The sequence below is a fragment of the Malus sylvestris genome, chromosome 9, assembly GCF_916048215.2.
Source record: "Malus sylvestris chromosome 9, drMalSylv7.2, whole genome shotgun sequence".
Classification (NCBI taxonomy): Eukaryota; Viridiplantae; Streptophyta; class Magnoliopsida; order Rosales; family Rosaceae; genus Malus; species Malus sylvestris.
Window position 1 is genome coordinate 20,563,926 of NC_062268.1, and position 71,167 is coordinate 20,635,092.

Consider the following 71,167-nt stretch of genomic DNA (forward strand, 5'->3'; position numbering starts at 1 on the left):
TTTGGACGAGACAATCCATAACACTTATGCACCATACATCCTCGTTTACCTGTGTTTCTGCACTCATCTACCATCCTAAACCCTAAACCCCAAAACAACCATACAAATTACAATCACTTATGTTTACAAGTAGAAACTTCCCACTTGATAAAGTGCAAAGGCAATACACCATAACCATTCTAGAATCTAGAATTGCCTAATCACAATCAGATTTTTTATCTTTATTGGCAATAGCACCCCTTAAACTAAAACTGCATTATCAAAACCCCTAATCCATTTACAGAATCTTGAGTCAACACTCACCAGTCACTTCAAACAGAAAAAGAATATCCTTTTGTAAAGAATAAGAAGAACCCATTCAAATTCTAATAAGTTTCTCAAAAGACTATTTGCAACAAACCCAAATCTTTAAAATGGCAAACAAGTAACAAACCCAATAAGCTTTTTGCCTTAAAACTTCGATTACAGCGAAAATTTTCCATTTTCCATTTCCCAAAAGTTTCATGATCTCCAATCCCACCCACCAAGAAGAAAGAAACCAATTTGAATCACAATGACAGTTCAACTTACTAGTGGCCAAGCCTTCAAGAGCAGTGGCCCTGAGCTGCAAGAGTGGAAGAACTGAAATACCCACAAATAGAATAGCCCTCCTCATGCTACACACACCGTCGTTCGAGTCCTCCTGGCGCAGGGACGCCATTGGTACCACCGTCCTTCTCCTCCTGGTCTCTGCACTCCCAGAGGTGGAACACAGGAAAATGGGGTGAGAAGAAGAACAAGAAGAAGAGGGGAAAGGAGAGATGGAGAGGGGAGAGTGCAAAAAGCAAGAGCTCCCCATCAGAAAGCCCATTGCTTTTGTTTCTTGATTGATTGATTTGTTTGCCTCTGGCCTGGTTGGGATTAAGGGGATAGTGTGTTGAGCACTCAGGCAGAACTTTTGCTCTTTTTTTTTTTCAGTTTTTCGGTTTCAGTTGGCGTCTCTATGGCTGATGGTGAAATATACACAAACCATCCAACTTCCATGTTCGTTTCCTCTTTTTCGAAGGATAAGCTGAATAAACCATTTTTTAGATCAACTTTGTAAATTAAGTGACATGTTATTAATATGAAATAAGTACATTAATTAACAATGAAATAATAATATAATCATTAACAATCACATCATATTGGTTTACAAAATTCGATTTAAATAGATGATTTCTCTAACATTACTCATTTTTAATTATATTATCCTTTTTCTAATATCAAACAATAATTTTTAATTAGGCTTAAATGTTATAATGGTCCATGTGTTTAAGTCATTATGTCAATTTAGTTCATATGCTTTCAATTTGGCCAATTGGTCCTTGTTTTTATCTCTGTTAGTCAATTAAGGATATTTCTATTTAATTTCTGTACATAATTTATAAATTATTATAAAAGGAGCTTTATATATTGAGACAAAAACTTTTACTATATTTCAAGGAACTCTATTAGTTTTTAAACATGTCAAGGAGGGACAAAAACATAAAAACAACTAAAGCCCAGCCCAAAAATATGAAAATAATGTTTTAAAATGCCAATCATACATCTAAAGCTTTAGGGCTATTAATAGAATTCAGCCCTCATAACTCCAACAAAATTAATGAGCCATAACCTTAACTCATCTTTGACTATTTCTGCATAATTAGCTTTGAAACTATATGCATAATCAACTTTGAAACTATATGCATAATCAGTTTGTATCCTTTATTACTAGAATCAATTCAACTCATCCTTAACCATTTTTGTAGAATCAGCTCAATCATTGATCGACCATTCTTGCATAATCAATTCAACATGTCATCGACTATTTTTGTAGAATCAGTTCAATCAGTCCTTGACCATTTTTCAGAATCAGTTCAACCATTTTTGTAGAATCAATTCAACCCTTCCTCTTGCAATTCAACCCATCCTTGACCATTTTTACAAAATCAATTCAACCCGTCATCAACCGTTTTTGCAAAATTAGTTTAACCTGCCCTCGACCGTTTTTGCAGAATCAGTTCAACGCAGTTCAATCCATCCTCGACCATTTTTTGCTAAATTAGTTCAACCCATCCTCGACCATTTTTGCAGAATCAGTTCAACATTTTTGCATAATCAGTTCATCTTGTCATCGACCGTTTTTGCAGAATCAGTTCAACCCGTCCTCGACCATTTTTGTTGAATCAGTTCAACATTTCTACAAAATCAATTCAACCCGTCCTTGACCCTTTTTGCAGAATCAAATCAACCCATCTTCGACCTTTTTTTAGAATCAGTACCCATGTTCGACCTTTTTTTAGAATCAGTACCCATCTTTGACCATTTTTGTAGCAGTGTAACATGTCCTCGACCTTTTTTGTAGAATCAGTTCAACTCGTCTTCAATAAATAACAATGTTTACAAAATTTCACTAATTCATCTTTTGGTTTATTAAGTCGTAGGTGTGTTCGATAAATTTTCATTTGCAAAATCCAGTTCTTGTATTATTTTTTTTCATGTTACAAATTCGAATTTTTGATAGAATTTTTTCGTTAATAAGGATTGAAATAAAATAGTAGAATTTTGGGGGAGAGAAGCAAGGCAAAGGTCTTCTAATTCAGAATTTGTTTGATTTGAAACTCATCTTAAATTGGTCAATGGAAGGTTGTATGTGATAAATTGTGTTTGATTTGAATATCATATATTATAAAGCAGCAATAACATCCTTCAATCCAATTTCAAGGCACATTTAACTTGAAAAGGGAAAAAAGAAGGGAATTATACCCGTATGACAAATAATTAAAACTAGATGGGAACTTTAATTGTCCAACTAGGAATGGGAATGGGATGGTAAACTGGGTAGAGGTCATAGATCCACGAGTTCATTCATTCATTTGAATAATTAAATTGAATAATTAAATGGAACCAATATTTCTTGAAGAGAGAAAAGGAAAGAGATATAAGTGTGAAAAAGACTTTTCCAGTATAAAGGGTAATTTTGTAACTTACACTCTAGAGAAAAAAAAAAGGCAATGATATCATTTTTCACATGTATTAACTTTTGTCTCTCTTTGAAATGTTTAAAAAGTGTTGTCTCAATATACAATTAAGTATTAAAAATATACTCTATGTGTAATTTTTCCAAAAAAAAAAAAGCATGTGGGACCTAGGCTTGCAACATGTCAACAGCTATCTGGCAACTAGTGTAGACTCGCGTTGCCAGAGGAAGTGGATGAGCTACATCAACAACACTCAAAGCCAACAACTGGAAGAAGCATGCAAGCTTTCGCATGGGTGGGCTCCCTTTCCCACTCAAAGTTGTCCCTATGTAGTCCTCAAATGTGAGGAAAATTTTAAGAACTTAGGCCAGTCCTTCTATTATAAAGATTGGAGCTCCACCCCATCAGAAGTCATAAAGTCCCTAAATTTAAAAACATACAGATGTAATGGTGGTAGGATTCCATTGGAGATGCTCTTACAACAAGAATGTTGATGTGGTTGAATTCAAAGTCAATACACGGTCATGTGAAAATGTTACAACACACGACAATATATGATTAACTTTAGATACATGCACACTAACAATAGTGTTGATGCACAAAATCCGTGAGGACTTTGGTACAACAGAAAATGTTAAGTTTGTGACCTTCACTAGATTGCTCCGGTCATTAGTATGAATAAGTATGTAAATGGATAGGGACAAGGAAGCAAACACAAGATGTACGTGGTTCACCCAGATTGGCTACGTCCACGGATTATAGGAGTTCTCATTAATTGTGAAGGGTTTACACAAGTACATAAGTTCAAGCTCTCCTTTAGTGAGTACTAGTGAATGATTTAGTACAAATGACATTAGGAAATATTGTGAGAGAATGATCTCTATTTATAGAAGAGAGTTTCTAGTTTCATTCTGACATTGACACGTGTCGTGTTGTGATTGGCTTATGATGTTAACACGTGTCGCGCTATGATTGGCTTCTGATGTCGACACGTGTCACGCTGTGATTGGCCTCCTGGTTGGAGGGAAACTTTTATGGGTCATTGACGATATAACGTTGACCGGTGCTCAGTAGTTTTGGGATTGGTCAAGTATGGTACAAACAGTGCTCCCCTAAGTTCCCGAGTGAGGGAGGCTCCTCGGTTGGGGACTTGCAAGATCCAAGCCATTGAGTAATCACGAAACTTCTAAGTACTGAAGTGTGGTATCATTTTCACTTGCCTTATCTGTCTCATATGTAGATGTGGCATCTTCTCTAGAAGTACTTTTCCTCCATCCAGGGATGGTATCTTTAACCGATGAAGATGCACAAGGTAATGTATCAATTTCACTTGAAGCTTACTTGTAGTTTCGGGCTTGGTCAAGTGCGATACAAAACCCTATAGTAGGAGTCCCCCAAGTCGCCGAGCTAGGAGATTTGCTGAAAGAGGTAACAGACAAGGTAAGCAATCAGACTTCCAAGCAAGCAACCTAGATCGGAGGTTCGACTTCGGCTTCCGGTTGATTGTGTTGTAAACAGCAACAAGGATAAGGAGAAGCAAATGGAGAAGAGATGATATGAGATACTTGTGCTTTTGAAGAAGTAACTTTCCACAGGCTTATTCTTGAACTGGGCTGAAGGGTTTTTTGGTTTCCTCCAGAGTATAAGGCCGACTCAAGAATTGGAGGGTCAAAACAAATCCATCAAATTAAGAGTGCGTTCGACCTTGATGATATGGGATACTTTTGCTGTTGACGAAGTAATAGATGAATCGGCAAGTGTTCTGTTGCGCTTATCTCCACATGCTTCCTTGTATCCTTCTCACTTGCCCTAGCTGTTCCTCAGGTAGATGTGGTATCTTTTCTGGAAGCATAAGATGTTGAAGATGAGTACTCAAGAGCAATGCCAGGTAAGTAATTAGGCAAAGAGTTCTAAGTGCTGACTGATTGCTCTCTTTCTCCTTGTCTTGCAGGTAAGAACAAGGCCAAAGGAAAAGACAGGGAAAAAGCATGATATGGGATACTCTTGCTTTTAACCTTGATGATATGAGATACTCTTGCTCTGGTGTGGCTTGTTTGCAGAGGTATTATCGGGAGGAAAAGAAGCTGAGTATTTCGTGAGACTCTGCTGAGAGTGCCCTATCGGATGTGAAGAAAAGTTGAGCATTTTTTTTTATTTGAAGGTCTGCCTGGCTATGGAGGATGGAGGTCGACATATATAGGAGTCTCCCTAACAACAAGTAGCAGTGCTATTCATTTACCCTTCTCGGTCATACCAATGTAGTGGGAACTGCAAGCTTCACGTGTTTTAACTTTGTCAAAGCACTTTGAAAAAATGGTCTGTGGTATCTGGAAAGCTGATGTTGCATGTGAAGATTGCAGACAAGCTTTATCCAAAGAAATCTGGCTCTCAAAGTTCGGAGAGCGGTGCATCTTCGGTTTTCAAACAAGCAATCTTGTCGGGGATCTGGCTCTCGAGATTCAGAGAACGGTGCCTCTTTGATTTTTGAGAAAGCAATCATGTTGGGAGTCTGACTCTTGAGATTCGGAAAGCAGTGTCTTTTCGATTTTTGAGAAAGTAATCCTGTTGGGAGTCTGACTCTTGAGATTCGGAGAGCAATGTCTCTTCGATTTTTGAGAAAGTAATTATGTTGGGAGTCTTGCTCTCGAGGTTTGGAGGGCGGTGCCTCTTCGATTTTTGAGCACGTAATCCTGTTGGGAGTCTGGCTCTCGAGATGGGGAGAGTGATGCCTCTTCGATTTTTTGAGAAAGCAATCCTATTTGGAGTCTGACTCTCGATATTCGGATAGCAGTGTCTTTTTGATTTTTGAGAAAGTAATCAAGGTGGGAGTTTGGCTCTCAAGATTCGGAGAGCAGTGTCTCTTCGATTTTTAAGAAAGTAATCCTGTTAGGAGTCTGGCTCTCGAGATTCGGAGAGCGGTGCCTCTTCAATTTTTGAGCAAGCAATCTTGTTGTAGTGTTTTCTCGAATGTGAGTAAAGGTTGGGCATTTTTGCTAGTTTTCCTTACCATGAAGCACGGAGGTTGACACACATTGGGACTTTCTAGTTATCAAGCAGTGGTGCTGTTCCTTTACCCTTGTGGGTAATAGTAGGGTAGCTGGACCTACAAAATTTATGTGTCTAAACTTTGTCAGAGATCTTTGAAAAAGTTATATGTGGTACCCGAAGAGTTGATGTTGCGTGTAGAAAATGGTGCCTCTTCGGAATCCGGAGAGTGGTGCCTCTTCGATTCTTGAACCAACGACCTTGTTGCCCTTTCTTTTATAAGGGCACCAATTGTGTGCAAGAAGTACATTCAGAGAGTTATTGCTTGTAGGAATTTTCCCCTTACTTCAGAGATTTATTGCACCTCATTTCTCCTTCATCATTTTTTAGAATTTCTGGCACATCCGACCCTCATTTTGATTTGAACTTTGGTGAAGAGGCGGTTATGCCTTCTCAAGACAACATATGGCGCCCATCCTTCTTATCCCCTACTGATCATCTTACCGTTGGGGACTCTGTGATGAAGAATGATATGACAACTGGGGTGGTGGCTAGGAACCTTCTCACTCCCAAAGATAACAGACTACTTTCCAAACGGTCTGATGAGTTGGCTGTTAAGGATTCTCTGGCTCTCAGTGTTCAGTGTGCAAGTTCTGTGTCTAATATGGCCCAACGCCTATTTGCTCGAACCCGCCAAGTTGAATCATTGGCAGCTGAAGTGATAAGTCTCAAACAGGAGATCAGAGGGCTCAAGCATGAGAATAAATAGTTGCATAGGCTCACACATGACTATGCTACAAACATGAAGAGGAAGCTCGACCAACTGCAAGAATCTGATGGTCAAATTTTATTTGATCATCAGAGGTTTGTGGGTTTGTTCCAAAGGCATTTATTGCGTTCGTCTTCTGGGGCTGTACCGCATAATGAAGCTCTAAATGATCAACCTTCGATGCCTCCTCCTTCTGGGGTTCTACCTAGTATTGAGGCTTCGAATAATCACCCTCTGGTGCCTCCTATTTCTGGGGCTCTTCCGACTGCTGAGACTTCTCCTGAGCAACCTTTGTGAAGGCTCCCTCTTGTTTGTTTATTTTGATTCATGTATATGTACATATTTGTAACTTATTGGAGATATCAATAAACAAGCTTTGCTTCATTTCAACGTATTGTGTTAAATACACCAAGGCTTTCTTCACTAAGTTCTTTGAATTTTTTCCTTTTGTTGAAGGTTTGTGAGTGAAGCATGTAGGTTGAGGTAGTGCTCCCTTAATTTCCCTAGTAAGGAAAACTTCTCGTTTGGAGACTTGAAAAATCCAAGTCACTGAGTGGTCGTGAGACTTCCGAGTATCAAGGTGCAATAGCATATGGTAGGAGTCCCCCAAGTCTCCAATCGAGGAAGTTGACGAATGAGTCATTTCCTTTCTAAGTGGTAGCCAAAAACTCCTTCTTCATATATATTTGTTATGAAAGTTATTAGGCCCAAAGAAGAGGAGACCTAGGCAATTTTTTTTTTTTTCGATTTTTCGAATTTTTGAATTTCCGAATTTTTGTGGGTCACGCTTTTGTGGGTCACGCTTTTGTGGGTCAAGCTTTTGTAGGTCAAGCTTTTGTAGGTGAAGCTTTTGTGGGTGAAGTTTTTGTGGGTGAAGCTTTTGTGGGTGAAGCTTTTGTGGGTGAAGCTTTGGAGTTGAAGCTTTGTAGGTGAAGCTTTTGTTAGGTACCATGAATTGATTTTGCTTCACACTATCTTGATCAAGATAGTGTGAAGCTTTTAAGAATTTGTAGTTGTCCTCCATTGATGAAGCTTTTGTGGGTGAAGCTTTTGTGTTGAAGCTTTGGAGTTGAAGCTTTGGAGTTGAAGCTTTTGTTGGGTACCATGTATTGATTTTGCTTCACACTATCTTGATTAAGATAATGTGAAGCTTTTGAGAATTTGTAGTTATCCTCCATTGATGAAGCTTTTGTTGGTGAAGCTTTGGAGTTGAATCTTTGTTGGGTACCATGAATTGATTTTGCTTCACACTATCTTGTGAAGCTTTTGAGAATTTGTAGTTGTCCTCCATTGATGAAGCTTTGTTGAATTTCCCTTTTTTTTTCTTTTTTTTTTTTTTGGGAAACTAGAAATTTGAAAATGTGGGAGAGACAACATATACAAATTTTGCTTCCACACTGTTGAGCAAGAGATTGTGATGCAAGTCACACCTTGTAGTAGTCGAAGGTTTGGATGAACCATATAAATTGAATTTCCTTCGAACAGTCTTGAATTTGCTTTGAAGGTTTGAGAATTGTAGTTTCCCTCCATTGATGAAGCTTTTGTTGGTACCATAAATTGGTTTTGCTTCACACTGTCTTGATCAAGAGTGTGTGAAGCTTTTGAGAATTGTGGTTGAACCCCTTTGATGAAGCTTTTGTTGGCACCATAAATTGGTTTTGCTTCACACTGTCTTGATCAAGAGTGTGAAGCTTTTGAGAATTGTGGTTGAACCCCTTTGATGAAGCTTTTGTTGGCACCATAAATTGGTTTTGATTCACACTGTTTTGATCAAGAGTGTGTGAAGCTTTTGAGAATTATGGTTGAACTCCTTTGATGAAGCTCTTGTTGGCACCATAAATTGGTTTTGCTTCACACCGTCTTGATTAAGAGTGTGTGAAGTTTTTGAGAATTATGGTTGAACTTCTTTGATGAAGCTTTTGTTGGCACCATAAATTGGTTTTGCTTCACACTGTCTTAATCAAGAGTGTGTGAAGCTTTTGAGAATTGTGGTTGCCCTCCATTGATGAAGCTCTTGTTGGCACCATAAATTGGTTTTGCTTCACACTGTCTTGATCAAGAGTGTGCGAAGCTTTTGAGAATTATGGTTGAACTCCTCTGATGAAGCTCTTGTTGGCACCATAAATTGGTTTTGCTTCACACTGTCTTGATAAAAAATGTGTGAAGCTTTTAAGAGTTGTGGTTGCCCTCCATTGATGAAGCTCTTGTTAGCACCATAAATTGGTTTTGCTTCACACTGTCTTGATCAAGAGTGTGTGAAGCTTTTGAGAATTGTGGTTGAACTCCTTTGATGAAGCTCTTGTTGGCACCATAAATTGGTTTTGCTTTACACTGTCTTGATCAAAAGTGTGTGAAGCTTTTAAGAATTGTGGTTGAACTCCTTTGATGAAGCTCTTGTTGGCACCATAAATTGGTTTTGCTTCACATTGTCTTGATCAAGAGTGTGTGAAGTTTTCTACGAGTTGTAGTGTTTGCATTGTTACAGAGGGGAAATGTCTAAAGCAGATGCAAGAGGGTTGAATAGCTTGATCTTCGTATGCCATGCACTGAAGTTCTTGTTGGCTTGCAATAAGACTTTGTTGGTGACTATAACTCTTGTTGGGCATAAGTGCTCCCCTAGTTGAGTTGTCAAGCTTGAGGGTTTTTTATTATTTGTGAATGCTAGGAGTTCACATGTACAAGTTGTACCACTCGTCTTCTGGTAGGTGGAATGAATGGTGAGTTATTTTCATCACTTGGTTGGTGGTACAAAGATGAGTTCCTTCTTCACCTGGTTGGTGGCATGAGTGGCAAGTTGCCAAATGATATTAGAGTATGGGCTGTACATTTCATCACCTGGTTGGTGGCATGAAGAAGAGTACGTGTTGTACATTTCATCACCTGGTTGGTGGCATGAAGATGAGTTCCTTCTTCACTTAGCTGATGGCATGAGTGGCAAGTTGCCAAATGATATTAAAGTACAGGTTGTACATTTCATCACCTGATTGGTGGCTTGAAGGAGAGTACGGGTTGTACATTTCATCACCTGGTTAGTGGCATGAAGATGAGTTCCTTCTTCACCTGGTTGGTGGCATGAGTGGCAAGTTGCCAAATGATATTAAAGTACGGGTTGTACATTTCATCACCTGGTTGGTGGCACGAGGATGAGTTCCTTCTTCACCTGGTTGGTGGCATGAGCGGCAAGTTGCCAAATGATATTAGAGTACGGGTTGTACATTTCATCACTTGGTTGGTGGCATGAATGAGAGTATGGGTTGTACATTTCATCACCTGGTTGGTGGCATGAAGATGAGTTCCTTTTTCACCTGGTTGGTGGCATGAGTGGCAAGTTCCCAAATGATATTAGAGTATGGGTTGTACATTTCATCACCTGATTGGTGGCATGAAGGAGAGTACGGGTTGTACATTTCATCACCTGGTTGGTGGCATGAAGATGAGTTCCTTCTTCACATTTCATCACCTGGTTGGTGAGAATAAGGGCAAGGTGTCGAGGCATATTGTAGCAAGTGTCAAAGACACAAAGTATGTTGAACCCTTTCGAAGCACATTTGGCTTATGTATGGATGTGTTGGAATGTATGATGTTTATGTATGAATGTGTTGGAATGTATAATGTTTATGTATGAGTGTTGGAATGTATAATGTTTATGTTGATTGATATGAGTAATGCTTATGAATGTTTTGCTATGCATGAAGGGATCCATGCTTTTGATAAGTGAACCATGTTGGTTGTAACACTTAGTATCACATACTTTGTGTCAAAGTATGCATGTTGAAGCTCTGAGTTGGAGTATAAGGGTAGGTTAGCGTAGACCAAGTGTTCCAGTGTTAGGATGCAAAAGACTCAGAAGAAGTTGTCTGAATTCCCTCTTCTTTAAATATTTGCCGAATGGCTTATATGACAAAAGATCTCAATCAGTTGAGAGTCAAAACATTTGTAATGTGTATGCCTTCTTATAATAGCATTTCCTTCAGTACCTAGTCCTCCACTCTTAAAGAGTGAGGCTTGGCCCAATAGTCATAATAGTCGACGGTACGTTCACCCCTAGTTGTCTTGATACGAACTTTTATCCCTCTTGTTGTAATGGACTTGCTGAGAGTAAAAATCATTCCTCTTACCAAGAGACAAATACGTTTGGTGACTTAGCGAGTAGCTAAATAAGGCAGGAAATGATGCAATGGGTGTCTGAATGGCCAATATCTCATCACTTGGTAGAACTTGACTTCCACTTCCCATTTGTTGATAGGGGTTAACCATATGGGGGTTCCCTTGGTATGTCCTTGCTTCAGCGGAGGCGTGGTTGTAAACCTATGCCATCACTTCAGAGTAAGTCTTCCAAGTGTTGGCATTGATCATGTACTTGAAGAAACAATCACGTAGGCCTGCCGTGAAGGCCTTGAGGGCGGTCTTGTCATCTGGCTCAGCGCAGCAAGAATACTTATGGCTGAAGCGACCGACATACTCTCTTAGTGACTCGTCATGCTTATGGCGAATAGTGTACAAGTCATCTGCAGAATGCAAGTGATCGGTCTGGAAGATGTGTTGAGAGACAAACAATTTTCTCAATTCCTCAAATGAGTCTACTGTCTCAGGTGGAAGACGGCAATACCAGTTTAGAGCTCCGCCAGAGAGGGTGGAGGGGAAAAGAAGACGTCGCTCTTCGTCGGTGTGCATCCGATATGCCATGGTGGACTCAAAGAGGTTAATATGTTCAATTGGGTCCTCCCTTCCAGTATAGAATTGTAAACCAAGCTTTTGTTTTGTCTTCGCTCAAAGGGGGATGTCGAGAATCCTTCTTGTGAGAGGGCCAAGCTGTTGGAAATATGCCCTGAAAGTCAATCTTTGGAAGAAACCTTTTAGGACAATAAATGGATGTATAGATGACTCTTATACATCAAATGGCAAAGATACTATTTAGGACTATCTCTATAAACGATATATGTCCTAAATGATGAATCCATGGACAATGGATCGATTGAAGAAGTAATCTAATGATGTTAGACTACAGAGACCTTCTTCACATAACCATCATGTCCAAAAGGTTCCTGGTCATATGATTGTCGGAAGGATACTGACAATGCATAGACTGGTACATACTATGTCCACTTAAATTAGAATGATGGAAAGTCTCATCTCATTCGTGTAGTGACACTAAGACAAGTATGTAGGTGCTCATTAAGGGAATAAGTTCACTGAACACAATCGAACGAGAGTACTTGCATGGAGGTCTACTCACATGTCAAGCAAGTAACTCTAATAGTTGGAATAATGTAAGTAGTCCTTTGACCTGAGGCATCATCGTTGTCTTATGGTTAAGTACTTGATCTTTGATTATGTCAAAGTCACTCTATCCGCGGGTGTCCACGGCATAGTCGGGGTTAAGCCACTTGGTCATGAAGGCAAGTGAATGCGCAACAAGGAATCTCTAATCCTCGTTAAGAAAGGATGAATACTCTAAGATATGATTCTGGAATCTTCGGCCGAAGTATCAAGCGTTATAAAGGAAATCGTTCCTATACAACTCAATTGAATCATATAAGAATGAATAATCACATTAGGGGTTTGACATAATATATCCATACGCTAGTGATGTGATTAAGAGTATTGTTTTAGAGAATGATCGAATTGCATTGTAATTCCAATTGAATAGGTTCTCCGAACAACTTCTACATTAGCTTGGGTAGCCATGAAATATGGTTAGATGTCACTCATGGCTTGTGAGTTCTTCTAGATGATTAAATGTAATCGTCAAAGAAGAAGGTGAATTAAAAGTAAGTTTTAATTCACTAGGTGATTGGATTAAACATAATCAATTGGATTGGTGCCAATCACCTCACTGCCTTGCTAATTAGAACCTAAAACGATTGTTCACCAATACACTCTTGTAGTGAGTAACTAATGGATGATGGAAATAATTAATTGGATTAATTAAGTGTTGTGATTAATTAGAAAGTCTAAAGAAATCATAAAAGCGATATAAGATCGTGTTGGGCTTAAAGAAACGTTCGGGTTTAATTGGGCCCATTGGGCCTAAACCCATTGGGCTTTTATTCAAGCATTGGATGACTTGAAATAAATAAAAGCCCAAAGCCCAAACAACACAAAGGGGGCGGGCCAAAGGAGGGAGAGAAAGGTCAAATGTTGACTTGTTTCTTTTTTGCTATAAAATGAACTTTATAGCAAATGTTTCATTAGGGTTTTTTGAAGTGTCAAAAGAACAAAAGAGAAAAAGAAAAATATCTCTCTAACACTCAAAGGGCCGGCCACCATAGGGGGATTTTAGCTAATCATCTTTTCACCCCTTTGGTTATTCCTTCATCCTTCTCACTACACTAGTGGGTGAGGATCTTTAGAGATTTTCAATTTTGGAGACTTGAAGAGAACCTAGGAGCACTCATACTAAACAAAGTGGAGGAGGCAAGGAAGGAGGCTAGGCTCAAGGAGTTCAAGGAGCAAAGGGCTTGGAGGTGGTCCATCTTTGGTCTAAGATCTAGATCAAGAGGTATAAAACTACTCCTAAACTTTGTTCTTAAATAAATTTGTTTTTGATGCATCTTACATAAACCTATGCATCTTGAAGGGGATTTACATGACTAGAGCTTTGATATTATTTGATAACATGCTTCTGTTGCTTTCGTATATAAATTTTGAATTGTATATGCATGCTAGTCACTAGAAATCCCTCATGAAATCTCATAATTTCCCTTCACAGGCCTGGGTTGGTTCCAGTCAGGTATCTTGGCCTATTCGGCCTTCAACTTGTTTACTTCCTCAAGGAACTGTAGGACAAAGGGGTCCTGAGTGAAGTCATGTACCACTGGAATTTTCTTTCGTAAGTCTTCATCGCCTCTTGGAAGTAGGAAAGTTTGAGCGAGGGCGTGTGATTTTTTCTTGGACTCGCCGTACTGACTTCTAGAGCGAGTCTGTCAGAATACCTCAGAGTCCCCCGTACCTTCATGTTCCTCTGGGACCTGTCGTTCATTCCCTAGATTAGCAGCTGGCCTGGGTCGTGGGAGGGGACCGAGTCTTTCAGAAACCCTTGGGTCATTAATCTTCAAGCATATGTGGAGGGGATTCTCTCAACGTTGCTTTAAAAAGTTTTGGCAGTCACGATAAACGACTTTCGATCTTTCCAACCCTTCTGCAAATAGGTGTCTTCCTCCACTTCTTTTACTTTTGGTCGAAGCATCTGGGTTGAGAGAAGCCTCATGTTGATCAATGTTTTGATGATTAGCTCACTCCTCATCAGGGATACCCATGTCGAAGGGAGGTGACCCTCCGTGTTGGGGGGCACCCAGATGATGGTTGATGTCCACAGAGGCAACGAGCTCACGTGTTTGAGTACGCCTAGTTTCATGGAGCGTCTCAAAGAGCTTCTTATACTGCTCCTGGAGGACCTCATTCTTCATTGCTATCTTGTTGTTTTAAGCTTCTAGCTCATCGACTTTAGCTTGAAGAGCAACCCTATTTCCTTCCTTTTTTCGTTGCTTCGCACTAGGTACAAGAAAGGTGTCATTCTGTGTGATGTGGCTTCCTTCGCTCCCCATGTTGGAGAGGGATGCCTGGTCAAAAGATAATGTACGAATGGTGGAAACCAGCTTGGCAAAGCTGAAGAGAGTGGGAATAAATGTTGTTTCCCACAGACGGCGCCAAATGTTGATGCACAAAATCAGTGAGGACTTTGGTACAACAGAAAATGTTAAGTTTGTGACCTTTATTAGATTGCTCCGGTCACTAGTGTGAATAAGTATGTAAATGGATAGGGACAGGGAAGCAAACACAAGATGTATGTGGTTCACCCAGATTGGCTACGTCTACGGAGTATAGAAGTTCTCATTAATTGTGAAGGGTTTACACAAGTACGTAGGTTCAAGCTCTCCTTTAGTGAGTACTAGTGAATGATTTAGTACAAATGACATTAGGAAATATTGTGAGAGAATGATCTCTATTTATATAAGAGAGTTTCTAGTTTCATTCTGACATTGACACATATCGTGTTGTGATTGGCTTCTGATGTTAACACGTGTCGCGCTATGATTGGCTTTTGATGTCGACACGTGTCACGCTGTGATTGGCCTCCTGGTTGGAGGGGAACTCTTCTGTGTCCTTGACGGTATAAAGTTGATCGGTGCTCAGTAGTTTCGGGATTGGTCAAGTATGGTACAAACAAATAGTATCCTAATATAGATAAGCTTCTTCCGATTAATTGAGAAAATAGTTGCATACAATGAGATTTTACGAAAGGTTTTTACTATGGTTCTATGCAAGGTCGTCTTTAAGATTTCGGAAGTCTTGTGCAGAAATTATAAACGGGTCATTTTGCTCTTTGCCTTATTAATTATTACATAATCTCACCAAAATGTACTAAAACAAATAAATATTACATGTATTAGTATCATAATCAAAAGAAAATTCATAACTAAAATTATGTGATCAATCAACAAAATAAATAGTGAACATATAAAAGAAACCAAACCAAACAAAATGATGAATAATATAGTATAACACTAAATCCAAAGGTTGATCTTCAAAAAACAAATGATTTTAAAAATTTGAAATATATTATCCACATATTCTTTTCTTAATTTCTTAATTTCTCACTCCATTCTCTTAACAAGAAACAAAGTAGTCAAATTGTAAAGTTAATCAAGCTAACCATATATCAACTAAAAGTGTTGGCCCGGGGGGCGTTTAGTAAATTAAGAGGCACAAACTATAATTTTAGATCAACTCACAAAAAATTATTCAAATAAGATATGTATGTACATGTAAAATTATAAATATAGAAATGAAATGTTCAGATCATAAAATATTGTTTCGAAGATGTGGACGAAGAAGATGAAAAATCTCGTATGAATCATATTATTAGTTATCTAGTTATCAAACTACAAATATGAAAATCTTCACAATTCTCTACACTAAAATAGTTCAAAAAGGAAACATGACAAAAAGGATTTTTGAAAGAATTAGGAATAAAAAATTACAAAAAAAAAGAAGAAGAAAGAATTAGGAACAAAAAATTAAAAAAAAAAAGAAGATGTTGAAAACATTGGCATAGTTATGAATGCCCATACATACATTGTCAATACCTTTGCAAATTGAAATAGACTTTGGAAACAAAAGGATTGTTTTTCAAAACATGCAATGTAAATTTCAAACTGTAAGAACCTGTTTGTATGGAGCCACTCTATAAATAGAGCGCTCCGACTGCAGTTTAAGGATATAGAGAATATACAGAGAAGAAAGAAAAACTTTAGTATTTATTCCTCCCTCTTTTATTTGTCATCCTCTTGTGCTATAGCTTCAGTGTGATATTTTACATCTACTTCACTCTTGTCATTAGTAAATGTTATCTCTCTAACTTTTACATATTTATAACATGTTATCAACACGAGTCTCTAAAACCTAACTATTTCTCATTTCTTTTCACCGAACGAAAGAAAGAAAAAAATGTTTCCTCTAAGGATTTTACTGTTCATCTTCTTCCTCTACCTCAACTGGGCGATATACCCTCGCGACGAACTGTTTGCTCCATGCCTGCTTTTAGTTCTCAACCTAACAATTACATACATCTTTGATTTCTTGTTTGGTGTAGATCTTGATTACTAACCCAATATTTATATGTTGATTTTACTGCAATACAAGATGATGCGGTACAATCGCCCATCTTGAACTGCAAATTTAATCTTACTGCAATCCAAGATGGTGCGGTATCATCGCCTATCTTGGACTGCAGATCTAATTTTATTGCAATTTTAGGTGGTGTGGTATAATCGCCCACCCTACCCTGCATATTTAAATTTGTCTGCTGTTTAATTTCATTGCTATTTTAGGTGGTGTGGTTTAATTGCCACCTTGCTATGCGTATTTAAATTTTTCCTACTACTGGAGTGGTGCGGAATAATCATCCATCCTATGTTATATTATTTCAATGAGAATGGTGCGATACAATCGCCCTCCTCATTCATCTTGAAAATCTCGAGCCTGAAGTTTTGAGTGCTTATCTTTTTGGCCTGAAGATCAAAATGAAAATTTGTAAGAACCAGAAGTTCTAAAACTATATTCCTCCAGGAATAGAAATTATTGCAAGTTCTTACACATCTCATTTTCTTTCAAAAAAGAAAATGGCGAACTTGGCGAAGCTTGATTTTGCTGCCTGGACATTATTGGGAAGAATTACCTTACCTGGGTATTGGATACCAAGATCCATCTAGAAGTAGGGAATCTTGGAGATATCATTAAGGAAGAGAACAGCTCATCCTCTCAAGATCGGGCGAAGGCTATGATCTTTATTTGTCGCCATCTTGATGAGGGACTAAAGAGCGAGTACTTAACAGTCGAAGATCCGTTAGCCCTTTAGAAGGCATTGAGAAACAGATACAGTCACCAAACAACGGTGATTCTTCCAAGGGCTCACTATGAGTGAACTCACCTAAAGATCCAAGATTTCAAGTCAGTGGTAGAGTACAATTCTACATTGTTCAGAATTACATCTCAGATGAAGATCTATAGGAATACTATTACTGAGGAATATTTGCTGGAAAAAACTTTCAGCACATTTCATGCCTCTAATGTGCTCATGTAGCAGCATTATAGAGCGCGAGGCTTCACTGAATACAACCAACTGATATATGTGCTCTTGGTAGCTGAACAAAATAATGAGCTCCTGATGAAAAATCATCCGTCCCGACCTACTGGATCTGCACCATTCCCAGAAGTGAATGCTGCTTCCCTCGAAGTGAACGCCACATCCTCTGGTGGCGATAATCATAAATGAGGACGTGGCCACAAGTGAGGTTGATGGAACATGAAAGGCAAGAACCATGGTGGTCAGTTTCACAACTAGGTTCCAAGGCAAAATTCAGGCCTAAGTTTTAAAAATGTGAATCGCCACAAAGGCAAAGCTCACATGAACAATGCTTCCAGGAACTCTGAAAGAGCCTGCCATAGGTGTGGTGGCAATGGGTATTGGGCGCGTACTTGTCGTACCCCAAAACATCTGGTAGATCTATATCAAGTCTCCCTTAAGGAGAAGAGTGCCGAGACTAATTTTCTCGACCAGGCTAAACCAAACCAATGGATATACCTGATCCAGTGTGCGACTTATTAGGGCAATTGAACACAACTCACTTAGATGTTTCGGACTTCATTGTGGAAAGGGGGAATAAAGTGTATCGGTCTGACTGAATCATTTATGTTTGATGTACTTTTATTATGCTGAACTTGTAGTTTAAAACTAGCATTTCAGATTCAATAAAAGTGGCATGTAAATTTCCTGTTATAACTTGCTTCTAACTCTGATTCCCTTACTCAGAGAGTATGGATAAAAACTATGGTCATTCTCAAAACATGAGAAATTGCGAAGATATTTGTCTTGCAGACTGCGCAACTACGCATACAATACTTCGAGATCGAAAGTATTTCTCAAGATTGATGCTTACAAAAGTAAGGGTAACAACAATATCAGGACCTTCAGATGTAATTGAAGGCTCATGGAAAGCCCATATTATGTTACCAAATAGAACAATATTGTCCATACAAAATGCATTGTATACTACTTGATCTACTCGAAATTTGTTGAGTTTCAAAGACATACGTTTAAATGGATACCACATTGAAACAAAAAGTGCAGAAAATGTGGAGTATCTATGCATTACCTCCAATGATACCCAGAAGTGGAGAAGTTGCATGGTTTGTCAAGTGGATTGTATTATACATACATAAAGACAATTGAATCACATACTGTCATGAACTAGAAGTTCATTGATTCAAAAGTTTACATGTTTTGGTATGACCGTCTGGGTTATCTAGGATCTACCATGATGCGTAGGATCATTACCAACTCTATTGGACATTCATTATTAAGCAGACACATTGCTATCTCAAATGATAACCCTTGCAAGGCTTGTTCTCAAAGGAAGTTGGTAATTAGATCATCACAACTAAAGGTTGATGCTGAATCCCCATCATTTCTGCAAAGAATTCAAAGTGATATTTGTGGGCCTATTCAACCATTATGTGGACCATTTCGATATTTTATGGTTTTGGTTGACGCATCTACCTGATGGTCATATGTTTATCCCTTGTCTACTCGAAATGTAACTTTTGCGAGACTTCTTACTCAGATAATTAAGTTACGAGCACAGTTCCCAGATTACCCCATTTAGTCAATCCGACTTGATAATGCTGGTGAATTTACGTCTTAAACCTTTGATGATTACTGCATGAAATTGGGCATTGATGTTGAACACCCTGTTCCTCATGTCCATACTCAAAATGGTCTAGTAGAAGTATTGATCAAGCGACTTCAGTTAATAGCTCGCACTCTGCTCATGAAAACAAAATTGCCAGTTTCTGTATGGGGACATGCCATCTTACATGCTGCATCATTGGTTTGATTGAGACCTATAGCCAACCACCAATACTCCTCAGTACAACTTGTGTTTGGGCATCAGCCAAACATTTCACATTTACGAGTTTTTGGTTGTGCTGTTTATGTACCTATTACACCCCCACAACGCACTAAAATGGGACCTCAGCGTAGACTGAGAACTTATGTGGGTTTTGATTCACCATCTATCATTAGATATTTGGAACCCTTGACATGTGATATGTTTACAACTCGTTTTGCTGATTGTCACTTTGATGAGACAAATGCATTTAATGATGCTATGAAAGTGACAAAATCATATATACCAACTGCAAATGCACCTGTAAGAATTGATGTCCCTGTTTGACAAAATAAAGTGGCAACAAATGATTCATCTGGTGCATGCCTGAAATGTGGTAGACCCCCAGGTTCAAAAGATTCAGCCCCTCGAAAGAGAAAGACAAGGGCACAACTGAATCCAAATGAAATCATTCAGGAAGAGAGAATGAATGACAAATCTACAATTCATGATTCTGGACTTCCAGAAAAAGAAAATGTCCTTGATGAGACACATGTTCCTGAAGAGACAGTAGTACATGAGAGCAAAGAAATCTCCATATATTATGCATGTACTAATGAATTGTGGGATCAGAATGAAATAATCATCGACGATATGTTCGCATTCGCAGTAGCCACTGAAATCATATTAAGCGATGATATTGAGCCTCGCTCTGTTGATGAATGTAAACAGAGACAAGATTTGCCTACATGGAAAAATGCAATCCAGGCAGAATTAAATTCCTTGGAAAGGCGAAATGTTTTTGGATCAGTAGTCCAAACCCCGCCTGGTGTAAACCCCATGGGTTACAAATGGGTATTCACAAGGAAACGCAATGAGAAAAATGAGATTGCAAGATATAAAGCATAACTCGTTGCATAAGGTTTTTCGCAAACACCTGGAATTGATTATGAGGAGACATACTCTCCTGTAATGGACGCAATTATGTTCTGTTACTTAATAAGTTTAGTGGTTTCAGAAAAACTTCACATGTGACTTATGGATGTCATCACCGCATATCTATATGGAGAATTAGATGCTGACATATATATGAAAGTCCCGGAAGGACTTAAGTCGCCTGAAACAACTAACAAATCACGAGGTATGCTATCGATCCAATTAAGGCGATCATTGTATGGGCTGAAACAATCTGGACAAATGTGGTATAATCATCTCAGTGAGTATTTGATCAAAGAAGGGTATATCAACAATGTCATTTGCCCTTGTGTGTTCATTAAGAAATCCAACTCTGGATTTGCTATAGTGGCAGTATATGTCGATGATATGAACCTAGTTGGAACCCCTGAATAGCTCAATAAAACTATTGAATATCTAAAAATCGAATTTGAAATGAAAGACCTTGGAAAAACGAAATTTTGTCTCGGCCTACAGATCGAGCATTGTGCCAGTGGAATTTTGGTCCATCAATCAGCTTACATTGAAAAAATCCTGAAGTGATTTGGTATGGACAAGGCTTATCCACTCAGTAAGCCAATGGTCGTTCGTTCTCTGGACATTAAGAAAGATCCATTCCGTCCAAAAGAAGATGATGAACTGGTCCTTGGTTCAGAAGTACCATATCTGAATGCAATAGGTGCTTTATTGTATTTAGCATAATGTACTAGACTAGATATAGTTTTTTCAGTCAACTTGTTAGCAAGGTATAGCTCTGCTCTAACAATTCGTCATTGAAGGGTGTTAAAGATGTATTACGATACTTTCGTGGGACAACAGACATGGGTCTCTTCTACTCAGAGAAATCCACAAATGACCAGGTCCTTGTTGGATATGCAGATGCTGGTTTTCTCTCTAATCTGCATAAAGCCTGCTCACAAATTGGATATGTGTTCAAGAATGGTGATACAACAATCTCATGCCGCTCTACAAAGCAAACACTAGTTGCTACATCTTCAAATCATTCAAAAATACTTGCTTTACATGAAGCAAGTCGTGAATGTTCTTGGTTAAGATCAATGATTCATCATATCCGGAATTCATGTGGTCTAACTTCGAAGACAGACAATTCAACTGTCATTCACGAAGATAATGCAACCTGTGTTGCCCAAATGAATGAAGGATTCATTAAGGGCGATAAAACTAAACGCATATTTCCAAAGTTTTTCAGTGCACATGAGCTTCAGAAGGCTAAAGTTATTGAAGTCAGACAAATCCGTTCTAATGAAAATCTGGCAGATTTATTCACCAAATCTCTACCAAAATGCACGTTTCAGAAGTTAGTGCAAAGTATCGGATTACGTCGACTTACCAAACAGCTAAATTTGGAGAATGCGGAATTAGGGGGAGATATATATCAGGGGGAACATCCATGATACATGCATGTTGTACTCTTTTTCCTTCGATTAGGATTTTTCCCACTGGGTTTTTCCTATCAAGGTCTTAACGAGGCAACATAAGCATATTTAACACTATATCAACAATCTAGGAAAAGTTGTACTCTTTTTCCTTCGCTATGGTTTTTTCCCACTGGATTTTTCCAAGCAAGGTTTTAACGAGACAACTCATGTTGATATGTGGGCATCCAAGGGGAAGTGTTGAAAACATTGACATAGTTATGAATGCCCACACACACATTGTCAATACCCTTGCAAATTGAAATAGACTTTGGAAACAAAAGGATTGTTTTTCAAAACATGCGATGTAAATTTCAAACTATAAGAACCTGTTTGTATGGAGCCGCTCTATAAATAGAGCGCTCCGACTGCAGTTAAAGGATATAGAGAATATACAAATAATAAAGAAAAACTTCAGTATCTATTCCTCCATCTTTTATTTGTCATCCTCTTGTGCTATAGCTTAAGTGTGATATTTTACATCTTCTTCACTCCTGTTATTAGTAAAAGTTATCTTACATATTTATAACAGAAGAAAGAATTAGGATTTTTTGAATGAATTGGCAAGCATCTTTTACAAACGAATATCTTTATTCGTTAAACAGTAAAATTACAACAGAGTCCAGAAGAAGAGAAAAAAAGGCTTTCCTTAGAGACTGCAATTTCCATCGCCGATTTCTCAACGGTCAGCTTCAAGTTCTTCGTTGTTCTCGATCTAGGTTTTCCAATTCTTCTGCCTCCTGTTCGATTTCAGATTGCATCTTCCCGTACACGTTTAATTTCGTACGAGTTCTAATTAGGTTTTGAATTCCCAATTTTCTCGAGAAAATGTTCATTTTTTTTTGTTATTTCTTTACTGGGAAAATCCCTCAGATTCTAGGTTTTTAAATTCAGATCCAATTTTTTTATTGTTCATGGGTTTCAACTCGGGGTTCAGTGACATGAATGTTAGTGTAGAATCCAGAATTTTGTAAAATCAGATTGAATTTTTAGGGTTCAGCCTTGTTGATTAAGCATTGGGATTATGGGGAGCTCTAATTGTTCCTGAAGTTGGAGACTTGGGTTTGGGTTTGCTTTTTGAGAGCAATTGGGAAGTGGGTTATTCATGCTTTTGGAGAAGTCTTTACTGGTTTGAGAGTTTGAAGGGCCTTTTGGTGTGAGAATTTGATTATTGTAGTAGACAATGTTCTATGGCACATTGGTATGGGACCCTTGGCTCATTGTTGTCCAAATTGTGTGCCTTCAATGTTTATACTATCTCACTTTGGGGTTCTTCTTGTCTATTCTTGTTGGCACTCGCGTGTCTCGAATGAGCCTTGTGTATTTCTTTGACTATGCTACTCTTACTGTCTCCACCGTCACCGGGTGGTGCGTCATTGGCTCATTTCTGCTCAGTGCTCTTGCAGGGTGAGAATCTCATTCTACTTCTATTTTCAGTTGCAGTTCAATTTTATTTTGTTGTGTTTCCATCTTGTTCAGTGTCTGCATCTACATTGAGTATTGTCAGAATACCAAATTGATTTTATTTTCTGTTTGTAGATGGAGCTCATTGATCTTGTGTGAATTATGAATTGTGCATCTTTTTGTCTACAGCGCTGGATATCTGCTTCTTCTGATTGAGAGGGCAAAGAAGTGCTTAGATTTTTCAGCCACCCTATACATTGTACATCTCTTTCTATGCATCGCTTATGGGGGTTGGCCTTCGTCAATAACATGGTGGGTTGTGAATGTTACTGGAGTTGCCTTGATGGCTTTGCTAGGTGAATATCTCTGCATTAGACGTGAACTGCGCGAGATTCCGATAACACGATATCGTGCAAGTAAGAGGTTTTCCGCCCTTAACTAGCTAGATATACCAACATAAAGTTGTCATGTTCATTTGTTTGTTGAATATAGTTTTTGTCTGGGAGTACTTTCATTTGGAAGAATTTGGGTTTTTTTACATAACCCCTGCAGATAGACCCAATAGAAACTTTTCATAATTGAGAAAGTGAACCTATTTTGGATGAGCTATTTCAAGGGGGTTATGTAGCCGAGATGTGGGTTGAGACCGAAACACAAGATTTTGTCTCACATCTTGACTCACACATCTTCCCTGTCTTCGTTCTTTCAATTCTGAAACATTTTTATTTTCTTCCTTTCTATAAAAAGGGTTAGTTTCTTAATGGACTTATGCAAGCGGACTATTTTATGAAGAAACCCTTGATTTTTTTTGTGGGGCCAATTTTATGTTCAAGTAAGTGGTGTCTTTGTGCTATTTCTGCTATTTTTTATTGTATGCATCAAGAACTTGCACTTCTTTTCCATTTTCTGTTATTTTCATTTTGTTTTTAACCATTTGCTGTTCTTTCCACAAAAAGAATCTTTCTGTTATTTCCTAGATGAAAAGAATATGATAATACTTATGGGTTGCGTTCCTGCTTATTAAATGAGTTATACATCGTCTGCCTTTTTTTTTTCTTTCTAAATTTAGTTGTTAAGCAATCACGATTTAGACTTCCCATTTATGTATGTCTTTTTGGTTGATCTTTTATGTTTGCCGAAGGTTGGGCCTGCTGGTGGGTTGCTTTACATTCTAAAAAAATTCCATTGCTTGCATTAATCCGTATTCTGGATAATGTTTTGATTGGTCATAGCTTTTTAGATGCAGAAATAAGATTTGGTCAAGCAATTGCATGATGGCCTTTTCTTCTTTCTTCTCAAATCGTTGTATCTACAAAATTAATATGGAACTATCTCCATGCAGATGTTTGACTGACGAGAAACTCTACAGGCAAGAACAAACATTCACGTGGGATTATTACAGCTATTCTTTCGTTGCTGAGGAGCTTCTGGATAAAGATAATGAATACCAAATTCGATCTGTGATGAGGAGAGAAACTACCATAATGTGTGGATGCTTTTGTCTCTGACGGTGGCTGTTACAGGGAACAAGTGTAAAGTTCGACACGGTGCTTTAAATGATGGGGAGGTCTAAGCACATGAGACTAGGTATGCATTGTGTTCGGAAATCTTAAATGTACAATTTAGGTGGTTTTGAGTAGAGTAACGCTTACCATGTTTCTTGAGATCATTGTTCCTTCTATTTTATTTTCTATAAACATGATACGCCTTGTCAATTCTGGTTGCAATATTCTTATTTTGTTACCCTTTTTTGGTAATTCTTTCGTGCGGTCAGACTATTATAGGATTAATAAATTAGGATTCTGATACAGAATGCTTGAACCCGATAGCAATTTTTCTTTCCCTGTTTGTTTATGTTGATCTTAGGCATGCTTTCTAATTTACCTAAAATCACGAGTTGCAAGGTCAAGAATTTTCTTAATGAGATTAATCAAACAGAAATTCGGTTAGTTTATAAGAAAGTGTAGGGTTGAAAGATGTCTCTTCACTTTCTCCTGGCTGTTGCTTGTATATCTAACTCTGCTATCATACTCCATATCTCTAGAATTGTCATGGTTTCTCTAATTAATCCGCATCAGAAAGTTGTAAGGCCCATTTGATAACCATTTGGTTTTTAGTTTGTATTTTTTTGTGCTTGAGATATGAGGGAAATATGGTTGAAAGGAGCGACGAAGAAGAGTGGTGTAAGGATGTTGGGAGAAATGTAGACGGAATGTATAAAGGGTATACAAAAAGAAAGCCAAAACCTATCTAAAGTTATCTACACTTTCAAAGATTTTGTTTTCGTTCATTCTTTATTTTTTTTTCCCCATTTTCTTCCCTCCTTTCTCCTTTATACTTTCTCCATATCTCAGGTGCAAAAATTGAAGACAAAAAACCAAAAGCCAAAAAGTTTAGGGTTTAGGGTTTAAACAAATTCTATGTGGTTCCACCAAACCTATTGCATTTGCAGACACAAGCTTTGCTTCCCGATGCGTTCGATGATACGCATTTCATTCAACTTGGAATTTGAATAGACAGAAAGGCTTGCAAAATGTATTCTTAAGGAATGCCAAAACCTATTCCTTAGCCTCGAAAATTTCAGCATTTGAGTAACACCGCCACGTGGTATTATTGGTTTTCTATTTTATAACACGTGTGTATTTGCTAATACCCCCAAACGATAAATATGTCATCAGATCATGTTATAACGCATGAATTAGTAGCAACCATTGCACGTGAAAAATTTTCCTTTGTGGCCAATCTTTCGCTACTTTTATATCGAGAACTAGATCTTGAACCCTTTCATAGAGATTGGATTAGTGCCACTTAACCGAACATCTGACTACCTTTTTGTGGTGTGATTTTACTTATTGCTGAGCTTTCCTTCATCATGCAACACTTGGTTGACGCTTAAAATCTTTACCCAGAACTCGGACAATAAACTTCAAAATTTCTTAATTCAAAACAAAATGAAAGAAAAAAGCGCGTCATGGTTGAGCCTTCCAGTCTGATGAAATGTCAGCTACAGCTTCTCCGACCGTAAGAGCCCGTTCAATCCGAACGCCTCCAAAGTTGTCGATTGTTGTAGCTTTTCCATCACACTTCCAACAGGGTTTGCCAACACAAGCTGGGAGAGTAAACAAGCCCCATATTGGAAGAAAGCATGGGTGTATGGTGACCTTTACTTTTCCATGTTTTCCTCACCTTTACTTTTCCATGTTTTCTGCTCCATGTTTTCTTACTTTTCCATGTTTTCCTCACCTTTACTTTTCCATGTTTTCTGCCCCATGTTTTCTGCTTGTCCTCCCTTTCTTTCGGCTTCTGTTTTCTTTTCCTTTCTTCCGCTCATTTATATGAGCTTTCATTGTACTTAGTTTTACATAATACAAAATATAGACATTCAAAATTCAATATGGTATCAGAGCAGTGACCCTAACCGGCCTGTCTCTGTGATGTTCTCTTGAGGGATTTGTGAGCTTCTTGTCCTTCAATCATGGCTGAAGAAATCTTAGTAAATTTGGAAGGAGACGGCTTTCATGCTACTCCACCATCACCACACTCAGATATTGATATCAACCCAAATCAACGTCTTAGTTCTGTCTTGCTAAATGAGTTTAACTATCTTCCATGGGAGAGAGCAGTTTCTCTTGCTCTGGGAGGACGATCAAAGCTTGGTTATGTTAATGGTGCTATTCCAATGCCTGAGACTACCTCACCGGAGTATGATGCTTGGCTATGCAAAGACCAGTTGGTCATGTCGTGGCTACTCAATTCCATGGATTGTAAGATTGCAGAAATTTTTAGCTATGCTGAATCCTCCATGACTCTTTGGAAAAATCTCAAGGAAATGTATGGAAATCAGAACAATGCGGCTAGAGTGTTTCAGTTAAAGAAGGACATTGCTGGTTTGCAACAGGAAGGAAAGCCATTTGTGCAACATCTTGGAAAGCTGACCACTATGTGGAACGAGCTGAATGTGTATCGACCACACACCATCGACGCTGCTGTGCTAACTAAAAGAGCCGAGGAAGACAAAATATTCCAACTCCTAGCAAGTCTGAGTCCTGAATTCGAAGATCTTCGAAGTCATATCCTCATGAATCCCGACCTGCCTTCTTTTTCAAGTGTGTGTGCCACAATTCAAAGAGAAGAGGTTCGAAGGAAAGTCATGACCATGGACATGAAGGCAAATATACCAGAAGCTAGGGCTTACTTCTCTAACCAAAAACTTGGTGAGGAGAGAGGCTACAAAGGAAAGAAAACTGGCTTAAAATGTAGCCATTGTGATGCTGGTGGGCACTCAAGAGATCGATGCTGGATTCTTCATCCAGAGTTAAAACCAAAGTTTCCTAGGGATAACAAAGGTGTCTCGAAAGGCTCGTACAACCCTTCTTACAAGGCAAATCATGTTGCCACAACTTCTTCTGATGGAGCACTGAAGTTCACCACTAATCCAGCTGCACTGATCAACGAGTTTGCTATGTTTCTTCACAAGAAACAAGGTCTTGGAGATAGTGAAGAACCACTAAATCAGTGTGACAACAATCAAACTGCACTACTATGACAGTTTGCTGGCTTCCTGACTGGAAATGAAGGCGTGGTACAAAGGGACATCCCAGGTATCTTACACTCCTTCTCAACTGCTCTCAACATTGGTAATGTGCATGATTATTGGATTATAAATTCTGGAGCCACTGATCATATGACTAACAAGTCTACAAACTTGCATAAATTTGAAAAATTTTCTATTCCATCCCAAGTGTCAGTTGCCAATGGAAAAAATGCTATGGTTGTGGGAAAAGGAAAAATACATTTGATCTCAAGTGATGTCGAGTCTGAGGCTCTTTATGTTCCCTCATTCCCTTTTCAACTTTTATCTGTTAGCAAGATCACAAACTCATTAAATTGTCTTGCCATTTTCTCTCCCAAAAATGTGATCTTTCAGGATGTAGTCACCAAGAAGATGATTGGTGAAGGATTTTTCTTAAATGGTCTCTACTATCTTTCCAAGCATATTCAAGTTCCCAAGGTTTTTCAAGTCACTTCAAGCTTAGCTCAAGAACAACAACTTTGGCACCAACGCCTAGCACATCCTTCTGAAAAAGTTCTATCCACCTTGTTCCCAAATATGTGCAAAGTTACAAGTCCTTGTGATGTTTGTCATTTTTCTAAGTTTACTAGATTACCATTTACTTCCTCTTTGTCTAGGGCTAGTAACCCTTTTGAAATTGTGCATTCTGATGTTTGGGGACCAACTATAGAGTCTTTTGATGGATACAAATATTTTGTAACTTTTGTGGATGATTTCACAAGGATTACTTGGTTGTATATTTTGAAATTTAAAAGTGAAGTGATGGAAGTTTTTCAAGATTTTCATAGACTTGTGGCCACCCAATTTGCTTCAAAAATTCATATTTTACGATCAGATAACGGCACAGAATATATGTCTCATAACATGTCACACTACTTGAGCACGCATGGTATATTACACCAAACAAGTTGTGTTGGAACACCTCAACAAAATGGGGTGGCCGAGAGGAAGAATAGAGATCTACTTGAGAAGACTAGAGCTCTTATGTTTCACATGAATGTGCCTAAAAAGTTTTGGTCTCAAGGAGTCCTTACTGCGGCATATCTCATCAATAGATTGCCTAGTAAAGTGTTGAATTTTAAATCACCTTATGAGGTCTTGAAAAATAGAAAGATCAACTTTTCCCATTTGAGAGTCTTTGGGTGTACATGCTTTGTTCACATTCAAACTCAAAATCGTGACAAGCTAGACCCAAGGGCTGCCAAATGTGTCTTTCTAGGTTATTCATCTACCCAAAAAGGTTACAAGTGCTATAATTCAACAACTAGAAAAATGGTTGTTTCAAGGGATGTTAAATTTGAAGAACATGTTCCTTACTTCTCACAATCACTGGATTACTCTAGACAGGGGGAGCATTTGATGGACTTATTTCCTTTTCCATATCCAAACGGAGAAGATGCAACATGCACTCCTAGTGATCATGTGCCGGATGATGTTAACCTTCACTCGGTGGAACATCTTGAAGATGAAAACCCTTCCTCATCAGAGATTCACACTGCACCCTCCAGTGATCCTTCCAACCATGATGTTGTTCAAATACCTGTAGTTCAATCTCCTACAGTTCGTCGCAATCCTGCACGAGAGAGGAAACTTCCATCCAAGTTGCATGATTATGTGACCTACACTGCCAGGTATCCCGTGACTGATGTTATTGATTATAGTAAAGTCTCATCTTCTTTTGCTACATTCCTAAGTGCCATTAATGAAGCTCGAGAACCTCAAAGTTTTCAAGAAGCCAATCTTCACAGTGAGTGGAGAAATGCTATGGCAGAGGAGCTTCAAGCCCTTTATGAAAATAACACATGGACTATAGTGAAACTTCCAAAAGGAAAGAAGGCAGTGGGGAGTCGTTGGGTGTACAAAACTAAGTTTCATTCAGATGGCACAATCGAAAGGAATAAGGCTCGCTTGGTTGCTCGAGGTTTTACACAAACCTATGGCGTCGATTATAAAGAGACATTTGCTCCGGTGGCAAAAATGAACAATGTTAGAGTATTGTTGTCGGTTGCAATTAACAATGCATGGCCTCTCTTTCAAATGGATGTTAAAAATGCTTTCCTGCATGGTGAACTTGAAGAAGAGGTTTACATGAAGCTACCCCCAGGTCATCCTCAATCAAACAATCCAGAAATGGTGTGCAAACTCCATAAATCCATTTATGGTCTCAAGCAAAGTCCACGTGCATGGTATGCCAAGCTCAGTCATGTTCTGGAAAGGGTTGGTTTTTGTCGAAGTATTGCAGATTCTTCCCTATTTGTTCGTTCCAGCTTAGTGGGTAAACTAGTTGTGCTCATTTATGTTGATGATCTAATTGTGACAGGTGATAATATGTCAGAGATTAATGCTCTTAAACAGTATCTCAACAACAAGTTTGCTATCAAGGATCTTGGCACTCTCAAATACTTTCTGGGCATCGAGATGGCACACTCTCACAAGGGTTTCTTCCTCAACCAACGCAAGTATGTCATGGATCTTCTTCACGAAGCAAAAATGACAGATTGCAAGCCTGCTCGTACCCCCTTGGATAGCAACTTGAAGCTAAAAACTCACGGTGATCCAGTTCCCAATTTAAGTTACTATCAAAGAATGGTTGGCAAACTCATTTATCTGACTATCACACGTCCTGATATATCATATGCTGTCAGCATTGTTAGCCAGTTTATGCACTCTCCAAGCATGGATCATTTGAAGATTGTTCATCGTGTGCTACGTTATCTTAAGGGTTCCATTGGTAGAGGAATTCTTATGCGCAACAATAGTCACACTCAGATCTCAGGCTATACCGATGCTGACTGGGCAGGCAATTCTCTCGATCGCAAGTCTACCACTGGGTTTTGTACGTTTGTGGGAGGCAACCTAGTTACCTGGAAAAGCAAGAAACAAAGTGTTGTTGCACGCTCTAGTGCAGAGGCAGAGTATCGTGCTATGGCGTCCACTGCTTGTGAACTTATTTGGCTCAAAAGCCTTCTGTTGACTTTAGGTTTTCCTCATCAACAACCCATGTCCCTACACTGTGATAATCAGGCCGCGATGCACATTGCATCGAATCCTGTATTCCATGAGCGAACTAAACATATTGAAGTTGATTGTCACTACGTCAGAAATCAAGTTCAGTCCAAGGTGATCGACACTCACTACACGCGCAGTCATGATCAACTTGCGGATATTTTCACAAAAGGATTACCCTCTGCTGATTTTCAACGTCTTTTGTTCAAGCTTGGATCAATTAATCCCTTTGATCCAGCTTGAGGGGGAGTATTGGAAGAAAGCATGGGTGTATGGTGACCTTTACTTTTCCATGTTTTCCTCACCTTTACTTTTCCATGTTTTCTGCTCCATGTTTTCTTACTTTTCCATGTTTTCCTCACCTTTACTTTTCCATGTTTTCTGCCCCATGTTTTCTGCTTGTCCTCCATTTCTTTCGGCTTCTGTTTTCTTTTCCTTTCTTCCGCTCATTTATATGAGCTTTCATTGTACTTAGTTTTACATAATACAAAATATAGACATTCAAAATTCAATACCCCAAAACAAGAAGATAAGAAAGCATGTCTAGAACTGACTGAAAATTCAGAACTCAATCGAGTGCTTTGCTAATTCTCACCTGAAGTGATCTCTTTTCCAGCATCTTTCTAAGTTCGGACATCATGTCGATACCACTCGTGTCTATGGCTGTCACAGCTGAGAAGAAGATGAAAAACTGTAAGCAAGATGCGGAAAAACATTCGCGACCATATTTTTATGTTCTAAGACTGAGCAATGATTTCTTAAATATCGTACCTGTCATGTCCAAAATTATACATTTCAGCGCTTTTTCGTTGCTTGCTTTGATCCTTTCTTCTTCCTCACGAACCCATCTTATTATCCTGCAGTAGCAGAACCCATAGATCAGATGATGAAAGCAAGAAGATGATCATATCTGTACTATTTTCTATGTCTGCCGGATACATACCTTTCTTGTAAGTAAGTTGAATTTGCAAAGTAGATAGGTGCCTCAACTGCTAGTATGAGAAATGAAGAAATCCTTGAAACTTCTCTGTATCTGTTGAGATTGTGGTATGTTTGTGTCCCTGGAATGTTCCCTAGAGCCATAGTGTTTGGCCAGGTGACATGAAGAAGAATCTTGAAAATCGATACTCCAACCTGAAAGTTGACAGCAAGATGTTAAGAGATCGAAAGTTGACAAACGTCATTCAACCTGATAGAAAACAATCTTAGAAATCTTACTGCAATTGCAAGACCAAGAGGGACGGAAATGAAAAGAACGCCAAGGAAGGCGCACATGCAGGCCATGAAGTCGAGCTTGTCAACTTTCCACAACCGGTATTGAGCTTGGTAATCGATGAATCCACTCACAGCGGTTATGATGATTGCTGCTAAGATGACATTGGGGGTGTAGTAGAACAATGGCATTAGAAACAGCAGAGTGATAAGCATAGCTGATGCCATAATAATGTTCGAAACCACAGTTTGTGCTCCGGAATTGTAGTTTACTGCAGATCTAGAGAACGAACCTGAAAATGAAAAAGAAAATTACGGTTTTCGACTAATTACTGCATTTGCATTGCTTTGACGTCGAATAAGAATGTGAGGATCTTCACCTGTGGTAACATTATTAGGGAGAATGACAAGTCATCAAATATAGTTACTGTTAAATAGTTTGTTAAAGCTAAATGTAATCAGTTTTGTTAGTAACTATAGTTAGTCAACGTAGTTGAGGGTATTCTTGTAATTAGCCTAAGGCAGCTAAGGCTATATATATTCACATATGTACAACTAAATTATTGATTCAATACAATCAAGAAAACTTATTGTTGAAGTTTTCTGTTTCTATATGGTATCACGCCATCCTACTTTATAGCACTGACCTTCTCTTCCACTCGACCTCTCGATCGATTCCTGATCGATTCTCTCTGATTCTTCACTTTTTCATTCCCGATCTCTCTTGAATCTTGATTGCTGCAAGCTATGGCTACTCAATCTGCATTGCAACCTACTGGGTCTTCTTCTCCGATTATCTTTCATTCGGTCCAAAACCCTAATTCCTCTTCTAATCCGAGTCCTCTGAATTCGTATACTTCTCTTACGATTCACAACATCGATAGTATGGTTCCAATCAAGCTGAAAAGTTCCAACTATCTGCCATGGCGAGCACTGTTTACTCCAATTTTCTGACGATACAAGCTTCTTGGTATCATTGATGGCACTGAGATTTGTCCTTCACCATTTTTGCCCGATCGCTCGATGAATCCTGCCTTCGAGGATTGGTATGAAAAAGATCAAAACCTATTGATCTGGCTCAATTTTACCCTATCAGAAGAACTCATTCCGTTCACAGTTGGTGTTTCTTCTTCTCGAGAACTCTGGGTAAAGCTTGAACAACGTTTTGGTGGAATTTCAGAGGCTCATATTCACCAATTACAATCAAGACTTCAATCAATTCAGAAAGGATCTTAGTCCATTTCCGCGTATCTTCAACAAATCAAGGAAATTGTTGATTCCTTGCACGCTACTGGTGCTTAAGTGTCTGATCGTGACTTAATTGCTGCCACTCTACATGGATTACCTGATGAATTCGAGTCTTTTATTGACTTCATCATGCTGCGGCTCTCTTCTATATCTCTTGATGAACTCCATGGCCTTTTACTCACCAAGGAGTTGTTTATGGCTCGCCGCAAGGCTACTATTTCCTCATTTGCAACTGAACCTTTTCAGGCCTTCTCAGTGCAATCTCAGCCTCCCTTGCTTCCTACTCCATCTGTTTTTGCTGCTCAGAATCAACCATTTCACTCTACTTTCCGATTTAACTCAAATCGTGGTAAGCTAGCTCGAGGTAATTTCTCCTCCAATCACAGCAATCGCAATTTTCATAATAATAGGGGCACTTTCACCAACAATCGTGGCAATTGCAATTATCAAGGCAATCGCAATTATCAAGGTTCTTCCACTTTCAAAGTTCCTTGTCAGATTTGTGGTTCTACCAGTCACGAGGCAATTGACTGCTTTGATCGTATGAATCCGGATATCTGCGGTCGAATTCCTCCAGCCAAACTTGCTGCAATGTGTGTGCATAATTCAGCAAAATCGGCTCAGCCTTGGTTAATTGATTCTGGCGCCACCTCCCACATCACCAATGATGTAGCCAATATTTCTTCTCCAACTCCTTACACTGGAGAGGACAAAGTGTACATTGGAGATGGTAAAGGATTATATATCCATCATATTGGTTCCTCATCTCTGCACACTCCTCATTCTTCCTTTAAACTGAGCAATGTTTTACATGTTCCTTTCATGAAACATAATCTCTTATCTGCTTATCAGTTTCTTAAGGATAATAATTGTTCATTAACTCTTGACTCTTATGGATCCACTGTCAAGGATCGCATTTCGGGGAAGATGCTTTTGCAAGGACCTGTTAGGGATGGTTTCTATCTTCTCAACAGTTCCACCAATTCTTCTTCTTCACCTTCAGCGTTTTTCAGCATTCAAACACCAATCACTGTATGGCACAAGCGCCTCGGACATCCTTCCTCCTCAATTTTTCGAAGAGTCATATCTACCAATAATCTTGCACTGCAAGGCAAGAAGACTGTTGATTTTTTCTGCTCAGATTGTGCACTTGCTAAGAACCACAAGCTTCCTTTTGGAGTGGCTTCTTCATCAACAACTCACAGTCTCTAACTTCTGCATTGTGATATGTGGGGACCTGCCTCTGTAACATCTAATAGTGGCTTCAAGTATTATCTACTTCTTGTTGATGATTTTAGCAAGTACAGTTGGTTTTTTCCATTGAAGTCTAAGTCCGATGTATTTTCTACATTTGTTACTTTCAAAACCTATGTAGAAAACTTCACTAGCAATAAAATCAAGATTCTGCGTTCAGATTCAGGGGGTGAATTTACTAGTCACTCTTTTACTTCATTTCTTCGTGATCATGGTATATTGCATCAATTTAGTTGTCCACATACGCCTGAACAAAATGGTTGTGCAGAGAGAAAGCACAGACATCTTGTTGAGACAGCTCGCACATTACTTGTAGCTTCTCAAGTTCCTCAGGTTTTTTAGGTTGAAGCCTTCTCCACTGCAATATATCTTATAAATCGACTTCTTATTTCTGGTCTTACAAAGTCACCGTGGGAACTTCTTTTCCACCATCATCCAGATTATTCTAAACTGAAAGTATTTGGCTGTCAATGCTATCCCTGGCTTAAACCGTACATTCACAGCAAATTGGATGCTAAGAGCAAAAGTTTTGTGTTTTTTAGCTATAGTCTTCAACATAAAGGCTATAGATGTCTTGATCCCGTCGCTAATAGAATCTACATATCAAGACATGTTGTCTTTGATGAAACAACTTATCCTTTTACATCATTGCCGCCCAACAGTCCCACTTCAGAGATTTCATTTTCTACACCATCTCCATCATTTGACCTTAAATTCAGCAAACATTTTTCTAGTTCTCCTCCAGTCAGTACCTCTTCAACACCACAGTGTTCTTCTGTACCTCATCCTGTCAATCGGATTACATCTTCCAATGAAACTTCTTTCTGTAATCAGTCAGTGGATAATTCTCACACTTCTTCCAGCTCTGCCTCTTTCAATGACTCATCTCTCTTACCTATTCAGCCTAGTAATCCACCTATTTCTGGGAATACACATCCTATGATTACAAGATCTAAGGTTGGAATATACAAATCTAGAGCTTATGCAGCAACAAAACATCCACTTCCATTTGATCTTGACTTTGTTCCTAATACTTATTTACAAGCATCAAAGCATGCTCACTAGCGAGCTGCAATGCAGGCTGAATATAATGCCTTAATAACCACAGGTACTTGGTCTCTTATTCCCTCTCATCCTTCTCAGAATGTTGTTGGATGTAAATGGGTGTTCCGGGTTAAGAAAAATCCTGATGGAACCATTGACAGATACAAAGCACGCTTGGTGGCAAAGGGCTTTCATCAGCAAGAAGGAGTTAACTTTCAAGAAACCTTCAGTCCTATTGCTAAACCAGTCACCATTCGGATTCTTCTTACACTTGTTGTCCAAGATAATTGGTTCTTGAATCAATTAGACATTAGCAATGCATTCCTCCATGGTGATTTAATGGAGGATGTTTACATGCAACAACCTCCTGGTTTTATTGATCCTAACTCTCCCCATTCTGTTTGCAAGCTGAAGAAATCCTTATATGGCCTCAAACAAGCTCATCGAGCTTGGTTTGATAAATTGTTTCAAGCTCTTTGAACACCTCGACTTTCATCAATCTTAATCTGATGCCTCTTTGTTTGTCCTTAATGGACCTTAGTTGGTTATTGTCCTTGTTTATGTGGATGACATCTTAGTTACTGGACCCAACTCTCAACTCTGTCAACAGTTTATCCAACAACTTAGTACTCAATTTCCAGTAAAAGATCTTGGTCCTTTACACTATTTCTTGGGGTTAGAAGTCCACAGATCCAACAAAGGCATCTTTCTTCATCAGACCAAGTATTTACTTGATCTTCTTAAGAAAACAAATATGAAGGGTGCCAAACCTTGTTCCACTCATCTTGGTTCTCAGAAACTGGATCACAGTGGGCCTCTCTTGTCAAATCCCACTGAATATCGCTCTATAGTTGGTGGTTTACAATATCTCACTTGGACTCGACCTGAACTTGCCTTTGCTGTTAATCAGATATGTCAATTTATGCATGCTCCCCGAGAACAACATCTTCAAGCAGCAAAACGGGTTCTTAGATTTCTTAAAGGCTCTATTTCTCATGGTTTATGGTTCACCAAAGGTCCTATTAACCTTTCAGCATACTCTGATGTTGATTGGGCTGGCTGCACCTTTGATAGGCGGTCAACCAGTGGATATTGTGTATTTCTTGGTCCAAATCTTGTCAGTTGGAGTGCAAAGAAACAAAGCACTGTTGCTCGTTCCTCCACAGAAGCTGTATATCGTTCCTTAGCACATTTTGCTGCAGAACTAACTTGGGTTTGCAAAATCCTCAAAGATCTTCATTCTCCTCTCCCTACCCTGCCTACCCTATGGTGTGATAATATTTCAGCAATCTCTTTGGCATCTAATCTTATTTTTCATGCTCGCACCAAGCATATTGAGATTGACTATCACTACATTCGGGAGTTGGTTCTAGCAAATCTCATTAAAGTCTGCTATGTTTGTAGTGAAGACCAATTGGCTGATCTTCACACCAAATCTTTGTCTAAAAGCAGATTCTTTTATTTGTGTTCCAAGCTTCCAATTGGAATCCTGTTTGATTCCTCTTTTAGCTTGAGGGGGTGTATTAGGGAGAATGACAAGTCATCAAATATAGTTACTGTTAAATAGTTTGTTAAAGCTAAATGTAATCAGTTTTGTTAGTAACTGTAGTTAGTCAAGGTAGTTGAGGGTATTCTTGTAATTAGCCTAAGGCAGCTAAGGCTATATATATTCACATCTGTACAACTGAATTATTGATTCAATACAATCAATAAAACTTACTGTTGAAGTTTTCTGTTTCTATAAACATAGCATGAAGAGCAAGAACCACAAATGTTCATGAGCCCAATAGCCATCATTTCTTTGTTTCCATCAACTTGGTAGTTTTTCAAAGATGCAAAAGTCCTTCCTACTGCAACCCCTTCCTACAATGCAAGAATGATAAGTGAACGCGTGTTTAATAGCTATAGGTGAAGGACTGCCTTGCAAGGAGAAAAACTTCGAAGAGTGTTGGTACTATGGTGACGGTAGTAAGTGACACAGTTAAAAGAGAGATGGATCCAAGATTTGGGTGACTTACTGTGAGAGACAAAATCCCAATTATAATGCCAGTTTTAATAGCAAGAGCAAGGTAAGGACCACTAAAGTATAGCATGTTTGATGAGGGTGGATTGAAACCCTTTGGCAAATGGCCAATCTGTTACATAAAATGTTCAATTTAGTGACGACATAGAATTATAGTCGTTATAACACAGTATGATGCACGTGCAGAAGTTAAAGTTCTAGCATTTTTAATTAGTAATTTATGCATGTGTCAAACTGTGATCATCATAAAGGAATTCATGGAAGGAGCCTAGCAATGTTCATAACTAAAATTTCCAAATTCAGACATGAGATCTTACAACTGAGATTCGAGGAGCTTTTGAACTGAGGAGGAAGACTACAAGTGTGGAAATGATAACCGATGTCAATGGAGCTGCTGTTGCAACCCAAAAGAGCTTTGATTTTGTTTTGCTCTGTATCCAAATAATAACAGTAACAGTTAATAAAACATATAATTTGAAGAGTATGACATATATATGCTTGCAGGTTCTTTAAGGAAATAGATTTCCATTTTTTCCAAAAAATTGTGAATTAGTTGTGGGGATCAACTCACATCGAACTTTAACAATCCGAACTGATTATTTTTTAAGCTGCACCTCATAGATCATCATTTCAAAATATTAGTCAAATCAAAAATGTTTGAGGGATCCAATTGAGTTCAAAAAAAATTGAAGAACACTATGTTCTAAGAAACATTGAACTTTCATCGCAGCGAATAAATGGGCAAGTGGTTTAGGATTCAATTGAGTTTTTGTACCGACGATGTATGAATTGAGACCTAAAAATAGACAGTTAGGGTCGTTGAAGTTTGATGTGGAGTGAATCTCACAACTAATTGTTTAAAAATTCTCTATTTTCATCACCAATGAGTGGTTGAAATTTTACTAAATGAGCTATAGTTAAATCTCAACCTTTCATTTCTTTAAAATAATGCGCAGGTGACCCTTACCCTATACTTGTGGGTGATGGAGTAGAGTAGCGAAGCTTACAATATGTCTCGTTGTGAATAAAAACACCAGGAAGCTGAAGCCCATTGCAATAGTTTGCCATGACCACTGCAAACCATTAAAACTTTAATGTTAGTGACGCTAAATTTATAATAAACACAGTCAAAATTCAGAATTTGTCCGGAAATGTTTTTGTATAAGGTGCTTTACTCAGTAATACTTATGGAATATAATTTTTTTATTAAAAGTTAAGTACCTTTTAATATTCACAAGCAAGTGATTTGTAGAGACTCGTTTTTGGGTGTATATTCTTTTTTCGACAATTTTGTTTAACTTTAGTCAAGAGAAAACAATTTCTCTCGAGTATGTACAAAGTCTACGGACACTAACGCCAACACTTATTTAATCGTTGGATTTAATCTAACTACTTAGTTTAAATAATTTAGTTAGATTAAATTTAACGGTTGTTTCAACAGTTAAATATGTCCTGAAGTTGAAAAATAAGAAATATATAAGAGAACATTAATAAAATGTTGATTTTCTAGGATGTACAAATTGACCTGAAATTCTCCTCCAACTAATGCAATGGAAACATAATGCAAACAAGTGACAGATTCTTCAATTAAATAATTGAAAAAGGTAGACATCTGCTTGGTTAAAATAAAAGTATCATCTAGATATCTACCAATTTTATAAGATAATCTAATATACATGTATATATTTGAACCTTTGATGGCAATCAGAAAGTATATATCCCTTTGTTATAAAAAAAAAATAGCACCCCCCTTTGATTGATTTTTATTCCATGATGTTGCTTGCCATTAAGTCTCGAAATGTTAATTACACTAGAACAGTGAAAATGGTAATTTAGTCACATGAATTTTTTCTCTTCCTAGATATTTATCGTCTTCATTTAAATTATATAAAATGATAATCATAAATACAGAAGGACACGTAAATAACAAAAAAATATGTGATTATCGTTTTTCTAAAATAAATAAAGACTTCATTTTCTAAGAAAAAGTTGAGTTGTTTGCTATTGTAAGAAAAATTGACCTCTCCTTTGTGGGTGATAACGGAGGACATGACAGAAACAAATTGCATTTTGGTAGTGAAGTGAACAATTCCAAGCAACCCTTTGAGCTGTTGTAGTATCACAATCACTGAAGCACCCGCCATAAACTCAACCAGAGTCGCCTTTGACAGAAAATCAATTATAAAACCGAACCTGTAAAATCACCCTTTTGAATTCATTATTTAAATTATTATAAACTACATAACAAAAAAAATATTAGAATGTGCCCAGCCCAACATGTCCGGCTCTAATGACAGTATCCATTGTTCCACATACTGCGTATTAGAGTTGGACGTATTATATTGAGCTCCAACATATATAAAGATGATTTGACTTTATGTGAACGATAATAAGATATTGAAAGGGCTAAAAGTTTAGTAGATTTTTTTTTAATTGTAAAAAAGTAATTATTAATATTATTACAAAAGAAAAAGTGAATAGCAAGTAATATAGCATAATGTAGCTTAAAGTGGTAACATCGATTGTAATTAAAAAAATAAAGAAAAAGATGAAGACCGAGTAGTAAACGTTGTCAATATCTAACATTAGTGAACTTATTACCTCAGAATACCCAGAGAAGCCTGAAACAGACCAGCAAAACATGTAGCAGTGAAAGCCAATTTGAGATAAAGAATGGGGTCTTCAGTACTAGAAACAACCTCACTTAACATTGATCCCATAACCAAAGATGCTATCGAAACTGGACCAACTGCTATATGCCCGGAACTCCCCAGCACATAATATGTCAGTGGGGGCACAAAGCTTGAGTCTGCATGGAAATTCCAAATAAAAATAAATAAATTAGGCTAGTTAATTGTTAATTATAGCCACTAGTACTACGGTCTAGTGGTATTCCTCCTCACTGATTAGTGAGAGGTCTTAGGTTCAACTCTCGCCAAATGCGACACACTCTCCCCTTAGTGTAGATAATATCGATTTGTTCAAAACAAAAAAATTGTTAATTATTTAATTAATTATGTGTTAATTTATGTAAAATAGGAGTTAAGTGTGAAATTGGTATTAACATAGCCCAACAATTGGAGGCAAACTTGCAAGCTTCGCATAACTGATGCCCTGCAAAACAGGTATTGTGGATTAGATCACCAGAAAATATTAGTTGTCTTTTTTTATTTTGTAGTTATCTACCAATAAAAAAAAACATATACAGTCAAATAACATTTGAAAAAAAAAAATTAAATACAATTCACTTGAAGGTTAAAAACAAAAACATATGCAGTTTAGTATAATATTAAGTAGGAAATCATTTAAAATCAACTCAATTGGGATAAGCCAATGAGGATTAGAACTAATCAAACCACCTTTTAATTAATGTCCAAAAAGACAATTGGAATAAATGCAAAGCACAACAACCTGGTCTTTTTTGTCCAAGTAAATCACAAATATTAATTAAGTCAGTTAGTCATAACGGTGTGCCGGGTTTTATGGACCCAAATTCATATCTCTTCTCCACAAATGAGTAAGGAGAGAAGCATATATGGGTTAGATCAGTGATCGAGGCATGCCGGCCCTTTGCACTGAAGTTACCATGCAAGAGAGAGAGAGAGGTTAAAATGGAGGAGGATTCTCTCTCCTCCTAATCTCTCTTCTCTTATCTCCCATCCTATTTGAACAGTTACGGTTTAGCCACGTTAACATCTTATATTAATTTTTTTTATAGAGACAATAAGACAAAACAAAATGTGAGAGGATGGGAGGGAAGGAGATGAGAATAGGAAGGGAGAGAATCCTCCTCCAGTTAAAATACCTGAGGAATTGCAAGGCTGGCAATAGTGAAGCCAAAGATGAAATCAGACTTGAGAAGCTTAACATGGTACTCAGGGCCCCATTGGAAGATTGGGAAGAAGAATTGGAGACCCAGAAGTAGTTTTGTGAACCAAGTTTGGTTATTGAATATGTGAAGTGGGTTATCTGGGAAAAAGATGTCAGCCAGCCTCTGCCGGAGTTTCTGCAGGGTAGTCTGTTTCGGTGGCAAACAAACCCTGTGGATTTCTAGAGGTGGCATTGCTGCCTCTGCTGTAATTCTGACGGTGGTTTCATGGCAGGGATGATCTTCCACTCTGTCGGAGTACTCACCCAACCAATCGTACACATAATGGTAGGGAAGTACCTCAGCACGATCTTCAGTGCTCGCTGAGTTCGAAACAATACCCAAGCCATTGTAAATATTGGCTAAAACGGGAATAGCAAGGCTGAAAGATTCACTTGCAGCCATCTTGCTAGCCACTTTGAAGACTCTGGGACAGATAAAGTTGACGTCGTTTTTGGGGAAAACAAACTTACAAAGCCAACAAGCTAATAAATGGGCTAGGTAAGATTCTCCCGCATGTTCTGATGCTATGCCAAGTTCATCAAACGCTTTCAACTCGGCAGGGGCACGGTGCCTAGCTGAACCAATGACACCTTACGGGTTTGAGTCTCCTTTTGGCTTAGTGGTCTTGTTGTGGCCACTTTTCTTCGAAGGCTTCTTGTACTTCATGGCATTCTAATACCAAAATCGGATCCATGAAATCTTCACACCTAACTTACCTTGAGCCTCATGGGAAGGCTTGTGATACGCCCAAAACAAATAGCGGCAACTTCTAGGCAATCCTCAACTATTGTGATGAGAAAATTGCTCCACGCTAAGAATAACCTCATCTTAAAACTTACCTTGGATCGGCAAGCCTTCTATCTTGTGGAGATCCTAAAGTGAAATTGACATCTCCCTTTGAGCTGTGTGAAGTGTGTTGGTCGCTGAACACCAATGCTGAAAGAATGCATGAAGGACGGAAGGATAGTGATCATAACTAAACAAAGATGCGTACACAGCATGATAAAGGTCTACATTGGTAAGTACATCTTTGGATCGACTCAAGACATCTTCAAGCCACTCCTAATAAAATTCAACAAAGACGGCTTGTCCAGTAGTCGGCAAAGTACTATTCCAAGTTGCAGCTTCGCTACGGACATGATCGGCAAGAAGCTCAAACAAAGCCAGTGAATTGTCACGAGCATGGTGCAAATGATTCAAGATAAGAATACTCGATGCACACACCTTATTCTTCGTATTTGGTTGACCAAAATCTATAACCTCTGAAGATACATCAGAAGATCACGACTTCATATGCATCAAGTTGTCTTTTGCAGGAAAAACAAGTGCCTTAGGGCCAATCAACGGCGCACAAAGCTTCAACGTCGTTCCCCTATCTTGAAAATCATCTTCCTTCTTAAGAATGATGATGGTATTGCTCTTAAAGCATTTTAAAAACACCATGACTGCAACAAAATAAACAAAGGAACATAAGCATAAGAGTGAGGCGGCAAAGAAACAAAATTGCTTCACTAAAGCAAAAGACATGCGAGACAAATCACATGAGCGTTGGAGGATGACGATAGGACTTGTAACCTGTATGTGAGGATGTGCTGCATCGCATGTCTTATTTTCCTATTTCGGATTTGTAGCCATTCCAATCCGCGTTATAATTTTCTCGCCAAACGTGGACGGGGCTACAAATCCAATTTAATTGAAAATAACTCATCTTGTTCGGTTTACCAAATAATATCTTAAGATGATGGGCAAAAATGCACTCCATCACATTGTTCACACCTTACACCAAATGAGCTACCACTCGGCAATCTCCACCGTTCATAAATCCACGTACCGCCATCATCAACAACCTTTGCGGCCCTACACCGCGAACCGGTTTGCCCCACCAGTGGCACTATCGTAAAATTACTCACTTAACCGCAAAGCTTTTGCTCGCTCTCGTATTTTACAGACATAGAGCTCTTTTCTCTCCGTGTGCTAAAACACCGAATTCTCTCTCCCTCCCTCGCTCTCTTCCTCCTTCCCCTCCGTCTCTGAGCTCGGATCACCTGGATCGCTAGGTTTGTCCAACTCTGATCTCGGCCGGAGCTCTGCGAAAATGGTGAGTCTTTTGATCTCGTCCGGCTTCCCTGCAATCTACCGACATTAGACTGCATCTTAGATCTGATTCAAATCCGTTTCGATTTGGTGCCAATTCCTCATTGTTTGACCAAGCGTATCAATTTCACTGAGACTCTTGCAATTTCGTAGACTCTGTTTGGTTGCATGGAATTTGACGTTTTCACAATTCTCTATATTTCGTTTGACTTCGTTTATCGGCAACCAAACATGGCATTTTTTTTAACTTGAATTTCATCGAGATCTGGTGTTCAATGTGGTTAAATATCAATTCTGCGTTGTTATTGTACTGTTCCATAATTCGGCATATATCGGAGTTTGTAATATTATTTGAGATTTGGTGTTTTAATTTTGCACTGATTGGTTTTCTTTGTTTTTGCGATGTGTTAACAGCCTCTCAGACTGGAAATCAAGGTAATTTTTATTTGAATTCCTTTTATTTCGTTTCGATATGTGGATCAGATCATGATCCTAATAGTTGTATTCTGAATTGTGCGGAAAATGGTCTAATTTTATTCTTTTGGTTCAGAGAAAACTCGCTCAAAGATCAGAGAGAGTAAAATCTGTGGATCTGCATCCAACAGAACCATGGTAACTACATTGTCTTCTGTATTAGTATTCTGTTAAAATTGATATAAAAAATGAAATTTGTAACAGATTAGCAAGTAACAAGAGCAATGCCATGCACCCGAGCTCTTCTTCCTGATATCTCATATTTATTTTTTCTTTTGTACATCTTACAATATGCTATTGACGACTCGTTAGTGAGAGTAGCGGTGCCAACACAGTATTCCTTTAGCATAGTATTTTTCATATTAAGTGTAAGGATGTGGCCTGCATTTTGCATGAGGCAGCAACCGTTGACTGGGGTGCCATGACATTGCTAGGTTCTTATATTTTTGTTTTCGAATTCCAAGTTGTCTTTGTAGTTAATTTTATAAAAGGACTTAACTATAATTTGAATTCCCATTAGAAATGGAGTTGGGATGAACACATTGGTTCTCTTACCAGTTGCCACTTAGTTACGATAGGATCCAAGTTAATTTGGTGAAAACTGTAGTTTTCTGATAAACCACTAATGATGATAATTTTACTGCAGGATTTTGGCAAGTTTATATTCAGGAACTGTGTGTATTTGGAACTACCAGACGCAGGTATGATCTAGATCTATTACCACAAGTTACCATTTCTGAAAGTACATGTAAAGCTTGATCTTAAGAGGAATATGCAACTATCTTAAGAGTGATTGTTGTACTATAACAACTAAACTTGTTGGTCGGTGTTTCATCACTTGTTAAACAAATGTTTTGGGTTGAACTGAAAGAGCTAGAAATGAAGTAATTGAACTTGTACAACTGTGAGATCATACATGCACATCCTTAATTGTGTACATGAACCAAATGGCAAATTAAAGGAAGGAAGCAATTAGTGATTTACTGATCTTGGACTGTCCCATGACATGATTTGTCTACATTTTAGAATTCAATTTGGTTATTTTGTCAGATGTAGCCTTAGACACTGAGCAGATATAGCTACCGGCAGAAACTTTATAATTACACTGATCATTTCACAAATCCTCTTCCTAGAGCTGTACATAAATGTATTTTGATCTACTTAGAAAAAGTTCGTTTGTTGTGATTGGTACGGTATCTTTTGTGGTATTGTGCTATTCTGCTATGAAAAAAAAAACATATGTTTAGCATTCCTTCCTTGGAGAGTTGTCTTAAACTTAAAGTAAGCTTTTGAAATTTAGGTTTCTTTATTTGGTTGCAGTAAGGATTGCTAACTTGAATTTTCTTGATACTGTTTCAGACCATGGCTAAGTCTTTTGAGGTCACAGAGTTACCAGGTATTTACTTTGCCTCTTTGCAAATTTTTATGCTTGATAGATATTCTTTTTGGAATTTTTCTCAGTAAGATCATCATCATGCTTTAATGTTTAAGTCACTGGTCTGCAGTTAGGTCAGCCAAATTTATTGCTCGCAAGCAATGGGTTGTTGCCGGAGCTGATGACATGTTCATTCGTGTATACAATTACAATACAATGGATAAGGTTAAAGTATTTGAGGCACATACTGACTACATTAGATGTGTGGCTGTTCATCCTACACTCCCGTATGTGCTGTCATCATCCGATGATATGCTTATCAAGCTCTGGGATTGGGACAAGGGTTGGGTTTGTACTCAGATATTTGAAGGACACTCCCATTATGTGATGCAAGTGACATTTAATCCGAAAGATACCAACACATTTGCAAGTGCATCTCTTGATCGCACCATAAAGGTACGCTGGCATGGTCTGGATTTCCTGCATATTCTACTACGTTTTTTGTGTAATGGTGCTAATTGTGCTAATGGTTTTTCCTAGATATGGAATCTAGGCTCCCCAGACCCAAATTTTACATTGGATGCCCATCAGAAAGGAGTTAATTGTGTCGATTACTTTACGGGTGGTGATAGGCCTTATCTAATTACTGGATCTGATGATCACACTGCTAAGGTCTCCCACAAGTTAACCTTTTTCTTCAGTAATTCTTTGATTGTATATCTTTGTTATGATTTGGAAAAATTCATGTATAATAATATGGAAACAGGTGTGGGACTATCAAACCAAAAGTTGTGTCCAGACACTTGATGGCCATACACACAATGTTTCTGCTGTATGTTTCCATCCTGAGCTTCCTATAATAATAACAGGGTCTGAGGATGGAACAGTTCGAATATGGCATTCAACCACTTACAGGTAATTCTGGTGCCTTGCAACATTTTGGAACCTCACATCCTAGGATGCTATACTTTGGGTGAATTTTCAAATTTATAGCCTTTTTTTTTGTTCTTTTAAAAAGTTGAAACAACTTTTTGAATGTTTTATTTTCAAACTAATTCCTCTATTTTCAAATCATTGAATGGCGAGGCCAATGATAATTTTATGCTTCATCTACAGGCTTGAGAATACATTGAATTATGGGCTTGAAAGAGTTTGGGCTATTGGATACATGAAGAGCTCAAGGCGGTGAGTTTGGAAATCATAGATAGTTACCTTTTATTGGACTAACATCAATAGGGGCCCCTTATTCTTTGTTAAATTTTTATTATTTGCTTGAAGTTTGTGAGAAAATGGACCCATTTAGGTTGTGCAGTATGTTTTTCAAATTTCAATGCTGCACGTGTAATGTCGTACAAGAAAACTGTACTCAAAATGATTCTGTTCTACTCATAAACTTGGTCAGGGTTGTACTTGGTTATGACGAAGGAACAATTATGGTAAAACTGGGCCGTGAAGTACCTGTGGCAAGTATGGACAATAGTGGAAAGATCATTTGGGCTAAGCATAATGAAATTCAAACTGTGAACATTAAGAGTGTGGGAGCTGATTTCGAGGTTTGAGCACATTCAGATTAACTCTTTTTCTTTGCTTCCTGTTCCCCCTTCCTCTTTGGTAGTCAACATCAGTCATTTATGTTTGCTATACTCTATAGGTTACTGATGGAGAGAGATTGCCTTTGGCTGTTAAGGAGTTGGGCACATGTGATCTTTACCCTCAGGTAAGGCTTTCTTTGATTCTTATTTTTCAATCATGTTCCTTTCTTGAGATCTACATCTTTCAGTTTCAATAATTTCTGCTACAGCCTATCATTTTTACTTACTTGGTAAGGGAAGATGTGCTTGAATTGAAGTGAGATTTACATATTGTCATCTTGACGGGATAGCCTATCGTTTTTACTTACTTGGCAAGGGAAGATGTGCTTGAATTGAAGTGAGATTTACATGTTGTCATCTTGATGGGTTGTGTTTCCAGACAATCCTGTTTTGAATGGATGGTGATAGACTTTAAAATCTTCTATTGTAGTATCCATCATACTGGCATCTTGTTTTCCTTCTTTAAGTTGCTGGATGCAAGCTTTCCTGTGTGTTGGATGTTGTTTGCTGTTTTGCAGTTCTGTGAGTGTGCAATAAATGCATTGCCTGATTTATCTTTGCTCAATTTTTTGTTTTACAGAGCTTAAGGCATAATCCCAATGGGAGGTTTGTTGTTGTTTGTGGAGATGGAGAGTACATTATATATACTGCTTTGGCCTGGAGAAATCGTTCATTTGGTTCTGCTTTGGAATTTGCTTGGTCAACTGATGGAGAATACGCTGTTAGAGAGAGTACTTCAAAGATTAAGATTTTCACTAAAAACTTCCAGGTTTGTAATTTTCTAGTTTATCAACCGTGCAGTATGGTTTTCATGTTAAAAGTTCAACACAAGATTTTTTTCTTTATTATTTTTTTCTGCTGGAATTTGGCTTCCTTTTTGTTTTTCTTGCCTTTGTGTATCAAAATGTTTTTCTTGAATATACTAATAGCTGTTCTGTGCTTCTATTGTAATTTCTTTGTACTGCAACTTGTTAGTAATTACTGCATTTGGGTTATAGTTCTTATGGGCTCTTAGATGTCACCTTAAAACTACTATTACTATGACTGTAGATCTTGATAACTCTGTTAGGGAGCGTGTGTTTTTATTGATGGCAATGGCATATTTCAGGAGAAGAGGAGTATTCGACCTACATTTTCGGCTGAACATATTTACGGGGGAATTTTACTGGCAATGTGCTCAAATGATTTTATTTGCTTTTATGATTGGGCTGAATGTAGGTTGATTCGCCGAATTGATGTAACTGTTAAAGTGAGTCTCCCCTACCTATCTCAAATAGCCTGTAATTGGTATTTTCATTTTTCTATAATTCTATATTTTGCAACTTGGCAGAATCTCTATTGGGCTGATAGTGGTGATTTAGTGGCTGTTGCCAGTGATACATCATTCTACATCTTGAAATACAATGTAAGCATCTTCGCTAGTTGGGTTCTTCTTCCTTCCCCCGTTGTTTAAGTTTTCATCATTCATATTTCATAAAATGGTTTGGTATAATGATTTGTGAGATTGCATATGATAATGGTGCAGCGGGACGTAGTCTCTTCTTACTTAGATAGCGGAAGACCTGTAGATGAACAAGGTGTTGAAGATGCTTTTGAGCTTCTTCATGAAATGAATGAACGTGTCAGGACTGGTTTATGGGTTGGGGATTGTTTCATTTACAACAACTCCTCTTGGAGGCTTAATTACTGTGTTGGTGGCGAGGTAACCACAATGTTTCATTTAGACCGACCAATGTACTTGTTGGGTTATCTTGCCAATCAAAGTCGGGTGTTTCTGATAGACAAAGAGTTCAAGTGAGTGCACTTTTTTGTTTGTGAATCAAGACAGTCATCTATTAGCAACTTCTATTATGTTTTTTTGTTTGTTCTTATTAAATTTAAACTGTGCAGTGTAATGGGATACACACTACTTCTGAGTTTGATTGAATATAAGACTCTTGTAATGCGCGGAGACATTGAAAGGGCCAATGAAGTTTTGCCTTCAATTCCTAAAGAGCACCATAACAGGTACCTATTAGTTTCTTTGGCATAATGGCATCAGATGTCCCCTTATTACTGGGCAATATTGTATTTGTGGCATGAGAATATAACTGCATTTCAGTCAATAGGAAAACTACTGGTTTGATACAACTTACCATGAAAGTGTTCCAAATGGATCACATAGAAGTATTTCAAAATTGTTTATGTATTAAATCTTTATACTTTTATAGTTTTTAATTTAAGCCCTTTATTTGTCACTCGGTACTTCTGATGCACAAATTTAGCCTCCAACCACTGAAATGAAATTAATAGTAATATCCTTTGCACACCCTGGAAAATTCGATACTTTGTAGTAAATTACAATTTCAGTAGTATTTCTTTTTGTACGCTGATTATATTGTACTTGAATATTTTTTACTGTATAATAGAACTTCCATTGCAATCTTTTTACTTATTTCCAGATTTCAATCGCAAAGTTAAATCTCATATAGGATGCTTCATTGTTACTATCTTAACACATTCTTTGGTGTTTCCCTTTTAACATTTAAACTTCCGGTTCTTGAAGTGTGGCTCGTTTCTTGGAATCACGAGGTATGATAGAGGAAGCACTTGAAGTGGCTACCGATCCTGATTACAGATTTGAACTAGCCATACAGCTTGGTAGATTAGAAATTGCGAAGGTAAGTCCAAGGAGACATAACTTTGATGTTAGGTTTTTATATGTGTTGTAGTCGTTGAAGTGAATAATGTGGTTTATTTCCAAGTGAATTTTCATTTGTTTCTTGCAGGAAATTGCCACTGAGGTGCAAAGTGAGTCTAAATGGAAGCAGTTAGGTGAATTGGCTATGTCTGCTGGAAGCGTATGTTGGTTATTTATTCTTATTCTTTCTTAATATTGTGCATATTAATTTCTTAACCACAACCACATTCGTCTTGTGCCCTTTTGATATTTCTCCCTGTTTAACTTGCACCTTTTGACTACATCTCTTTGTCTATATTACATTTTGCAGTTAGACATGGCCGAGGAATGTTTAAAGTATGCCATGGACTTGAGTGGTTTATTATTGCTGTATTCTTCTCTTGGAGATGTTGAAGGAATATCAAAACTTGCATCCCTTGCTAAAGAACAAGGGAAGAATAATGTTGCATACCTTTGTTTATTCATGTTGGGTCGATTGGAAGAGTGCCTTGATTTACTGGTGGAAAGGTAATTGCTTATTTGTTTCCTCAAAGTATGACTACACAGAATAATGCTGTAAAGCTAATGATTAATAAAGCATTGTCCTCAAAGTATGACTACACAGAATAACGCGGTAAAGCTAATGATTAATAAAGCATTGTCTATGCAGCAATCGGATACCTGAGGCTGCTTTGATGGCTCGATCATATATTCCAGGCAAGGTTTCCGAGATAGTAGCTATTTGGAGAAAAGACCTGAGCAAGGTGACATTATGATTTTGCTTTGCTTGTCTAATTTTGACACTGCATGCTTATGTTTGCATTCCTTATTTTGGCTTCATGTGATGTTAAGAGAATTAGATATGGCAACTTGTATAGAAACCTTGCACCAGTTTATTGTTAGATACGATAGTTATGATGGGTAGGCTGTCCATTTGGCAGTCTCATATCACCTGTTAGAGATTTGACATATCAGAACCTCGCACCAGTTGTATAGAAACCTCGCACCAGTTTATTGTTAGATACGATAGTTATGCTGTGTAGGCTGTCCATATGGCAGTCTCATATCACCTGTTAGAGATTTAACATATCAGAACCTCGCACCAGTTTATTGTTAGATACAATAGGTATGCTGGGTTGGCTGTCCATATGGCAGTCTCATATCACCTGTTAGAGATTTAACATATCAGAACCATGTTGGCATGCAACAGAACTTATTTTTCTTTTCTAACTATCTTGTTTTTCAGAATCCAGAAATTGCTACCGAAAATATATAGGAAACATTATCTTTTAATATTCTTTTTTTAGGAAATTTCAGGCGGCACTTCTACTTTTCAAAGTTGGAAAAGCTAACTTGACTCATTTTTAAACACATATCTACAAACTTTCATAAAAAAAAAAGGTTATTATTTCCAGTTTTTCTACATCTCATGTTTCAAAAAACATCCCTGTGGATTAACTTCCTCCAGAGTTGGTTAACTTGGTTTGTTGCATCTTTTGGCTTGGACCAGTTTGTTATGTTTATCTTGCAGCTTTGTATGTTTGCATCTGTCCATTCACAGTACTCAGTCTTTCTATGTGATTTCTTATGTTCCATTTCCTTTGGTATTTTATGTTGTTTTAAATAACGGAGTCACACTGATCGGCAATGATTTCACCATACTTTATGCTGGTATGCTCAAGTATAATTCATTAGATGGGCTCCCATCTTTGCTAATCTGCTCAAACGGTAGAAAATACCATACATGTACACACACACTGAAGCGCTCATATGCATGTGCAGATGCATATTAATTACTTACATATGTAATTGGATTGGATGCATACATATGCGTCCACTTATGTGTCCTTGTCTAATAACATAACTTTGATTTACTATTAACCTGCAGGTTAATCCGAAAGCTGCTGAGTCTTTGGCTGATCCTGAAGAATATCCCAATTTGTTTGATGATTGGCAAGTTGCCCTTTCTGTTGAATCGAAAGCTGCAGAGACAAGGTACCTCTGCAAATTGTGTATGAGTGTGTTTGTATGTGTTGGCACAAGTTTCTCAATATCTTCTTCTGAAAATGTTCTCTTTTGGCTTCACGATATCTCCCTTAGGATGTCAGTTGCTCTTAGTCATGGTTTATTATAGTAACTTAAGCTGGTATTAATTGTTCTCGTGTGATTGATTTTAGGGGTGTTTACCCTCCCGCAGAGGCGTACGTAAACCATGTTGATAAAGCACACATCACCCTTGTGGAGGCTTTCAGGAATATGCAATCGGATGAAGAGCTTCTTGAAAATGGGGAAGCAAATCATGGGGTATACATAGTGGATGCAAATTTTATACCAGTTTGAATTTTCCCTTTGCAAAAACAATTTGTTTTATGAATCGGCTTTTTAACTCTAGCGCTTCATTTACCTTTTTGATCTGTTTTCTATACAGGTTTCTGAACAGGACAGTGAAGAAAATGGGGAACGGGCTGCTGAAGAACATGATGGAGAAGAAGGTAGCCAGGAGGAGGCTGTTGTGGTGGATGCTGATTCTACGGATGCTGTACTCATCAACGGGAGCGAGGCTGACGAAGAGTGGGGTACGAATAATGAAGGACCCTCGTCAGCCTAAAAAGCTATTGGTTGGGCCAGTGTGAAAATCCAATTTTGTCTCTGGTGATTAATTGATTCTGAAGCGCCATCTCTGACTCCCATTCTGACAACTTTATGCTTTCACTACTTCTACCACTTTCTCTACTAACAATTATTGGATATTATACGTACTTATAATCAATATTATAATTACAATATGTACTTGGGGGCCTCAGTTTATTCTAGTTACGGTGCCATTACAACCTTTTTTTGTAGAAACTTGAAAGAAAAAGAAGTTTCCATTGTACTTGTTGGTTGGGAGGGTGGTGGTTATACAAGGAGAGAGACTAGGGAATCTGACATCCGAATTCTTTTCAAACCAAATACTCGATAGAATTCAGCGCTAAAGAGACAAATTGGATTTTGTGGAGCCTTTTCTTTGGTCATAAGTTCTCACGTGACTTGATATTCCTTTTGCTGCTTTGGCCTTCCCCTTGTTTGCCTGTGTTTTCTCTGTTCAGGTTGTTTTCTTGCATCCTAATTTTCTCATATTTTATTGTTTGCAGTGCTTACACCACACCACTAGGTCCTTATGAAGACTGCCGGTCCAGCTGTATGGATCCTTTACAGAGGTGAGAAAAGATTCATATATACTCGGGATATGCCATCAGATTTTTATAATAATCATAGTTTCCATTCTGTAAGGGATGGGCTGGTGTTATGGATGGGTTATGTTCGGCAAGTTGCAAATTAAATTTCTTCACATTTTTACCCAGTATTCAGGAGCCATTCACGGCACGCTGCTCTTTTCCATGCAATGTCAGCCATAAAACTGATGTGTTGTAGGAAAATTTAATTTATTAGTTTCACCGATCAAGTGTGTGAAGATTATTCGAATACACCTGTGCTGTGTGTTTCGTACGCATTCTTGTTTCTGATGCTAGGGTAAGAATTGAAACAGCTCCATTTTTATTTGAAATAACTTCATAGCACCGACTTCATATGAAAAAGCTGTTCCGTTTTGTAATAATTGTCCCGATGTGTTTGCTCGTTATGGTGATGTATTTTTTTCTATTTCCATTGTTTTGTTACCGACAGGCCTCTCGGAAGAGGCTGACGAAGAGGTGATGTAGCAGATCGGTTCTCTCTTGTACCCGGTGGCGTGGCTTGTAACCGAGTTATATTTTGTCATGGGGCACAAGATAAAATTAGTTTCATAGCTGTAGTTAGTTTACTTTTCCGATTCCCTTTTTTAACATATTCTTTGAGGCCATATTCCCATCATAAAGTTTTTCTTGTGCCATTGTGAATGTGGAAAAAATTGAGCTACGGATGGATACAACGTCGACCGCTTCCATTCAAATTTTAGATATCTGGTTCCCCCTTGAGACTTCTTTTTTTTTTTTTTTTTTTTTTTGCCCCCTTTTTGCATGTTTTCGGAATTCTTTAATGTGACTTGTATTGTAAAACAGTATTCATAAGAGTATATACATTGTTAGCATATGATACAACCAACTTCGGCTCCTCGCTTCTGTTTGCATTCTACTTGTAACATTGTTACGGTTCCTTGGGGGACATCAAATAAGACCGTAACGATGTTGGTATGTTCATTATTGTGAAGGGAAATGATTTATGCACCGTTTTTCTCATGCACGTCCTTTTTTATTTGTTGCTTGATCATCCTTTGATTTGTTTAATCCAAATGTCATAAATAAACCATGATGTGCATGAGGAAATGGTATCCCGCTAAATGCATTCATTCATTCGAGAAATGCCAGTGATCGTAGAATCTTGCTCTCCCAATGTTCACTTTCCTTGCAATAAATGGAATCTGTCTATAGTAGGGGTGGGCACGGGCCGGGCCGGGCCCATTTTTGAAGGGACCGAACCGGACCCGGAATTAAAGGAGACGGGGCGGGCCGGGTCGGGTATTACAATTCTGAAAATAGGAACCGGACCTTACTCGGCCTGGTTGAAACGGGCTGGTTCGGTCCGGGTACACGGGTCCTTTTTTTTTTTTTTTTTTTTTGCTATTTAAAAATGTTTGCTGCACAGATTCCAGTTTGGAAAAAATCACAGATTGCAGTTTGAAAAAAATTGCATGGATTGCACAAATTGCAGTTTGAAAAAACTGCACAGATTGCACAAATTGCTTCGATTCTGGCAGTTAGCACAGCCAACAAAGATTGGCAATATGGTAATTACACTGGCTGGGGTTTCAACATTCATTCATTCAACTTTTACATGATGAATGAGCTAATTCCTCACCACTTTTTCGCTTCTTCCACATTCACATACGAGATAATTGAGCATTGAAAATGTCCTAAAAGAAGATAGTGGCAGTGACTGTTATCTTAGTCAAAGTATTCAACAGTATCTCAGAAACCAAAAACTTGGTGTCAAAGATATATTACAATGCAGACATTTGGTTGTTTCTCATTTGATACCTTTCCAGCTAAAACCAAAAACAACTCGAAACACTTATCGACTCACACTCACAGAACCCCCACAGCATCAGTCATTTAAAAATCTCCTTTTAATAAAATCATTACGAAGAAAAGAAAAAAACACAGCTGCACAGCCTCATACCACCTCAATCAGAAGACATTAGAACAAGGAATCATACAAAGAACAAATTTAAACCAACCCAACCCAATACAAATTTGTAATAAAAAAAAACAAATTTATCTCATAAAATAAAAAGGTGCGTCAATTGAAATAAAAAAAAGGAAACGAGGTACCTGGAGTCTGGAGATACTTGAGCAGTTGAGAAGATGCTTCCATATACGAGTCCAAAGGAAAGGAGAATGCGGAAGCCCGAGCCACCTGCAAAATCCCGAAGAACCCAGATCACCAATTAGATAAACAATTACCAAATTGGTCCAAAATCCACACAATTAACAATTCTTCCCCAAAATATATACCAAAGAACACAAAAAATAGAAGAATTCAGCAAACAGTAAAGAATTCACCTGAACTGGCGGCGGCGATGGAGTGTTCGTGGTCGCGACGGCGGTAATGTCGTTGGGGACGAAAGAAGGAGAACGAGAAGATGGGTGGTGTGGGACCGCGGGTGCCTGGGTTCTCTAAGTCTGGGTAGTATGTCCGATGTCGTCGAGGAGAAGAATCGAAGAATGCTCGATCAGAGAGGAGAGACAGTTGAGTGACTTGAGTCACAGACGGCAGAGCATGACGGCGAGAGACGGAGAGGGTCGAAGACGGAACAGCGGAGCTGCAGAAGAGCGGAAGAACCGAAGAAGACAGATTCAGAGGAGTCGAAGTCGATCAGAGAGGAGAGAGAGAGAGTAGACTAGGGTAAAATCAACGATGAAGATTGGACGTTATGTTCCTTTTCAATCTCGTCCGTCCATTTGGTCTAAAAACGGGCCGGTCCGGGGCCCCGTTTTTCTATACATTTGGAACCGGCCCGCCCCTAAAATATCAAAAGCCCGGCCCGGCCCGCCCCGTTTCCCCTATTAAATAATTGGAACCGGCCCGTACCCGCCCCGAACCTTAATTACCCGCCCCGACCCGCGGTTCCTGTACCCGTTTGCCCACCCCTAGTCTATAGGTGTGATAACTGGACTTTCGGTTCAAAGTGGGTGTTCTGTTTTTTGTTCTTTTTTTTTTTTGACAGATGATCGCGTTAATTAGATTGTTAGTTGTTAGGAGGAAGAGGATCGGTGGGAATCAAACTTGCACTGTGGCGCTTAAGCACCAAGGTTGAAAGAGTGGTTGCTGTCAAGTGTTTGGTCTTTTGAGCCGACGCAGCCCAAAGAGTGTAACAGTGTATGTTAGCAATAACAATCCATCCCTTCATGTCTAAATTGAAAGTAGAAAGAATAATACTAGGGACCTTCAATGAAATTCCAAACAGCTCTACCTTTAGACCACTCCCTCGAAAGTTGAATAAAAATTTTAACAGGACCACCACATATAGGACAACTGGTATTCACTGTCATTTTCCTCTTAAAACTTAGTTGATTGGTTAGAATTTTATTTTGAATGATCAACCAAGCAAAGACCTTTAACTTTTGGGGTATGAGCAGCTACTGAGATTTAGGGAAATATAACAAGGCAAATTATTATTATTATAAAATTTCAGCATAATATAGATGGATAATATTTGTACCATACTTGACCAATCCCGAAATTACTGAGTACCGGTCAACGTTATACTGTCAAGGACCCAGAAGAGTTTCCCTCTAACCAGGAGGCCAATCACAGCGTGACACTTGTTGACATCAGAAGTCAATCATAGCGTGACATTTGTCAACATTAGAAGCCAATCACAACACGACACGTGTCAATGTCAGAATGAAACTAGAAACTCTTTTCTATAAATAGAGATCATTCTCTCACAATATTTCCTAATGTCATTTGCACTAAATCATTCACTTGTACTCATAAAAGGAGAGCTTGAACCTATGTACTTGTGTAAACCCTTCACAATTAATGAGAACTCCTCTACTTCATGGACGTAGCCAATCTGGGTGAACCACGTACATCTTGTGTTTGCTTCCCTGTCTCTATCCATTTACATACTTATCCACACTAGTGACCAGAGCAATCTAGCGAAGGTCACAAACTTAACACTGTACCAAAGTCCTCGCTGATTTTGTGCATCAACATTTGGCGCCATCTGTGGGAACGACACTTATTCCCACTCTCTTCAACTTTGTCAAGCTGGTTTCCACCATTCGTACACTCTCTTTTGACTAGGCATCCCTCTCCAACATGGGGAGCGAAGGAAGCCACAACACACAGAATGACACCCCTCTTGCACTTAGTGTGAAGCAACGAAAGAAGGAAGGAAAAAGGGTTGCTCTTCAAGCTAAAGTCGATGAGCTAGGAGCTCAGAACAACAAGATAGCAATGAAGAATGAGGTCTTCCAGGAGTAGTATGAGAAGCTCTTTGAGACGCTCCACGAAACTAGGTGTACTCAAACATGCGAGCTCGTTGCCCCTGTGGATATCAACCATTATCTGGGTGCCCTCCAACATGGAGGGTCACCTTCCTTCGACATGGGTATCCCTGATGAGGAGCGAGCTAATCATCAAAACATTGATCAACGTGAGACTTCTCTCAACCCAGCTGTTTCGACCCGAAGCAGGAGAAGTGAAGGAAGACACCTCCTTGCAGAAGGGTTGGAAGGATCGAAAGTCGTTTATAGTGACTGCCAAGACTTCCTAAAGCAACGTCGAGAGAATCCCCTCCACATATGCTCGAAGATTAATGACCCAAGGGTTTCTGAAAGACTCAGTCCCCTCCCACGACCTAGGCCAGATGCCAATCTAGGGAAGGAACGACAAGTCCTAGAGGAACATGAAGGTACAGGGGACTCTGAGGTATTTCGACAGACTCGCCCTAGAAGTCAATACAGCGAGTCCAAGGAAAAATCACACGCCCTTGCTTAAACTTTCCTACTTCCAAGAGGCGATGGAGACTTATGAAAGAAAATCCCAGTGGTACATGACTCCACTCAGGATCCCCTTGTCCTACGGCTCTTTGAGGAAGTAAACAAGTTGAAGGCCGAACGTCAAGCCGAGATACCTGACTGGAACCAACCCAGGCCTGGCCCTCTCACAAGAAGGATCCTTGACACCTCCCTTCAAGCAAAGACAAAACAAAAGCTTGGTTTACAACTCTATACTAAAAGGGAAGACCCAATTGAACACCTTAACCTCTTTGAGTCCATCATGGCATATCAGATGCACACCGACGAAGAGCGATGTCTTCTCTTCCCCTCCACCCTCTCTGGCGGAGCTCTAAACTGGTATTTCTGTCTTCCACCTGAGACAATAGACTCATTTGAGGAACTGAGGAAGCTGTTTATCTCTCAACACATCTTCCAGACCGATCGCTTGCATTCTGCAGATGACTTGTACACTATTCGCCAGAAGCCAGATGAGTCACTACGAGAGTATGACGGTCGTTTCAGCAATGAGTATTCTCGCTGCACTAAGGCAGATGACAAGACCACCCTCAAGGCCTTCACGGCAGGCCTACATGATTGTTTCTTCAAGTACATGATCAATGCCAACACTTGGAAGACTTACTCTGAGGTGATAGCACAGGCTTACAACCATGCCTCCGCCGAGGTAAGGACATATCAAGGGAAACCCCCCACAGCCACCCCTTATCAGCAAGTAGGGAATGAAAGCCAGATCCAACCAAATGAGAAAACCTCGACCTTCCAAACGGCAGCGGTGCCTCCCCTTGCCTTACTTAATACTTTGCCAAGTCAACAGACATATCAATCTCAGGGCAAAAGGAAAGATTTTCATCCTCACCAGTCTCGTTTTAGTAAAAGGAGTAAGGGACATTACTGCGATAACCAAGGGTATCGCCATGATAATCCTCGACCTCAGGCAGTCAACACAGTAGGTCAAGCTCGTGTCAGGACAACCCCTACCCCAAGGTATGAGGCATACACACCTTTGAATGCCACATGCGTGGCCATTTACCCCAGCATAGCACACCTGATACCGAAGCCAAAGCCAAGGCACCCGGATTACAAGCCCACGAAGAACACATGCACGTTTTGCTGCTACCACGAGCATAACGGCTATGCCGGTGAGAAGTGTATCACCTTTCGTGATCATATTGAAGCTTTGGTACGTGAAGGAAAAATTGATCAATTCCTCATTTACCCTCCAAGGGGTAACCGTAACCAACGCCAGGTGAATGTGATATATTCCATAAGTGGTGGCACACCCATATCTAAATCTTCCAACAGGGCCATGAAAAATAGCGAACGAGCTTTAAGGTCTGGCCACCAAGTGTTTCACGTGGAAGATATCAGGAGGGGTAAACATCAAAAGCCTAATTGGGATCCAATATGTTTCTACCCTGAGGAAGAAAGAGGTATCATCTATCCTCACAACAACCCACTGATCGTGGAAGCTCACATAGCCAACTTTGAAGTACGACAAATCCTGGTAGACACGGGAGCTTCGGTCAATATCATGTTTGCTGAAGCTTTTAGGGCACTTAATGTAGCTGAACACTTGCTCGATCGCTCGATTTCCCCTCTGATAAGCTTCTCCGGTGATATCGTGCAACCTTTCGGGAGCATACACTTACCTTTCACCATTGGTACAAGCCCTTACACAGCTACCATTACCACTAACTTCCTGGTAGTTGATTGCCCAACGGCATACAATGTCATCTTTGGACGCACAGGCATCAATGATCTCAAAGCCATGGTATTCACACATATGTTGTTGATGAAATTTCCAACCCCTTATGGCAATGGTTACATCAGAGGAGATCAACTTAGTGCACGATCATGTTACAACACTTCGGTCAAGCAACAGCACCTGCTTGTGCCCAAGGAAACCTTTTCTATACATGACCAAGTCATAAAGACCAGCCCAGACGAAGCCAACTTGGATCTTCACGGTGGCAACAATCAACACGACGATCCTCGAGATGACTCTTTCACCCATCAAGCACAACTCGCTGAAGAGTTGGAGAAGGTCTCTATCTCAAAAGATTATCCGGATCACATGGTAAAGATTGGCACCACCTTGTCACCACCCATTCGGTTGGCATTGATCTTTTTTTGAAAAAGAACACTGAGGTCTTCGCCTGGTCATACGAGGACATGCCAGGCATCTCTCTTGATATCATCTATCATCGCTTAAATATTGACCCCAAGACCAAGCCAGTGGGACAGAAGCGAAGATCTTATGACGCTGAACGGTACAAGGCAATGAAAGTAGAAGTTGAAAAACTCAAAGGCATAGGCTTCGTCCGCGAAGTCAATTATCCAACGTGGGTAGCAAATGTTGTCCTTGTTAAGAAGAATCCGACCAAGGAAAGTCTCCTGCTCCAAAAGGTCTTGTGGAGAATGTGTGTTGATTACACCGACCTAAACAAAGGATGCCCAAATGATAGTTTTCCTCTTCCTCTCATAGACAGACTTATAGACTCTACGACAGGGTGTGAACTTCTGAGCTTCATGGATGCTTACTCAGGATACAACCAAATCCTCATGAACCCTTCAGACCAAGAACACACAACCTTCACTACTGACAGAGGACTATATTGCTATAAAGTCATGCCTTTCGACCTAAAGAATGCAGGAGTGACTTATCAGAGACTGGTCAATTCAATGTTCGCCGAACAGATTGGGAAGAGCATGGAAGTTTACGTTGATGATATGCTAGTCAAGAGCAAACATGCTGACCAACACATCACCAACCTATCTGAAACTTTCACCATTATGAAGAGGTATCAAATGAGGTTGAACCCCAACAAATGTGCCTTCGGCGTAGGCTATGGTAAATTCTTAAGCTTCATGATAAGCCAACAAAGCATTAAGGCTAATCCCGAGAAGATCAAAGCAATCCTCGACATGAAGGAACCGGTAACTTCAAAAGACATCCAGAGCCTTACTGGCAAGGTGGCAGCCTTAACTAGGTTCATCTCTAAGGCCACAGACAGATGTGCTCATTTCTTCAAAGCACTTAAGGGAAGTAAAAAGTACATTACATGGACTGATGAATGTGTTGAGGCATTCAAGAACCTCAAAGACTACATGAGTAAAGCCCATCTGCTCTCCAAACCTGAGGTTGGTGACACTCTCATTATCTATCTATCGATATCGGCTTCAGCAGTAAGTTCCGTTCTCATTCAAAAGGATGGTAATGTCGAACGGCTTGTCTACTATGCTAGCAAGGCCTTACAAGATACAGAGAAACGATACTCCAACATTGAGAAATTGGCTCTAGCATTGGTTATGTATGCTCGAAAACTTCGCCCTTACTTCCAAGCATACTCCATCATCGTGCTTACCAATCATCCTCTTTGACAGATACTCCAAAGTCCTGACACTTCCACGCGAATGATTAAATGGGTGATAGCATTGGGTGAGTTTGACATCTCTTACCAACCAAAGCCAGCTGAGAAGGGCCAAGCAGTGGCAGACTTCATCGCCGACTTCACATATCCTGTTGACATTGTTTCTATGCCTAAAGAAGTGGTTTCATTACCCTCGGTAGCTCAGAAAATAGAACCAACAACCCCAACATGGAGTCTATATGTTGATGGCTCATCCAACCAACAGGGTTGTAGAGCAGGACTAGTCCTTACGACCCCTGACAAAGTGGCGATGGAGTATGCTATTCGTTTCAAATTCAAGGCGTCGAACAATGAGGTCGAATATGAAGCCCTCCTAGCAGGCTTACGTTTGGCCAAACACCTTGGGGTTAAACGAATTGATATCTTTAGTGACTCCTAATTTGTGGTTAACTAGGTCACCAACAACTTTGATGCTAAGGATAGCTCTATGGCAACATATCTGGCACAAACACAATTGTTGCTCCAGCACTTCCACTACCAAATCACCCATATTCCTCGAGCGGCAAACAGTCATGCAGATGCTTTAGCTTGCCTCGCCTCAACGGTGAAAGACAAGATTGGGAGAAAAATTCAAGTCGAATTGTTGGCAGCACCAAGCACCATGGCTACAGAAGTGTGTAACTTACAACAGGGGGATAGTTGGATTACCCCGATTTATAGATTCCTTGCTCATGGCACCCTTCCAAATGACAAAGTCCAAGCTAAGCAGATTCGATACAAGGCTACCCATTACTTGATCATTAATGACCAACTATACAAACAGGGTTTTAACCTACCATACCTAAGATGCCTTACGCCCGCAGAAGCGGAAACTGTCATTCGGGAAATACATGAAAGAGTCTGCGGAGATCATGCTGGATCTCGATCCCTAGCACACAAGGCTTTTCGCCAAGGATATTATTGGCTAACACTCCACCAAGATGCCATTAGAATATCCCACTTATGTTATAAGTGTCAACGCTACGCAACTATTCCTCACTCCCCTCCCAAGCCGCTCACTCCCACGATCAGCCCTTGGCCCTTCGCCCAATGGGGACTTGATTTGATCAGCCCAATGCCTGCAGGGAAGGGCAAGGTCCGCTATGCAATCGTTACAGTTGACTACTTCACAAAGTGGGCCGAAGTAGAACCCTTGGCAACCATTACTGAGGCAAAAATAGAAGACTTCGTATGGAAGAACATCCTTTGCAGATTCGACATTCCTAATGTGATAGTCACTGACAACGGGTGATAGTTCGACAACAATAAGTTCAAGATGTTTTGCTCTAAATTCAACATCAACTTATGTTTTGCCTCCCCAGCTCATCCTCAGTCTAATGGACAAGTTGAAGCTATTAACAAAATAATCAAGCGAACTTTGAAAACCAACTTGGACAAGGCTAAAGGTTATTGGCCAGAATTTGTACCCCAAGTTCTTTGGTCATACCGCACTTCGTATCGGACATCAACAGGAGAAACCCCATTCTCACTTGCCTTTGGTACAGAGGCAGTTGTCCTAGTTGAGCTTGAGCAAGCAACGTTCCGAGTCCAGAACTACGTGCAAAGCGAAAATGACAAACAACTTACCCTCAACTTAGATCTAGTCGAGGAACACATAAACCAGGCTCACTTGAGGAATGTAGCCTACAAGTAGCGCATCTCCAACTACTATGACTCCAGGGTTAAACCTCGTTCTTTCAAAGTAGGGGACTGGGTATTGAAGAAAAGATTACTCTGCGATAGAGTCCTGAGTGAGGGAACACTTAGTCCAAATTGCGATAGACCATTTGAAGTTGTTGGCATCAGTCGCCCTGGCTTTTACAAACTTAGAAGCTCTGATGGCAAGACCCTTGGCCATCCATGGAACGCTGATAACTTAAAGTACTATTACAAGTAAACTCACACTGTACAAGTGTTAAGCTTCAGCCGTTCGACATCCTATGTAACGAAGACTATTTGGCATGAATTCAATAAAGAGGTGATTTAGACAACTCGGTCCTAATCCTCTTACATTCCTAGTAATGAAACACTCGGGTTCAAAGCTTCAACATGAATGCTTCCAACAGGAAATCAAGTCTAAGTATATGTCAACAAGACTATACAAATAAACAAACAGTATTGGACAGAACTAGTACATCCAAGTTATGGCTTATATCTAAACAAAGGATTTGCTCAAACATAGCCAGACATTCATCAATGATAGTGCAAATACTTGGCAATTAACAACAAACTAGTACATCCAGAGTACATGGCACATGCCACACAAACAACAAACTAGTACATCCAAAGCACATGGCACATGCCATACAAACAACAAACTAGTACATCCATAGTACATGGCACAAGCCACACAAACAACAAACTAGTACATCCAGAGTACATGGCACATGCCACACAAACAACAAACAAGTACATCCAGAGTACATGGCACAAGCCACACAAACAACAAACTCGTACATCCAGAGTACATGCAGATAAAGAGGGCGCTACGAGTCATCCTCATTTGAGGCCGAACCCCTGACAATATCACTCTGCGTTTCAACCCCATCGTCATCACCACCTTCCTCAGTATCTCTAGAACCATCCTCACTCTCTTGAGACTGCTCACTGATACTAGCCTTATTATCAGAGTCATCATCACTATTAGGATCAACTGCGAGGATGAAGGCTTCACCCTTTTATCGGTACTCATCCATCTCATCACGGTACTTTCGGATAATGCTTCCATTGTCGTAACGCTTAAGGACATCCATCCATTTCCTTTTCTCAAAATTAGCCGCTTGGATGCAGTGAGGTCTAAAAGCATCGTGAAAGGCCTGGGAACCTAAGAACTCCTGCACAACAGCATCCCTCTCAGTTGGGATACTCATCTTCAGCCCAGAAACCTCAACCAAGGCACTATCCAACTCCTCTTTAACCTTTAAAACCTCAAGGATGGTTGTCTCCAACTGTTCCTTAGTCGCTTTCAATTGTTTCTTGAGCCTCACGTTCTCACCATTCTGCCTCTTCAAACTCTCAAAGTTTTCATCCTTAAGGCGGATGGCATCAGCCAAAGATTTGCTCGTTTTTCTAGCGTCATTCACAAGCTGCTTATTCCCTTTAAACTTTGCCTTGTACCGCTCGACTTCTCGTAATTTGTCATCGTAGTTGGTCATGACCTACATGACAAGATAATCGTCACTACCAGGAAAAAGAGGGGAGAAAGCAAAGAAATGACAAAGTAACACTTACATAAGAAGATAACCTCATTATCCAGTCACGATCTCATTCGTTCTCATCTAGCGGCTCGCCAAGCTCATCAACAGTGGATCGACGTCCTGTCAGGCAATTATTGACATACCTAAAACTACTTGGTTGCATGGCAACCTTCAAGTCCTTCCAATGAATGCTGCCAACCTCTTCCTTGTACTTTCTCTTACGGCTACACCTAGGGCCACATTCTTGGTCAGTAGACTCCATGGTTGGAGGAAATATGGGATTGATGGTAGGAAAAGGAGGCAACAGTCGTCTCTCATCCCTTACAACTATGGTAGCAGCACACTCGATGGCCTCAGCTTCAGCCTTTTTTGAGGCAGCAATCTTGAGGACCTCTTCTTGCGACTTAGGTTTAGGGGTTGGCCTCACCCGGTGCTTACGAGCTCCCTTGTGAAACAAAATGTCGTCTACAGGAACTAACATGGGTGCTTTCCCTTTCTTGGCGTTACTTTCCCTTTTCTTTCCCACTTTCCCCACTGAACAAGAAAAATCAAAGTAAGGAATGCAACTTTGTAAAAGAAAGAGGGGGCGAAATGAAAGACACAACTTACTTGCTCGTCTCTAGCACTCCGACACTAGGGGCTGGAAACCGTACTTTTGAAATAAGGGTCGTAGCTTGCCTAAATGTCTATCCTATTTGGGCATACTCAACACCTTCTCTATGTCAGCTAGCTCCCGTCCAGACAGCTTGATGGTCCCTCGTGTCATTGCACGAAGAAAAAATGTTAGAAGCAAGAGAAAATCACAATAAATAGCAAATAATGCAAACAATGGATACATTACAACCTACAGTCTGGAAGTGAGTAGGAACACGTCGCTCAGGCGTGACACCTTTAGCATACTCCTAATCATTATAAAGAAAGCACCAACAGTTTTTCCAAGTGCAGTACGCATTTTTCTTACCAAAGACAATACGCTATCTCTCATTCCGACATGCACATTCGGCATACCCAGTGCATGCTTTCACCGGGCGCATCTTATAGCAGTAGCGCTATTAATGAAAGGAAGGCTCACCTAACCTACATTCCATCCAAATAATATAAAACCCGATCAAGGTATTCCAAAAAACCAGGGTAGAGTTGCCCAGACGCATATCCAATGAAAGACAGCATCCGTTGCAACCACGGGTGCAAAGGTAGCTTCACCCCTAAAGTCAATAATATCTGGGTATAGAACATAACATGACCCTTGGGTGGTTAAAAGGACAATTCTTCATGATGCGCCAAACGCATTCCTACACTACGGGGGATACTACATGACTGCCTTAGGGCCTCAAGCTGCTTTGCGCTATCTAACAAGTTTTGCACTAAATGGTCTGCTGTTAACTCATAGCAAAATATGGGTATGACGTCACAAACAACCCCCTCACCCACTGACATTAAGGAGGAAGAACCAATATTGGCTAAGGCTTGGCAATTGCGAAGATCACCCAATCTCGAATTTTTTGTACAAGACTCCAACAAAGGCCCTGAAGACTACAACATTGCAAGCTCAAACCTAGAGTTAGAGTTAGGGGAGCCCCCATCACTAGGACTTCCAAACTCTGACATCTACAATAAACAGAAACAAACTCTATCACCACATGAAAGATCGAAACATAAGGAAGTTCCTAGGGCGTGGAGAAAAGCTCAATCAATTCATTATGTTCTCAACCAAATACATGAACACTTAAACAATTCAACAAGAATGAAAGCATTTGATCTAGTGGAGAAGATTACCAACCTGAAGATGGTGCAAAGCAATGCCGGAATCCTTCTCAACTATAAGAGCACTCTATCTCCAAAAATCACTACAAAATGAGCAAATGAAGACAATGAAAAGAGTGGAAACTTCTCATTCTTATAGGGTTCAACATGGCCAAAGAATTCAAAATTCAAAATTCAAACCATGAGAAAACCACACATGGAAAGTTTTCAAACTTCCACACAAGCTAGGGACTTTTCAAATTTCAAACTTGCAGCACCCCCTCTCCCCCTCAAAAAAAAAAGAAAAAAAAGGGAGGAGGTGAACCTATTAGCTTCATCAATTTATGGTGCTAATAAGAGCTTCATCAAAGGAGTTCAACCACAATTCTCAAAAGCTTCACACACTCTTGATCAAGACAGTGTGAAGCAAAACCAATTTATGGTGCCAACAAGAGCTTCATCAATGGAGGGCAACCACAATTCTCAAAAACTTCACACACTCTTGATCAAGACAGTGTGAAGCAAAACCAATTTATGGTGCCAACAAGAGCTTCATCAATGGAGGGCAACCACAACTCTCAAAAGCTTCACACATTCTTGATCAAGACAGTGTGAAGCAAAACAAATTTATGGTGCCAACAAAAGCTTCATCAAAGGAGTTCAACCACAACTCTCAAAAGCTTCACACATTCTTGATCAAGATAGTGTGAAGCAAAACAAATTTATGGTGCCAACAAAAGCTTCATCAATGAAAGGCAACTACAATTCTCAAAAGCTTCACACACTCTTGATCAAGACAGTGTGAAGCAAAACCAATTTATGGTGCCAACAAGAGCTTCATCAATGGAGGGCAACCACAATTCTCAAAAGCTTCACACGCTCTTGATCAAGACAGTGTGAAGCAAAACCAATTTATGGTGCCAACAAGAGCTTCATCAAAGGAGTTCAACCACAACTCTCAAAAGCTTCACATACTCTTGATCAAGACAGTGTGAAGCAAAACCAATTTATGGTGCCAACAAAAGCTTCATCAACGAAGGGCAACTACAATTCTCAAAAGCTTCACACATTCTTGATCAAGATAGTGTGAAGCAAAACCAATTTATGGTGCCAACAAGAGCTTCATCAATGGAGGACAAGCACAACTCTCAAAAGCTTCACACACTCTTGATCAAGACAGTGTGAAGCAAAACCAATTTATGGTGCAAAACAAGAGCTTCATCAATGGAGGGCAACCACAATTCTCAAAAGCTTCACACACTCTTGATCAAGGCAGTGTGAAGCAAAACCAATTTATGGTGCCAACAAGAGCTTCATCAAAGGAGTTCAACCACAACTCTCAAAAGCTTCACACACTCTTAATCAAGACAGTGTGAAGCAAAACCAATTTATGGTGCCAACAAAAGCTTAATCAATGAAGGGCAACTACAATTCTCAAAAGCTTCACACTATCTTGATCAGGATAGTGTGAAGCAAAATCAATTCATGGTACCCAACAAAAGCTTCAACTCCAAAGCTTCACCTACAAAGCTTCAACATAAAAGCTTCATCAATGGAGGACAACTACAAATTCTCAAAAGCTTCACACTATCTTGATCAAGATAGTGTGAAGCAAAATCAATTTATCGTACCCAACAAAAGCTTCAACTCCAAAGCTTTACCTACAAAGCTTCAACTCCAAAGCTTCACCTACAAAAGCTTCAACACAAAAGCTTAACACTATCTTGATCAAGATAGTGTGAAGCAAAATCAATTCATGGTACCCAATAAAAGCTTCAACTCCAAAGCTTCACCTACAAAGCTTCAACTCCAAAGCTTCACCTACAAAAGCTTCAACACAAAAGCTTTACCCACAAAAGCTTCAACACAAAAGCTTCACCCACAAAAGCTTCACCCACAAAAGCTTGACCCACAAAAGCTTCACCTATAAAAGCTTGACCCACAAAAGCTTGACCCACAAAAGCTTGACCCACAAAAGCTTCACCTACAAAAGCTTGACCCACAAAAGCTCACAAAAGCTTCACCTATAAAAGCTTGACCCACAAAAGCTTGACCTACAAAAGCTTGACCCACAAAAGCTTGACCCACAAAAGCTTCACTCATAAAAGCTTCACCCATAAAAGCTTCACCTACAAAGCTTCAACACAAAAGCTTCACCTACAAAAGCTTCACACTATCTTGATCAAGATAGTGTGAAGCAAAATCAATTCATGGTGCCCAACAAAGCTTCAACCTTAAAGCTTCACTTACAAAGCTTCAACACCAAAGCTTCACCTACAAAGCTTAAAATATATATATATATTTTTTTTTTTTCGGAAATCCAAAAATTCAAAAATTTGAAAAAAAAAATCGAAATTTTGAAAAAAAAAAAAAAATTGCCCAGGCGTCCTCTTCTTTGGGCCTAACAACTTTCATAACAAATATATATGAAGGAGCAGTTTTGGGCTACCACTTAGAAAAGAAATGCCTCATTTGTCAACTCCCTCGACCGGAGACTTGGGGGACTCCTACCATATGCTACTACACCTTGATACTCAGAAGTCTCACGACCACTCAGTGACTTGGATTTTTCAAGTCTCCAACCGAGAAGTTTTCCTCACTCGGGAAATTAAGGGAGCACTACCTTAACATACATGCTTCACTCCCAAAGCTTTAACATACAAGCTTCAACAAAAGAAAAAAATTCAAAGAACTTAGTGAAGAAGGGCATGGTGTATTTAACACAATACGTTGAAATGAAGCAAAGCTTGGTTATTGATATCTCCGATAAGTTACAAATATGTATATATACATGAATCAAAATAAACAAACAAGAGGGAGCCTTCACAAAGGTTGCTCATGAGAAGTCTCAGCAGTCGGCAGAGCCCCAGAAAGAGTAGGCACCAGAGGGTGATCATTCGGAGCCTCAGTACTGGGTAGAACCCCAGAAGGAGGAGGCACCGAAGGTTGATCATTTGGAGCTTCATTACGCGGTACAGCCCCAGAAGACAAAGGCAATAAATGCCTTTGGAACAAACCCACAAACCTCTAATGGTCAAGCAAAATTTGACCATCAGATTCCTGCAACTGGTCAAGGTTCCTCTTCATGTCTGTAGCATAGTCATGTGCGAGCCTGTGCAACTGTTTATTCTCATGCTTGAGCCATCTGATCTCTTGTTTGAGACTTATCATTTCAGCCGCCAATGATTCAACTTGGCGGGTTCGAGCAAATAGGTGTTGGGCCATATTAGACACAGAACTTGCACACTGAACATTGAGAGCTAGAGAATCCTTAACAGCCAACTCATCAGACCGTTTGGAAAGTAGTCTGTTATCTTTAGGAGTGAGAATGTTCCTGGCCACCACTGCAGCGGTCATATCATTCTTCATCACAGAGTCCCCAACTATAAGATGACCAATAGGGGATAAGAAGGATGGGCGCCATATGTTGTCTTGAGAAGGCATGGCTGCCTCTTCACCAAAGTTCAAGTCAAAACGACGATCGGATGGCCCAGACATTCTTAGAAATGATGAAGGAGAAATGAGGTGCAATAAATCTCTTAAGTACAAAAATAAAGGGAAAATTCCTACAAGCAATAACTCTCTGAATGTACTTCTTGCACACAATTGGTGTCCTTATAAAATAAAGGGTAACAAATCCGTTGGTTTAAAAATCGAAGAGGCACCACTCTCCACACGCACCATTAGCTCATCGGGTACCACAAATAACTTTGCCAAAGATCGTTGACAAAGTTTAGACACATAAATTTTGAAGGTCCAGCTACCCTACTATTACCCACAAGGGTAAAGGAACAACACCACTGCTTGATAACTAGAAAGTCTTAATATGTGTGAACCTCCATGCTTCGTGGCAAGGCAGACTGGCAAAAATGCCCAACCTTTACTCACATTCGAGAAAACACTTTTAACAGGATTGCTTTCTCAAAAATCGAAAAGGCACCGTTCTCTGAATCTCGAAAGCCAGATCCCCTACAGGATTGCTTGTTCGAAAAATGAAGAGGCACAGCTCTCCAAACTTCGAGAGCCAGATTTCCTTGGATAAAGCTTGTCTGCAATCTTCACACGCAACATCAGCTTTCCAGATACCACATACCACTTTTTCAAAGCTCTCTGACAAAGTTAAAACATGTGAAGCTTGCAGCTCCCACTACATTTCTATGACCAAGAAGGGTAAAGGAATAACATTATTACTTGCTCAAAAATTGAAGAGGCACCGCCCTCCGAATCTCGAGAGCCAGACTCCCAACAGGATTACTTTCTTAAAAATCGAAGAGGCACCGCTATCCAAATCTCAAGAGCCAGACTCCCAACATGATTGCTTTCTAAAAAATCGAAGAGGCACCGTTCTCCGAATCTCGAGAGCCAGATCCCTGACAGGATTGCTTGTTCGAAAATCGAAGAGGCATCGCTCTCCGAACTTCGAGAGCCAAATTTCCTTGGATAAAGCTTGTCTGCAATCTTCACACGCAACATCAGCTTTCCAGATACCACATACCACTTTTTCAAAGCGCTCTGACAAAGTTAAAACATGTGAAGCTTGCAGCTCCTACTACATTGCTATGACCAAGAAGGGTAAAGGAATAACATTATTACTTGCTCAAAAATTGAAGAGGCACCGCCCTCCAAATCTCGAGAGCCAGACTCCCAACATGATTACTTTCTTAAAAATCGAAGAGGCACCGCTATACAAATCTCAAGAGCCAGACTCCCAACATGATTGCTTTCTCAAAAATCGAAGAGGCACCGTTCTCCGAATCTCGAGAGCCAGATCCCTGACAGGATTGCTTGTTCGAAAACTGAAGAGGCATAGCTCTCCGAACTTCGAGAGCCAAATTTCCTTGGATAAAGCTTGTCTGCAATCTTCACACGCAACATCAGCTTTCCAGATACCACATACCACTTTTTCAAAGTGCTCCAACAAAGTTATAACATGTGAAGCTTGCAGTTCCCACTACATTGCTATAACTAAGAAGGGTAAAGGAATAGCATTATTACTTGCTCAAAAATCGAAGAAGCACCGCCCTCTGAATCTCGAGAGCCAGACTCCGAACATGATTACTTTCTCAAAAATCGAAGAGGCACCGCTTTCTGAATCTTAAGAGATAGACTCCCAACATGATTGCTTTCTCAAAAATCGAAGAGGCACCGTTCTTCGAATCTTGAGAGCCAGATCCCCGACAGGATTGCTTGTTCGAAAACCGAAGAGGCATCGTTCTCCGAACTTCGAGAGCCAGATTTCCTTGGATAATGCTTGTCTACAATCTTCACACATAACAGCAGCTTTCCAGATACCACATACCACTTTTTCAAAGTGCTCTGACAAAGTTAAAACACGTGAAGCTTGCAACTCCCACTACATTGCTATGACCAAGAAGGGTAAAGGAATAACATTACTACTTGTTGTTAGGAAGACTCCTATATATGTCGACCTCTATCCTCCACGGACAGGCAGACCTGCAAAAATG

The 71,167-nt window shown here is 39.4% G+C and overlaps 5 protein-coding genes and 1 pseudogene across 13 annotated transcripts in view; 3 read left to right on the top strand and 3 right to left on the bottom strand.

Annotated features, from left to right (window-relative positions):
* The window catches only part of LOC126634048 (MAR-binding filament-like protein 1-1), a 4,683-nt gene extending 3,679 nt beyond the window's left edge, over positions 1-1,004 (bottom strand). For both annotated transcript variants that reach the window (XM_050304535.1, XM_050304534.1), the window contains exon 1: positions 571-1,004. In XM_050304535.1, the coding sequence (XP_050160492.1) occupies positions 571-850 (280 nt within the window). In that variant the 5' untranslated portion in view covers positions 851-1,004. The remainder of the gene's footprint in view (positions 1-570) is intronic.
* A 21,100-nt stretch (positions 1,005-22,104) lies between these two features.
* LOC126634060 (uncharacterized) lies at positions 22,105-24,678 on the top strand. Of its 2 annotated transcripts, none has more exons than XM_050304549.1 (3): positions 22,105-22,924; positions 23,111-23,337; positions 24,291-24,678. In XM_050304549.1, the coding sequence occupies exons 1-3, from the start codon at positions 22,701-22,703 to the stop codon at positions 24,383-24,385; spliced, it is 546 nt and encodes a 181-aa protein (XP_050160506.1). In that variant the 5' UTR covers positions 22,105-22,700; the 3' UTR covers positions 24,386-24,678. The 2 variants fall into 2 exon arrangements, with proteins under 2 accessions (XP_050160506.1, XP_050160507.1); XM_050304550.1 differs by having other exon boundaries at positions 22,109-22,924; positions 24,264-24,678.
* A 1,183-nt stretch (positions 24,679-25,861) lies between these two features.
* On the bottom strand, positions 25,862-41,344 carry LOC126634052 (probable sulfate transporter 3.4). The gene is made up of 13 exons (XM_050304542.1): positions 41,087-41,344; positions 40,347-40,395; positions 39,883-40,090; positions 39,303-39,474; positions 38,289-38,354; positions 37,599-37,712; positions 37,277-37,393; positions 36,998-37,121; positions 31,719-32,008; positions 31,444-31,634; positions 31,272-31,357; positions 31,096-31,172; positions 25,862-26,030 (listed from the first exon to the last, which is right to left on the bottom strand). Exons 1-13 carry the CDS (start codon positions 41,342-41,344, stop codon positions 25,926-25,928), a joined length of 1,857 nt encoding a protein of 618 aa, XP_050160499.1. The 3' UTR covers positions 25,862-25,925.
* On the top strand, positions 29,638-30,902 carry LOC126634058 (uncharacterized mitochondrial protein AtMg00810-like). The gene is made up of 2 exons (XM_050304547.1): positions 29,638-29,711; positions 29,815-30,902. The coding sequence occupies exons 1-2, from the start codon at positions 29,678-29,680 to the stop codon at positions 30,741-30,743; spliced, it is 963 nt and encodes a 320-aa protein (XP_050160504.1). The 5' UTR covers positions 29,638-29,677; the 3' UTR covers positions 30,744-30,902.
* Positions 41,345-43,085: 1,741 nt separating the features above from the next.
* On the top strand, positions 43,086-53,429 carry LOC126634044 (coatomer subunit beta'-2-like). Of its 7 annotated transcripts, none has more exons than XM_050304528.1 (25): positions 43,086-43,250; positions 43,661-43,681; positions 43,797-43,858; positions 44,367-44,421; positions 45,080-45,116; positions 45,226-45,551; positions 45,636-45,767; positions 45,862-46,010; positions 46,212-46,280; positions 46,498-46,648; positions 46,747-46,812; positions 47,268-47,456; positions 47,796-47,936; positions 48,018-48,092; positions 48,213-48,481; positions 48,578-48,694; positions 49,233-49,347; positions 49,456-49,527; positions 49,678-49,874; positions 50,017-50,110; positions 51,235-51,341; positions 51,524-51,650; positions 51,775-51,922; positions 52,481-52,546; positions 53,013-53,429. In XM_050304528.1, the coding sequence occupies exons 1-24, from the start codon at positions 43,248-43,250 to the stop codon at positions 52,498-52,500; spliced, it is 2,742 nt and encodes a 913-aa protein (XP_050160485.1). In that variant the 5' UTR covers positions 43,086-43,247; the 3' UTR covers positions 52,501-52,546; positions 53,013-53,429. The 7 variants fall into 7 exon arrangements, 4 of the variants coding, with proteins under 4 accessions (XP_050160485.1, XP_050160486.1, XP_050160487.1 ...); XM_050304529.1 differs by lacking the exon at positions 53,013-53,429 and adding an exon at positions 52,620-52,944; XM_050304530.1 differs by lacking the exon at positions 53,013-53,429 and adding an exon at positions 52,691-52,944.
* A 9,819-nt stretch (positions 53,430-63,248) lies between these two features.
* LOC126634057 (uncharacterized) lies at positions 63,249-64,456 on the bottom strand (annotated as a pseudogene).
* Between the last annotated feature and the right edge of the window lie 6,711 nt (positions 64,457-71,167).

Bases quoted from the DNA above. Each gene is read 5' to 3' on its own strand.
- LOC126634060 (XM_050304549.1), top strand. From the start codon at position 22,701: ATGTTCTATGGCACATTGGTATGGGACCCTTGGCTCATTGTTGTCCAA. The intron at 22,925-23,110 runs GTGAGAATCTCA...TTTTGTCTACAG, and splicing joins CTGCTCAGTGCTCTTGCAGG to CGCTGGATATCTGCTTCTTC. The intron at 23,338-24,290 runs GTAAGAGGTTTT...GAAACTCTACAG, and splicing joins GATAACACGATATCGTGCAA to GCAAGAACAAACATTCACGT.
- LOC126634058 (XM_050304547.1), top strand. From the start codon at position 29,678: ATGGTATGCCAAGCTCAGTCATGTTCTGGAAAGG. The intron at 29,712-29,814 runs GTTGGTTTTTGT...TAATTGTGACAG, and splicing joins TCAGTCATGTTCTGGAAAGG to GTGATAATATGTCAGAGATT.
- LOC126634052 (XM_050304542.1), bottom strand. From the start codon at position 41,344: ATGCCACCTCTAGAAATCCACAGGGTTTGTTTGCCACCGAAACAGACT. The intron at 40,396-41,086 runs GTATTTTAACTG...CCTGTTTTGCAG, and splicing joins CCAGCCTTGCAATTCCTCAG to GGCATCAGTTATGCGAAGCT. The intron at 40,091-40,346 runs GTTAATACCAAT...ATTTCCATGCAG, and splicing joins GCCTCCAATTGTTGGGCTAT to ACTCAAGCTTTGTGCCCCCA.
- LOC126634044 (XM_050304527.1), top strand. The intron at 49,528-49,677 runs GTATGTTGGTTA...TACATTTTGCAG, and splicing joins TGGCTATGTCTGCTGGAAGC to TTAGACATGGCCGAGGAATG. The intron at 50,111-51,234 runs GTGACATTATGA...ATTAACCTGCAG, and splicing joins GGAGAAAAGACCTGAGCAAG to GTTAATCCGAAAGCTGCTGA.